Source organism: Diplotaxodon limnothrissa, linkage group LG5 (genome assembly GCF_057381915.1).
Source record: "Diplotaxodon limnothrissa isolate DT_005_m linkage group LG5, D_limnothrissa_male_GT1.1, whole genome shotgun sequence".
NCBI classification, from domain to species: Eukaryota; Metazoa; Chordata; class Actinopteri; order Cichliformes; family Cichlidae; genus Diplotaxodon; species Diplotaxodon limnothrissa.
In genome coordinates, this window is record NC_140600.1 from 24,094,385 (window position 1) to 24,166,473 (window position 72,089).

At 40.4% G+C, this 72,089-nt stretch overlaps 2 protein-coding genes across 4 annotated transcripts; one reads left to right on the plus strand and one right to left on the minus strand.

The window, feature by feature from the left end:
- Positions 1 to 4,159: 4,159 nt before the first annotated feature.
- pax7a (paired box 7a) lies at positions 4,160 to 44,823 on the minus strand. 3 transcript variants are annotated; one of them, XM_085354310.1, is made up of 9 exons: positions 44,702 to 44,823; positions 43,277 to 43,519; positions 42,448 to 42,584; positions 41,885 to 42,013; positions 24,173 to 24,372; positions 17,102 to 17,267; positions 16,435 to 16,631; positions 5,440 to 5,689; positions 4,160 to 4,275 (listed from the first exon to the last, which is right to left on the minus strand). In XM_085354310.1, the coding sequence occupies exons 1-9, from the start codon at positions 44,785 to 44,787 to the stop codon at positions 4,160 to 4,162; spliced, it is 1,524 nt and encodes a 507-aa protein (XP_085210436.1). In that variant the 5' UTR covers positions 44,788 to 44,823. The 3 variants fall into 3 exon arrangements, with proteins under 3 accessions (XP_085210436.1, XP_085210435.1, XP_085210433.1); XM_085354309.1 differs by having other exon boundaries at positions 42,448 to 42,577; positions 43,279 to 43,514; positions 44,700 to 44,823; XM_085354307.1 differs by having other exon boundaries at positions 42,433 to 42,577; positions 43,279 to 43,514; positions 44,700 to 44,823.
- Positions 44,824 to 59,621: 14,798 nt separating this feature from the next.
- mrps16 (mitochondrial ribosomal protein S16) lies at positions 59,622 to 63,034 on the plus strand. Its single transcript, XM_085354311.1, has 4 exons — positions 59,622 to 59,756; positions 59,939 to 59,969; positions 61,950 to 62,216; positions 62,664 to 63,034. Exons 2-4 carry the CDS (start codon positions 59,957 to 59,959, stop codon positions 62,795 to 62,797), a joined length of 414 nt encoding a protein of 137 aa, XP_085210437.1. The 5' UTR covers positions 59,622 to 59,756; positions 59,939 to 59,956; the 3' UTR covers positions 62,798 to 63,034.
- The last annotated feature ends 9,055 nt before the right edge of the window (positions 63,035 to 72,089 follow it).

Genomic DNA, 72,089 nt, shown 5'->3' on the forward strand with positions numbered 1-72,089 from the left:
ATATTTGATATGTTCAGAGGATCCATTGAAAGCCCCCCAGTCTCCTCAGAATGACCTCATATCAAAAACTTGCTTTGAAATCGATTAACTAATTGACCTGCCTCATTGGCATGCTAATCCAGCACCCAAGAACACTATTTTTTCCCCCCACAATATATGTTTTGTAATTAGATATTCAAGAGAATTAACATTTGCATCAAATTTAACTGAGCCTTGATGATATAACGTGGCGATAACGCTGCATTTCAGTGCTGATTTGAATCTGTGAAGGGAATCCTAAACGTTATGTATCAGTTTATACTCACTGAGTATGAAAATATGAAATAGGAATGATAGGTACCCCTTGATAACACAAGCAGTACTGACTTCATTTAGCTTCAGATTTATCTGCTAATACAATTTGATGGTGATGATGTTAATAATTTTGATTAGTGATGCCTTTAATTAGTTCACATTTAATTGCAAATAAAATGCAAAGTATTTGTTGTCAATTTGTGGTGTACAGAAAGTAAATATACATCTCTCACGGTGCATCTTGGCATGATTTACTAGTTTAGACAAGACTATGTACGAAGATTTTCTTGCTGCGGCGACTGCACACATATCCAGCATGTTTGAGATTTGTTAAATGAATGAATGAACGTACCTAAGGCGGGTTTGACATACCTCCAGCAGTGCCTGATGGCTACAAGTGAATGAGCTCCACTGTTTTGACGTGTAATATAAAGCACAGCGGATGCTTCCACACTACACCGGTTAGTTCCCCTACATTCACACCATACCGCAGAGATTTGCAGACTGCATTCCCCGGCAAGCGGAGGGAGAGGCGAGCGCTGCTGGTCAGCGGGTAGAATGAATTACTTCCTACAGCTGCAGCTAGACACACTTTCAGTCTGCGTCTCCTCGTCTGGGACATTTGAGCTCTCATCACTCTCTAATCATATCGCTGGAACAGTCACTGGTGACCCCCGCAAATGTGCTTGAACTTACATGCTCAGACTACAAGCATGCGGTTAGGGCTGATTTAAGATTTTGCAGATGCACACAGATTTACACCAGGCCTGTAATTAATCTGTCTGAAATATATTTTCCATCAATTTATTTTTATTTTATTAGCCCTTTTAAATCTTAGAAAATACTAAAAAGGCTTGCCACAATTTCCAAGAGCCCAAGGTCACAATTTAAATGGCTTGTCTTACCTAATCAAAGTCAGTCAGTCAGTCCAAAATTATATAAATGGGAGAAAGGCTGGAAAAACCAGATAGTTGATTGGCTGGATAAAATGGTTATTGTCTATACTGAATATGTATGTACATATGTAGTACATGTAAAAACTGAAAGAAGCAATGGATAAATAAAAAGGCTCATTACTGACTCGTCTCATAATAAACGTTAAAATAACCTGCACAGGACAGAAATAAGAGACAAAAGGCTCAACTCTGTTTTGGATCTTTAATTGATAACAGTTACGCCAGTGTTACAGTAAACACACCAACAGGCTGAAGGTAGTAAATACCAATACAAGTTTCCCACTACTCTAATACTTCATACAGCAGAATAAATTATACCATGATAATATACACACATGCGGAACAGAAAAAGGAGTAAAGCAAAGCACAGATGTCAAAAAGCAACTAAACAGGTTAAGGGTCAAACAGACGGGAGGAGGAAGGGGGAGGGCTGGGAGGGAAGGAGTTGTATGCCTTAAATACCCGAATGTTTATTGATGCGAGTGTTAGAAATGGGTTTGATACACTAAAGACAATTCTAAAACTCTTCCTTTTTAAAATATACACATGAGTGAGGCGTCTAAGTGAAGCAGTTGGAGCAGCAACTGCTGCGGTTCAGTGCGGAGTCAGCATTACTTTGACGTTTTCTCCTGAAGTCTTATTGGTCCACAAATCCAACAAATTCCCAGAGTAGAAAGCCTGTTGTCTCTGGCATTATTATCATCATCATCATTATCATCATCATCACGCTGGTCCATTGGCAGAGTCACACACCGAAGGCTCAGGTGTGTTAGGTCCTTGGTCCAGTGATAGCTTTTATACTCAGTCTGTAAAACAGGCGGTCAAAAACACCCTGAAGATGTTTAATTCAGCCAACTTTTAAATATACAGCGGTCCTGTGGTTCAGGGGGAGTCTGTCTGTGACACCAAGCTTTCATTTTCCTTCAAGCTCAGTTTTACCCTCTTAAATGTCATTTTAATTGGAACATTTTCAGTGGAATTTATATTTTACTAATTTATACAAATCAATTCTTACCTGGGTCAGAAAAAAAAACAGACTCAAAACTTTTGGTTGAAACAAGTAAACCAATTAAATACATTAAAAAGGAAACAGAAAAAGAAAACCAAAACATTTCCTTCCACAGATCCCTTGCTTACCTACCACTCAACATAGTGTTGTTTTAGTATAAAACATACTCTTTATAAAGAAACGATACACAATCTGCTCCAGCTACTGTACATTTTTTCAGATTTTAAAGGCGACGAAGGACCAGATCCTTTCTTGAGCATTAACTGTCATAATAATCACACTGATGTCAATGAAAAATATCACATTCATCTCAAGGGAACAGCTGGTCCTGGATCAAGTCAACAACGCGTGCTACACAAATGTCTCATATCCACTATTATTAAACTTTTTTTTTCGTCTTTTTTGTACATTTGGGTGAGTATGTGAAAGTGGAGGATTAGACGTGGCTCTGGTCCAAACCAGAGAAGGGGGCCAATCAGCGGAGTTACCTGTGCCCTTTCACAACTGACTGGATTATATGATTTTCCAGAGTGCATGTGAATGGCACAGCTTGTCTACTTTTTAATCTCATAACAGAGAATGCTGGAATGCCTATAGTATGTTGGAGATGGAGGCTGAGGAATGTTCTGAAGGAATTTAGTCGAAAGGTGGAAAGCCAACACAGTGTGCATTTACAAAATGTGCTAATTATGCTATAAAAAAAAACTGAAATACTGGCTAGTGATGAGAAGGGTCACTGTGAATTAGCTTTGACATTATATTCGTGTGATTTAATCTGCTTCACACTGTTTAAGTCACACAGGATTCCCTGGCAGATGGGATTTGGGAGGAATGGGGAGGTGTGTGTGTGTGTGTGTGTGTGTGTGTGTGTGTGTGTGTGTGTGTGTGTGTGTGTGTGTGTGTGTGTGTTCGTATGAGGGGGTGGTTGAGCTTGGCAAGGTCCATATTTCAAAATACATTAATTTCCCCAATCTTGTTTTTGCAAACAATGCCCTCCTCCCTATGGACCACCACTAAGGATGGGATGGAGGTTACAAGGGGAAAGCTATTGGCCGCCAAAACACTGCTTTAATTCCCTGCAGAATCCAGCCAGCCAGACTTCCCACAGTATGGCCAAGTTCTTTAGGAATGTCAAGACGAATATGAAAGTGGGAAGGTCAAATCGCTCACGAATATTTGAGCTCAGGGAACAGGCAGAGGAACAGCAGCTTGGAAAACAATCATCCTCTTTTGTGTGACTGTGTGTCGACACGCAAACATGCATCGCTCCCAGATCATCTCAGTCATTCTCTGTGTTTTACACACCGACATCTAACGGAGAAAAGAGATACGAACGGAATCAAAGAACAACAGAAATCACATTAACCATAATCATATAACAGCAACAATAGTCTTAACAATATCAAAAAAGAACAAGAAGAAGAGTCGTTCAAATGATATTGGCTTTGTTAACTACTATGAACAGCAAGGTCAAAAGTACATGTTGTTGATGGCTCTAAATGTGTGCTGGACTGCAGCCATGAAAAGGAGGAATCTGGGCCAATGAAGTTGACCATCCTTTGGTCATCTGGGGGTCCTTTTTGGCCCACTGAGTAAAACAAACAGGTCTGAGGCTGGGACATGAGTACAAGGAGCGGGCAATTATGCCCAAAGGGTGGGGAGAAAGGGTGCAGAGCCGCCTGGTGGTGTGAAAAGTTTAGCTCCATTCCCAAAAAGGGACTTTTCACTCTCTCACAAGCGTCACTTTCTCTGGTACAGAGTGAGGGCGCGCGTCTGTTCACTGATGTCATGGCCGAGCTGCAGATAGACGAGCTGGAGTTGCAGTCCAGACTTGATGGAGCATGGAGGAGGGTGGCAGAGGGCGAAATAGAGAGAGGTGCAGGGTTTGTCCCGAGTGGCTTCAGTAAGCCTGTCCCGTCTCCACCTGCAGCAGCCCCAGTACTGCCGAGTGGTCTCCAAGCTTCATCCTCCTCTGGGTGGACAAGCTCACATTTTTAGCCAGGTAGTCTACAGCAGCTATACACACAGACAAACAAACAAAAGAATACAGAAAGGAAAAACAAACAAACGTTAGACAGGTGGTAGATTCCTGGGACATATGTCCTATTCACTCTCATTTCATTCCTCTGATTAAGGCTGAAACAAGTTGTGGCAGAAGAGAATGAGTCAAATGAAAAACAATTCACACAGAGAGAGTGAAAGATAAAAACCCCTCCCCTGTCCCTTGTCTGAGGTTGGCATGCTGCTGGCACAGAGCATGTGCATCCTGGTAAAGTCTCCATGCTGTCACTCAGACAGTTCCCCGTGTGTGTTCTGTGTGCCAGTCTTCATTACACTTGGCATCTCTGATTTCATGCCCTCCACACTCCACATGGCCGATCATTTTCATCCTCAGACAGCAGCTCCTCTCCTCTCTCTTCCATTCATTACCCATCCACTGTGCTCAATCACCATCTTAATTAACCTCACATCAGCTCACATCCGCACTGCCATCAGTTTCTTGCTGCTGACAAAAACACTGGTGCGCACACATAAAAACGTGACAGATTGGCACGCGCTCGCCCGCACTCACGCATAACACAAACACATTTCGGAAAAGAAAATCACCAGATGCACAAAAGCATCAGATCACCACCAGAACCTGAAAATAAATACAAACAAATGTCAGCTAGCCAATGCTGCATTGGTTTGTTCAGGAAGTGGGCTTCATTTTACCTCTTGTGAATGGCTGTGACAGCATCAGTCAATTATGCTAATCTAATAAAGCAAACTCTTTCCTGCCCTGAGGGTGTGTGCATGTGTGATCAAAATAGGAGAAAGAGGGAAAGAGAGGTGGGCAAGAGGACACTGTGGCCCCTGAGGGTGTGCCGTCCTTTGAAGTGGCCCTCTTCTCTTTCCCATCCAAGTGGAGTGGGGTGTGACTAAGGCAGCTCTGTAAATGGATGGTTGTGGTGTGGAGGTGGTGGTGGGGTCTTTATCAAGAGCACGTGTCTGCCTCCACCGACCAGGGTGCAAAGGTCAGGAGGCTCTCCTGCCTGGGAACTGGGCATCACTTCATAGGCTTTTTAAATTTAGTCAGCTTAAGAGGGGGTCGGAGAAGAACGACCAGCTTTTGTCACAAAAACATGAAAGTATTTGCTTATGCAACAACAACAGTATACACATAAAGGGTCTACTTACTCTGGCCATACTGGCTATACTGGTAGCCTGCAGTGACGGGGTCCACACTGTAGCTGGTGGCGCTGTATGTAGGAGGGCAGTATGACTGCGAGGAAGCCAGGCTGTCCACACTCTTGATGGTGTCAGAGCGCTGGCTGCAGCTGGCTGAGATGGGGTTGGAGCTCTCCAGGCTGCTGTGCAGGGGGGAAATGGAAAAGTCGTGCTGGGGCTGGGAGGGTACAGCACTAGGGTTACTCAGGATACTCATCACCTGGAGGGGAGGGGGGGGGGAAAGGATGTTAGAAACTTGGAAAATTGAGGGTTAGGAAAATTGACAGAGTTGAGGGAAAGTACTTTTTTTTTTGCAAGTATAGTGCCATCCCAGCACTTCACGGTAAAGATGCCAATAGAAATACACCATTTCAACTTTGAAATAGGAAAGGGGAGAAACTTCCCCATCTTTTTTTAAAGAGCAGAGGGGAGGGAGGATACCAGGAGGGTGATGAGGTTAAAAAAAGGAGAAAGGGAACAAGAGACACAGTTTCCATTAGCTGGCGCTGCCAGTAAGTGTTCTGCTGTGGGACAGACGGGTCCCAGGGTGATAATAGACCCACCATCCTTGCCAGACAGCCCCTGTCCCGGAGCCTGAGGCCTGAGCCCGAGCCTACAGCACAACAAGCACCAAGGGAGTCCCTAATCCCTCGCCCCTAGCCTACCCATCTCATGAATAGTAATGGGGTTGGAACTGGTAAACGATCCCCTCAGATCCCCACACAAAGTAGGCTCCACAAACCATACTGAGCGGGCCGCTGATAGTGCAGGTTGAGGCTTGCCTGAATATTACAGTGTGTATATTATTCACAGTGCATAAAGGCTTCCAATTCAATATTCTAGATTAATGTAATAGCATGTGACATTCGTCAGAAGAAGGCCTCACAATATGTTAAAATGTAAGAGATTACTTCTGGTGCTCCTCTAGTCTGAAGCACAGTGGCCCAGAACGCTGTGAAAAATTTTGTTTTCGCATGCTGTGAGTTTCGTTAAGTGAAAAAGCCTAAGTGTAGAGTGTGCGTGTGTGGTAAAAAAAAAAAAAAAAAGCAATTGTCCCACACATGCTTCCCTCCTATAGCAGCGAAGCCTTCCTTTCAACATCAGGTTCATGTTAAGTTTTGCTATGCTGCACTGGCCTTTGGCCCCTTGGCTGCTAAACCAATTAGCCCATCATAGAGGTGGTTACACAGGGGTGATACAGAGGCAGACATATGTTTGCATGCATGCACAAACGGACGCGTGCATACACATTTGTAGCAACCACACACCCAACGCAGGAGCTAGCCAAAACAGTCCACAAATGATGCTGCACGCCAGGATTATCCCTCAGAGGGAAAATTAACTATATTCTGCAAATTAATCATATCTTTAGAAAGGGGCCTCCCTAGAAATACGAAACACTCGAAGCACATTAGAAACATAAAGGCTGGTTAGTCATTTCCACATGTTAATTCTATCAGTAAGGAAACCCCCACCGTCCCCTCCACATCTGCGAACAAAGCATGTGACATGTATCCATAAGAGGGAGATTCATAGCCCTCTTCATGCTGGACACATGTGATGCTCCCTCCCATATGGAGATGAAGTGCACAATGTGAGGAAGATGAAGGGTTATGTTTGGATGGGTTCCTTAAAGTAAAAGAAAAAAAAAGGGAGCTAGTAAAATGTCCTGAGAGAGACAGCTGGAGGGCATGAGCCCATTTTAGTTATTGGTTAATTGAAGCTTGATTACATTGCTTCCTTATGAAATAGGACAGCCAACAACTGGCTCTATTATTATTCACGCTCATAAAAGCTCTTCAAAAGGAAATGACTTCTTATCGCGACACGTTGCGGCATTGCTATTTTAGCAGGATATTTTAGATGGGTCGGCCACTTTAGAGGCTGACAAGTGTTGGCATCTGTGAGGATCTCAAGCACAGTTTTCAGTTATAATTTAAGTGTTCTTAGTGGGGAAAGGTATGTTCAGAGTGGCTTCTTCCACCCACACCTACAGCATTTTATGTGACACACGGTTCAGTTTTAATTGGTGGGTTTTGCTACTTTGATGTTCCCATAAAGTTTTTTCCCCCCTAAGTGTTCAAGTGTTAAACGATACTTTGTCACATAAACTCGTAAATGCCATTTGTGGCTGGATACATTGACATATTTCTGTTTCTGTGTGGCTCGTGAAACAGCCTCTGCAGATATTAAGTTCTAGCCAATGAATGAACTCTAAGAAAGCGGGGGGATCTGCTTTTTGTCTTGAATTAAAAAAACAAAAAAAAAAAAGGCAGGAAGCTGATGGTTGTCACTAAACACGTGGGCGTATTAATAAAGAGTTGAAAAGGACTTTGGATTCCTGTCAAATTTTAGAGTTGAGGAAAGGCCATTATATTTATCATCCATACATACAGCATGCTCTTGCAGAGCAGAGTTTCTCCCTGTTTCTCTGCACCCGCCTCCCCCCCCCCCCCCCAACTCCCTGTTTCGCCTCGCATACGGCGTCCTCAGCAGCCCAGAGTTCGTTTGTTGTTTAATGTTGTGTGAGTGCTGGTTTGGGAGATAATGTGAGCCAGGACCCAGTTTAAAGGACAATGCTCCAGGGCGTTCCCTGCCTCTTGCGCACAACACCCCTCCCTTCACACCCGCCCCCCTCCTTTTCTGCTCTCTCTCTACAGATAGATTACTTTATAAATAATAATAAAAAAGTAATTAATTCTCTCAACTTCTGAGCCCTCCAGCCTGTGGCAAAGTGAGTGCGGGAAGTGTAAATGGATACAATGTGCATCCTTTCAGATAAATAAATAGCACACTTGAGACAAAAAGAGGCCCTTTCAAACCCCCCTCCCCTCCCCTAATTTCTTCAACAGCCAAATTACATTTTTTTGTAACATTTTTTTGTTTGCGCGAATGTTTGACGAGTTGTTCTTTGTTGGATTTCACTCTGGAATAAAACAACGTGACAGAGACGGAGCTGAAACACTGCAAGTGATACAAGAAAAAAACACAATGAGAGAAAAGAAACACAGTAAAGAAAGAGAATGGGAATGTGCCGGAAGAGCTGAGTTTTCTTTCAGCCATTATAATCATTACGAGATCATAAAAGTCAACATTATTCCACTTCGACTATTTAATTTTTTACATTGTGTTAGGCAGTGAAATGGAGCTCATTCGTGTCTCCTTATAGGAGCAGTCGTCCCTGCTGCACCTGATAATAAGAAGAATGCACCCTTGCACTGGATTAAAACAACACCAATTCACAAGTGTAAAGTGAGGAAATGGAGTGCTGAGAATATGATAGCCTATAGAAAGAAGGCGAGGGGGGCAGCAGAGAGAGTGATATAGCGTGAGCGAGAGGAGAGTGGAGGCTTTGGGAAGTACAAAGACTCCTGTAGGACTGCACTGGCCTGAGGGCTAGCCTGCCTGGAGAGCTGATAGGAGCCCCTTCTGTTCCATTCCCAGCGCCAGCGCCAACACACCCCGCTCCACAAATACTCTTAATCTGCGCAATACTGGATTAGTTCCTCTGTCACCGATACCTCCCCGTTCTGCCCAAATCAAAATGCCCCCAAGATGTACCTTTAAGTTAGGCAGAGGTCACTGGGGCAGACAGGGAAAAATGAGCACTCCAAATGTCTGTAAGTTATCTGAGTAGTGCAGAATAACATTGTGCACCTTAGCAGATCTGCCTGGCTGATACTCACTCCAGCAAAGAACGATTAAAGATCCACAGTGATGACACTGAATTTCAGATCAATATTTGAAGGCCAGTCCTCGGGGTGTGATTACAGGAAGAGAATAGTGTTTATTTCTGTAGCCCAGAAGTCTGGAAAGTGTCTGACTTTGGAAACAGTCAAAATATGAAATAAAACCTTAACTATATAGAAATGTGTGTATTTAATACATAGAAAGACACAAAGAACAGACAGACTTCTTATGTTAGGTCATTAAATGTTACATGAAAACTTGATTTAAATCTTTTAAAATCCTAATCAAACACTTAACATGAAACCAAACAAAAAAAATGAAGGAAATAAATAACAAATGAAAATATCAGTGACTCCCCCCTCCAAGTCAGACGACTCCTGCTCACACAGCGTCCCGCCCTTCCCCCCATCCCTCACATGAGAAGGCCGGCCCAGCGGGCAGTAAGGCCCCTCATCTGAGCAGACAAAATGACTATTTAAAAATAACAGTGATTGCATAAATTGAATTAAAGCGTTTTGGTCACGGTGGAGGTGGCGCGAGGGGTGGTGTGGGGCCGCAGCAGAAAGCCAGGATGGTGGCAGGCAGCAGATGACGGGCTCAGGCCTGCATGCCACTGCGTTAATTGGCCGCGGCACATTCATAAAAACTGAAAAGTGTCTTCCACTAGTGCCACAGGATGAAGAGACAGAAGCAGAGTGAGAGGTAGAATGGTGGTGGTGGTGGGGGGGTTGGTGCTGGAGGGAGAGAAATGGGCCTTTGAAGAATGTAATGCAAATGGGGGGTTGTGGTGGGGTGCTAATTGTGTTCAATTAAGTGGCTGATTGGCACTGACAGAATGTGGGCATTGACATGTCAGGCACAGATGAGGACGATTAGCGGGCACTGGAACAAGCTGTCACTCCTCACAACATGTTAGCCATTCTGCGCCTGTGCGTCTCCCCTCTGCGCTCCATGAAGCTGTTCACACGTACCAAAGGAAGCTTAAATGAGCGGAAGTGGAATAAAATTCATATTTATTTTAAAGGCTAGACACGCTCCCTCTCTGTTACTGCAAATTTCCATTAAGCTAAATGCTCATAGCGGCCTTAGCGTTCCAGAAAGCACAGCTGCTCAAGTTGGAAAAAGGACCCCCACCCCACTCCCCTCTTAAACATCCCACAGCATAAGCTATAAACTTGGCCCCGCACTAACCAGAGGTTAATATACCGTCTATTGGGCTGCAATTGGAGAACGTGTGGGGAGCAATCCTCTATTCTCTGCTAGTGATATGCTTGAGTAACTATGGGATGGATTCAGCCACTGGGAACAAGAGAGGCCCCTTCTAAGCGGGCACACACATGCACACCGACTTCAGCTCGCCGCACCTTGCTCCAACGCCTCTTCTAAATTAAACGGCAGATTTTCTGATTCCAGGAGAGTGGTTTCAGCAAGGCAGGGCCTGGTGTGTGTGTGTGTGAGAGAAGCAAGAAGCAAGGCTGATCGAGGGAGAAAGGAGAAAAACGAAGAGGGAGGAAGAAGAAGAGGAGGGGGGAGGAGTGGGGGTTGTTTGCTGAAAACAGCAGGGGCCAGGTCTAGTGAAAAATGTCAGGTCAAATTGTTCTTGACAGTGTTAATATCTGCACCTCATAGCCATAATTACATGTAAATAAATAGTGAAATAGCTCTCAGCTGGAGACTGGAAGGGGCGAGCTGCTGCATGAGACAACCAGCTGAGGACCCAACTACCTCCCATATTCTCATCTTATTGTCTGGATGTAGAAGGGAGTGAGAGACAGAGATGCACACGCAATGAAGCTTATTTTTAGTAAGTTTTTCCTTTTCTTTGCGATCCCCCCTTGTGAAAGCTGGAAGCACGGTATAAACTCTGCAAAGGGGTCACGAGAATGAGCCCACGACGATGAAGGTTAGAGGACAGAGAGAGAGAGTGAGAGAGAGCCAATAAACCAATGAGGGACAGGGAGAAAGAAACAGAAAGAAGGACGGACAGAATGGGTGAGAGGGAAAAAAAAGTCAGCTAGTATTAATCACAGCCATGCACCTGTCAGAGTGGCATCTGGAACTAAAAGGAACCACATGCAGCTAGACAACATCCCAAACCTCTGGCTAGCGGGGCAGGTTCACAGCAAAGTAGCCTTCCTTCTTCTCAAGCCATCCCATGACCCCCTGAACCCTGACCCTTCACCCCGAAGAGACAGGTCACCCAGCATATGCCTCACAGACACTTCACCTGTGAAGCAGGCTGTTACTGCAGACATTATTACATTATGACTATTATTATCATTATGATGATACAAGTAACCTTCAAATTGTCTGTGTATGAGGAAGGAAATCCCCGCCAGATGAGCATGTGACACTGCGTACACCCGTGTGCAATAGCTATTTTAGATAGGATCGATATTTGTGCCTATACTTTCATAAAGGCAGTGCCGCTCTCCACCTTATAGGCATTTCAACTGCGTGGGACACACAGCATGTGAATCAGTCTCAGTCATTTTTCCTCCTTAAATCCCCATCTTCTAGGATTTACTGAAATTCATATTGGCTGCCTCTGCAAGATAAATGTAAATCACATTCCCTTATATTTACTATTTATCAGGATGCAGCAGCTCACTTTCAGCAGGAAATATCTCTCACCCGCACACAAACACCCTTGCATTTAAATAGCATTTTTATTGTCCGCCATAGCCTTTCATCTGGGCGTAGGGAGAAGAGCTGCCTCTCCAGGGGAGAGAGTTGGAGCAAGAGCGGAAGGTGGGGAGAGAGAAAGAGAGAGGGAGAGGGAGAGAGCAAAGCACTATTGGCAAGGCATCGCTGGATGACAAAAAGCCAAGCGGAGAGAAGGAAGGTTGGTAGGTGAAAAATAGATTATGAATACACCAAGCTCCAACCAAAGATATTTTGGAACGTAAGAGAAAATGGCAGCACATGGCTGCTCAAGAGACTGAAAGATGGAGAGAGCAACAAATGGCTCAGATAAACAGGGGCTAGAGAGCTAAAGCACTGTCTCTGCTGCAAGGGGGAAAAAAACGAGGTTTGCATGCATGCTGCAAAGGTGGCTCCTTATACAGCATTTTTTTTTTGTCACAAAGCATCAAGTTTAAGCTGAGCAAGAAAATTATTAGTCACGTCACACTCGTCTGCAAGCGGCGAAAACAAAAACAAGATGTATTGTCACAAAGCAGAAGGCCAGCGCACGCAGAGGTACGTCTTCGGTGTCGCAGACAGAAAATCTTTCCTCAGAGTTCAAAAGTGTTGCAAAACAACAGCAAACACTAATAATCTGTGCAGAAACAGTATAGCCAGTGGATATGATTTACAGTCCCTGGATTTTCTTGGCAACTGCCGACAGCAGGTCTCTTTTTTCTGAAAGCCTCTTACATCTTTTTTTATACTTGCCAAATTGAAACAGTATTTGTTTTAATGGGAGTTCTAATTAACCAGTATGTATTCCCCCACTTGCTCTGCGAGTGGCTGAGCTATGAATGCAGGCTATGTGCTCATCCCCTTTGATTTGTTGTCAGTGGAGCCTGCCAGCTGACACAGTGCCCGGTGAGAGGCTTAATGCCCAAGTTTTAATAATGTGGGGGACTACATGAATCTCCCCCTCTCATTGGTATTCAGGTGCAGAATGTCTTGTTAGAAGTCAGGGAGGGAGGCGGAATGAAGCCAGAGCTCCAGATTGTTCCGTACATTTTCCCCTCTCCATTTTTTTTTTTTTTGGCAACGGCAGAGCTTGCTTCTTAAAAATAATTCATCCCATTTTTAAAAGAAGCGTCTGCGCTAGCTAATGGAAGAGCAGCAGCACAGTTTGGAGTCTCCCCTGGCTTATCTCTCTCAGACAGTTGTGGGGAGTCGCTGGTGAGCATGGTGTCAGCGTGCGTGGTACGGTGCAGCGCCGCGCGGGCAGGCAGGCCTGGGGACACAGATCAAAGGGAGGCAGGGGTGAGAGCCGCTCTGCCTCTGATCCCATGTACGTGTGTGTGTGCGTGTGTGTGGAGGCCCGGCCCACTCACACAGCCCAAAGGCCCTCAAATACACACAGACACACATCCTTGTCATTCCAAAACACACAACACTTTCATAAAACTGCAAAACAGAAAAAAAAAGTTCCTCACAAAACTTTGTGAACTTCCTTCATCAAAACAGCAATAAAATCTCTATCCACCATACCTATCCAGCTCACAGACTTCCCACTTTCCCTATCACGTCTCCTTATCATAAGGACACCCTACAACAGAACCTGCATGCATTTCCCACTTTGATTCAACAAGAGAAATGCTTCCCGTTCCCCTTTTTCCCCCTCCTCCTCTATATTTCTAGAAATTCTGCCACTGAGCTCCTTTCGCTGGGCTTCAGCAAGTGCCGTTGTTTTCTTTCCTCTCCCAGCAGGTGTCCCTGTCATGCAATAATGAGGAATTCAGCCCAAATGGTTTCACGCAAATGCAATGGCCATGAATGCTGCTTCAAAGAATCATTTGAAAAGTATCTTGCAGCATCATATTACTGGGATTTGTTGAAAATGTGCTGCGTGCTTGAGAGATGATTGCCTGTTAAAGTGCACCTCTTCAGCTGAAAGAACGCCAATTTGCTCGTTTGTTTGTTTTTTACATGTGCAAAATTCATCGTGGCGATGAAAGGTCAAGAGGTCTACTTCAAATGGAATATTAAAAATGAAAAAAAGACCAGAGAGAAAAAGCAGGCGTCAAGCTTAAATCTTCAGGTAAGGATGGCTGAAATGCCTAACCTCGATGCCCTTGCCTGTACCTTTTTCCAACACCTGCTGTGCTGCTAAATGAAAAAAGGCCAACAACAAAACACACTTCTGGTTTCATACCTATTGCCCAGCCATGCACAGCTTCACTCCCATGACCCCTAAATATACTGCCTCCCTCAACCAGCCAAACACGCTGTATATCCCACAATGACAGCAACCAGTTTGAGTGTGGATGGCTTTTCCACTGCCTGTAATGGGAAAATGTGTGCTGTCGGGATAGGTTATGGGATTGGGATGGACGCGAGCTCCTGTCGGGACTGCTGAACGCTGCAGGATTCCATTACAGACTTGGCACCTCGCCACCGCAGCCCATTTACTGCGAATCAGAGAATTTTTGTCAATCTTTACAGCAACCGCGAGGCCATCAATGCCAGGCACTTGAAGAAATAGCTTGCACATTCCAATGCACAAGCATATCTCGAGCAAACAGATGCCGTGTGTAACTTACAATATCATATTCTCATTTCCATCTCGATAGAGAGTCTCTTTGTGTTGATTTTTTTTTTCAATTACAGGAAAGGAGGAGAAAAAACAGGGGAATAAAAAAAAATAACACGAAAAATAAACAGCGAGGTGTGGAACACGTGCCGATAATTTCCAAAGATGAAACCCAGCCGTCGTTTGATTGAAATTCGGTTAAATGCAAGGAGAAGACAAAGCCCTCTCCGACTCTGAGATGTTAAAGTGGTTGTTTGTTCTGTGAATTTTCTGTGTCGTGAGTTTTCTGTGACGAGCTTGCGAAGTGAGAGGGGGGACAGATAGGAGCTGCCCAGCACAGCGGGATGCTGCACCAGGGAGTGAACTCTGATTCTGCTGTCAGTGGGAGCATTCATGTCCACGCTGAGAGACTGATAGGAATGCCACACATCATTCTTCAGTGTGGTGCAAACTACTGCGCAGCCAAAACATCCACACCATATACATATGGAAACTCCCCCACACATGAAAGCTGAAAACGCACACAGTTTAACTTCAAAAATAATGAAATAAATCTAAAAAAAAGGACAATAAACAAATAAAGTTTATTTTAGGTTGTTTTATACAAAGACTTGTCAAACCATGTCGATAGAGTAATTGAATACTGAAAATCCAGGCTGCACAGTTGCCCAAAGGCTCCTGTCCTAATCCTCACTATGACAGGAAATGTTTAATATCCCAACACATTCTGGAATGTCTACGAAGAGAGAAAGCGGCAGTGTACCCCACGCCAGTATTAGAGAGCCATTAATGAAGAAAAAAAAAAAAGACTCCATGTTCCTGGTGTTTTTCTGCAGGTTTGCAGTGAGAGCATTAGCAGTTAAAGCCTCTGTGCCACGATTAACAATCAAACACGCTGTGAGCCTCCATGTTATCCTCCGTCGCTCCAGAAGGAGAGAAAATCTCTTTTTTGTCACAAAATCCTTAATTCTTTCTTCTCTGAAGAAAGAGGGTAATACCAAGAATGTTTCCAATCTGCTTTGAGAAATATTTGAAGAAAAAAAAAAGAAAAAAAAAAAAACTCCCAATAAAACACGTGTGAACGACGGGGTAATTGTGGACAAATGCAGCATTGAAATTCATTTTCAACTCTTTACACACCATTTCAATCTTATTTTCTGCCTGTTAACCACATCTTGTTGGTGAGGGTGGGCAAGACTGGCCAGTATTGATGGGTAATTGTGTATAATTCACTCCGTACACACGATTTGCATCAATACAAATCATTTTTCATTCTCTGCTACTTAAAGCTCAACCCTTACCACAGAGTCCTATTTAAACGCTCATTAATGGAGGAGTCCAAAGAGGTTAAACATCTGAAATCCAGCAATTTAGAGAGAAGAAGGCAAACAAATGTGCACATATAGCCGCGTGCTTTGAGATGGCAAAAGGAGAATGGGTGGGGATGGTCCTTTTTTATTTCAAAGGGAAACCCAAGGTGGTCCCCGTAATATTAAAAAAGGAGGTAAAGTGAGCAGCAAGGTGAACTTACAGGGAAGCATGTGCAACCCTGCTCAGAGATGCTTGTAAATCGCGTCGTAAAGACATGAACAAAATCACACATAGCACTGGAGTCCTCCAGCTGCAGACAATTACGTGAAGAAGATTATGGGTATACATTTATAAGCTTTAGCTAATTATTTCATCTGCATGTGTTCTCTCTCTGTGCTGTGCAGGATTTAGATGTCCCAGGAAAGTCGAAACCGCTGTTTGGAGCAGCTTGAGTACTTGCGGTGCTATCAAGATGAATTTTAATTTGTTGATGTTAATCCAATTGTTTTACAAATGTAGCAATTTAGAGTAGCTAAAATAAATCCAGGGCTTTGGAACATGAACATAAAAGCCCACACTGGCAGTTATTTTGCTGAACACGCTGTTTCTGAATTTTAATTTGCAGTCAAATACAATTACACATTCTGAAGTGTGAGAAGAGGAGGGGGAGGAGGGACTTTGGTACACTAAAGAGTGTGAACACCACCTATGTGGGAATATGCAGACAAGTGATGAAAGTTCAGTGGACTGACCTGCGGGGAGAGCCCGTTGCCAACGGGGTTCATGTGGTTGCTGGATGCTGAGGGGCTCATGAATGTGTCAGAGTAGCTGGAGAAGCTGTGGCGATTGGACGACAGACCGTAAGCAGAGCTGCTGTCAGCACTCAGACCTCCCTGATGCATGGAGGATGGAGGCAAGGGTTGGGGCCTGTGCAATGTACTGCTGCCCTCTGACATAAAAAACAACAACACATGAGCACAGGTGAGAACAAATCAGGGAAATTTCTTAAAATTTTCTTAAAATCTGGGCTGAGGCCCACCGGGAATCCTCACAGAGGCCTCACAGTTTGAGCTCAGTCAGTCATAAGTCACACATTAGGTGTCCTGCCAGTGTATTCTTTGGCACGTAGAAATGCAGCTTTACAAAGGAAAAGCGTAAAGGACAGAAATGACCTTTGCTCATAATACAACCCTTATTTTTGTCCCACTGTGACAAAGATGTGATTGTAAAGATAACTGCTCGCTGCATGGTTCTTATATGCTGCACATGATTCAGACATAATTTATGACACTATTACCACAAAAAATATGGATGGCATACCACAAATAAGCAGGACTAATGCAATATTTACCTAAATTTGATTACACTCCGAGAACAGAACATAGAGTATATTTTGGCTGGATGCTGTGTCAACCTCACCCTGTGATAGTGTGGTGCTGGGGTAGCTGGACTCTGGTAGCTGGTATGTGGGTAAAGTTGGCATCCCCGTGGGTGGGAATCCTCCAGGAAGAAGGTGGTTGAAGGCAGCTAGCTGATTGGCCCCGGCCTGTTTGCGCCACCGAGCCCGCCTGTTGCTGAACCAGACCTGCGGGAATAAACCAGATATTGTAAAAGGCATGAATCCAAATGGCTCACAGGATTTGATTTGATTCATTTTCAGCTGTTGTTTTCAGCGTCGTCTGTTTTTAACGAGAGTCTGTTTAGACTCTCAGTGGAGTCTGCCGGCTCCTGCCACCTGCAATTAATCTGCTGGTTGGCGTGAGTGTTGTTGCTGGTGCTGTAGGAGCTCAGTAGTGTGGTCCCTGTCTTTCTTAAGTGGTTGAGGCTGTGATCTATGTAAACAGGCTGCCCTAAGTCCACTTCAGAAGGAAGGAGTCGTTTAAAGGTCAGAGGTAGGTCACTAAGCTCCGCATCACACACCTCGAGTATGTTTGCGAAGCTGCTGCATGCTTTGAGGGAGGCCCATTTTCCCCATTTCTGGAAGCACAGTTAACTTGTTCATAGCTATTGTTCTGTTTCAGTGTGGCTGTGTGGTTGTTTTTAAAGGGGAAAAAAAACAGGTTTTAACTTCAGAGTCGAAACGCGAAGTTCTAAGGCTACAAACAGCAAAAATGCTCGCAAAATGAGCAGCGCTACTGAAGCGCAGACAGACAATGTCACTTCCCTGAATGAAAGGGGGGGAAAAATTGGACCCTCTGGAACGGCAAAGATTTACACACTTTAAAAAGGCTTCTGCTTCAACAAAACATGAATATAATCAAGCCCTTTTGAAAAGATCCTGCAACCTGTTCCATTTAACCAAGACAAGGCCCGGGTTTCACTGTGTGCTAAGGGTTGAAGGACATTGATCTATGCCTCGCACAGGCAATTCATCAGAGTTTAATACACTGTCAGCGCAGTTCATCTACTGTTGTGTTTCAAACGGCCAGGGCTATTGTGAGAGCACATGAAAGAAGGGGACAAAAGCCCCTCCATACGCCACAGAGAACAGTGGACACAAAGAGGGGGCGTCCCTTTTAAACAGGTCTTAAAGAGGGACACTTTCAAGGGGACTTACACAGCGACATACTCACTGCTTTTTGGGGGCTGCCTCTTTTTGTACACACAAACATACATATAAACTTGTAGAGGCTACAAGGGATCTCAGCCCGTCGGAGATCTTAATTTGAATGTGCTTCTTTTCAAACACATTCACTGCCTCTGGTGTTTTTCTTTTCTTTTCCTTTCTTTTATTTTGACTATTACTCAGTTTAGTAGCGAGTGCTTAGGAGAAAGAAAATAAGATGCAACAGGCGATGACTGTGTCGGTACTTGAGAAAAGGGCAAACCTCAATTATGCAGGTGGAAAACCAACAGGAAATCTTTATCTCAAGCCCGATTGCTCCTGAAGACTACGTCTGAATCCCTCAATCAGCTATTCCAAAACAAATGTGGTGTGTGTGGCTTTCGGGAAATTTCTGCTATTGGGATGTAGTGGAGCGTGGTCCAAAGTCTGAACTAAGCTCCAACTGGGCCAGACAAACAGCTGCCTAGGCTCAGGGGAGGAGGACACGGGGGGGTACACCCCTTCCTTCCACACACTCCCGTTCACCCCACCCCGCAGTGCCACTTCACCTCCGACCTCATCGACTCACCCCACTCGTCTTTTATGTTCACTTTAACTTCCTTCTCCCTTTGTCATCTGAGCTTAGGAAGGAGCTGTTCCATCATGGTAGCCACAAAAACGCTTAAAACACTGAAGTCACTTTTTGCTTTCACCATTTTCCTTTTTCACAGATACATATTCACAGCCTCCTATTGTTAACTTTGCCTATATTTTTATATATTTTACTTCAAACTACTTTTTTTTTTAAATTAAACCTATTTTGTCCTAATTGTGAACATTTGTTGAAAACATCTGACATACAAAGTTTGTGCAAATTTAGTTTAGTGCAAATGTTCAGTTAAATAATTTAGTATATACATTTCATCTATCATGCTACTATGGAAAAGCTATTTCTGCGGCACAGGGGTCTGATCTCAATCATTTCTCATCTTGTTCCAGCTGCTGGAAAGTCTCACACAGAGAAAACTCTGGAATATCATCATGATTTATTGAAATCTGCAGTACTCTGAGAATTTCAACAGTGAAAGTTTTGCAGACTACCATACAGGCTGCAGCTCTGTCAACATGCACAAACAGTGGATGCAATGTTTAACATATTGGACGGAAGATGAGCATGCATCACAGACTGAATGGCTTTCTCCAGCAATCACTGGGCTCTTAGCACAGACTGGGATAAACATGTATTCAAGAGCCTGTACACTATCACACACATGCATACATTACTTGCACAGTCTTATACATGCACACATCCACTCTCACACTGACTAACACACAGCCTGAAGCTGAGGATTTGAGGCTGCGCTCTGGAACCTGATCACAAAGTCACCTTGGACCACAGATTCTCCTCTGCTATCCCCAATCCGGTTTAATTCTCTGCAGTACAGAGAGCTGCAGCACTTCTCCATGACTCCCTATCTACCTACAAATGTGCAGTTGAATTCCAGTGGCTCACTTGTGCTTTGTTTTTCATGTACTAAACTGTTTTTTGCATCTAGTGCACTTGGATAGGCCTGCACAGCAGCTCTGGATCTTTATGGAGGAAGTTTTGGGAGGAAGGGCGAAAAGAGGAGATCTAAAACTCAACATTGGGAGTGAAGATTGTTGTCGAGTGCAACCAGAGTAGAGGCCGTAGATGCAAACCTGAAACATCTCAAACAAAAAACAAAAAACCCCTGCAAATACGACAAGGAGCAGGACAGTTTAAGTCTCGTGTCTGTGTTTAGCTGCATGCATCTCTTCGCTGCATGTAATCTTCCATTCACCCTCAGCCAGCAGAATCGACTCCCAGCGATCAAGTGGCATTTGGCGTTTTCTTATCGCCGATCGGTGATGACACACGCGCGCACACACTCACACTAACACTGTAAAGGCGTGACACTGCACTGCAGTAAAAACCTGTCAGTGTTGTTTCTCTTAAATAGGATCACTCATATTTCAGGATTCTCCATTTATACAATCCTCCATGAATTATTTTGTCAAAGACAAGTACTGAATGTGTGACGCCTTTCAGGAGCCAATTTGCACCATTCGGTAGATGAATACCAAGAGCCGAGATAATGACAAAACAAAATGTGCTGCTGACTTCATATCCACAGAAAACACAGAGGGGTGATGCAACCAGCTTCAACACACAAATCCTCTTCTGTCTCACACCACGCAATACCCCCCTCACCTCCTCCCTCACACCTCCCCTCCTCTCGCCTTCCCCTCTTCTTCTTCTTTACCCCCCACTCCCCACTTCCCTCTCTCTGATTCCCTCCCTGCCTGCCTTCCAGACTGGCACTATGCTAATTAAAGTAGCTAGGAGTGTGAATTTGTGAGGAGAGTGGGATTAGCTTGATAAGTATCAGGAGTACAGAAGCACTGTACCAAAGTCATTTAAATTCTAATAATAAGAAACTGTTAGAACATTCACACTGATGCATTGCAACAATTTCTCCCGTACAATCTACACAAATCCTATTTATTCCTTTATGAAAAATAAACCCGTACTGGCGGGAATGTAGTTGCCCGTTGGATTTTGTGGCAACAATCGATCCATCGTGCCTTTTCTGCTGAAACTCAATGACGACCTAAAAGTCAGGGAACTGTGTATCACCTTTTGACATTAAGATTATATTTTCACCAGCTATTTGGAACGTTTGAATCAGCATTAGTCTGAATTCAGCTACACTGCTCTGTGACGTACAGATGCAGAGGCCGGCCCGGCAAACAGACTCCACCGAGGCCTGTTTCCCTGTTGCTCGCTGCATGCACCAAGAGGTCAGCGCGAGCCACAGATAAAGAGAGAAACTTTTTACCAAATTGATTTGCACACTTCGTAAAAGCAATGCTTATACCTTATTAGATTCCACTACCTATAATAGCTACATGCAGAATGTTTATTGGTAATGAAAGGGGACCTATGTGACAGATTCGGGAAAGCTAGCCAGCAGCCGCACGCTGAGATGATGAGCCTCAGCCGACACTCTGGAGTCAGTCTCTTTGGAAACTTCAGTCTAAATAGAGGGGAATGTAATTTGCTTCATTTGCTAGAGCTGATTTATGGAGGCCTGCGCAGCTCTCCCCATCCTGGTCCACTCCTCAACACAGGGAGCAAACACAAGCGCTGCTCTCCTGGAATGGCTTTGTTGCCTGCTCCTGTTAAAACTGAGGGGTTATCAGATGGAAAGTGGCAGAGCATACTGCATCAGTGGAGGATATAGTGAAGGTAGACTTGGCAGTGTCCCCTCCTACTGAGACAGGCTGGAACTAATTGCTGAGAGATATGGATCATATCCCACAATTTGTCAGTTGGGGTGATAAAACCACTCCAGGGCTCGGGGTGGTAAGGGAGTGCTGGTAGCTCTGCTGAAAGGGACAGCGAGGTTGATAAAGATAGATGGTGAAGGGGTCTTAAAATGGCAGGCGAGGGCAGACACAAGGGAGTTAGCTCTGTTTACGAGTTTGGGTTGTGAGTCAGCGCTAAGCCAAACACTCATCACTTCAGCGAGAATCAAGCGGTTTAATTTACAACACGGCTTTGAGCTCTGGCTGCTGAGCGCCAGCGCGGCCATGTTTGCAGAGGTGCTTGCCGCACGAGTGCTTTTACCTCTGCACCGAACCTAAAAACTGCTTTTCACATTATCGCTGTGTTTAATGACAAATGGATAACAGCGAGCCGTGACAGCTGACACACATACGAGTTAAAATATGAGTCTATGAGCCTCCTCCAACACCCCCCTTCCTACGGACAGTTTCTCAGCCCCAAACACCGGTTAAGTCTCTGAACGACATCTGGAAGATACGTCATTGCAGCTGTGCTGGAGAGGCTTTTCTCTCAGGCCAAAGGGTCTCCTCTCTTCTGCCCTGTGATGGGCCATTTGGGCACCTATATGTAAGCCCAGCTGGTGGAAATTTCCTGAACCAAGTGATACAAATAGCACTCACATGCACAAGCTGGCAAATTTACATTTAAACAACATCCTTTCATATTTAGCTTCTATTCTCTCTCACTGTTTAAATACTGAAATGTTTATGTGGCATCTCCAGTAGTCATTAAGAACAAACCCCGAGATATATTTGGGGAAACACAGAGATAAAACTATCAGAAAATTCTTAGAACCACAATCCTTGAAACATGCTCGTCACACTGTAGGGCAACTTTGGGCATTAATATATTTTGGCTACCAGAGTCCCTTTCTTTGTAACCTTCTCAGAAAATTAAGTTTAAGTTGACCTTTTGAGACTTTCAAAGCCTTAAAGAATTAGATTACGAGCAAAACAGCATTAACAAATTATAGCCATGTCTCAAATTCCTCAGGTTTTCACATGACATCATTTAAGTCTATTATCTAACAGCAGAGAGGCAGCAGTCGCTTCATGTTCTTTTTCTCCTGCTCTCATGTTTACATGAGATACACATTAAGTCACGCTTGAATTTTTCTTTTAAACCCAAAGAGGGACCACGCTCCCTGATGACTTTGAAGTGCACTACAAAGATGTATATACTTATATCACCTCTGTCATAAGGTTTGCTTAGTTTGTGTGGCTATATTTGTCCGATCAAAATGCAAAATTGAATGCTATTTTTAAATCAATAAAATAACTATCTTGTCTTGACTCGCTTCTTACACTTTTAAAAGAAACCCCCCTCAAATATATTGCCTTGTAACAGCGGTGAGATACATTTCTCTTTCCCTGAGTGAGGCATTACACACTCAGACATATTGGACATCCTTGTTGGGGGGTTTCAAGATGGACAAAGACATGTGTGGAATCAGTTACCCAATTGCATGTTTGGAGTGTGATGCACAGTTAGCATGCAGTGAGGAGTTGGAGGGGTTAGGGTAGTGTGAATGACTGTGGTAAGAGGAGAGGGGTGCCCCAGACCCTTTTTCTTTTTTACTAGCAGTTGATTGATTAATGTTGTTGTCGGAGCATAGGGTCCCCAGAGAGGCTGAAGAGCCCTGTGTGATATGTGGTGGGTTTTACAAGCAGCGGCGAGCTTGAAAGTGATGGGATGAGATCCTGGCCAAAGGCCGAAATGAGAAATCCATCAGGAATGCATTCCCTTTCTCTCCTCTCCCTTTTTTTCTCTCTCCCTCAGTCTTTGGTAGAACAGCTGCTGCTATAACTCTACTGTACATATCTTTCTTCAAGCTTACATACAACTGCAGGGCACTCAGGCTGTAGGACAGGTCCCCGGATCTGAGGTGCGAAGGAGGGGAGTATCTCTGTCAAAGTACTTGAACATGAAAGATAATGGTAGACAGCAAGCTTCCTTACATGCAACAGTGAAGTATGACAAAAAGGGGCAATATAGCCCTGATGGATGTGTACACCAGTACCATGGGTAAAAGAAGGCAAATGTTAGGTTTTGGGAAAAAGATATTGCTCTTTGCAGTATCTTTAGTTGTTGCTTTAGTTAGATGTTAGCATTTATGCAACACAGAATCCCTTAAGTCTTCTGTATGAGCTAGGCCTCAGTGATTTTCAGCACTGATGGGTTTTTTGCACAAAGCATAGCTAAACCTCAATTACACATGCGCTTCTTAAAGGAGTAATGTACCTAAATTACAAATAAACTACTGAGCACTGTGCTGCTAATTTTTCATGTAAATTAACCTTTAAGATTTCATAGGTGGATGTTTGCAGCATCAAAAATCACTGGAACTCCTTCATTTTTTTTTTTTTTTTACTAAACACAGTGTAACAAGGTTTGCTGCATGTTCTCAGAGTTAACTGGAAAGCGATGTTTGCTGTGTACTGATGTCTCAGACAAAGGGGTCTCAAAATGATCCAAACTTCACAGCCGAGCACCAGCGGAAATGCGTTTTCATGCAGTCTGACTACATCACAGTGTGCATGCTTATCAGTCCGAGTACTGGCACTGCTTGTCTAACCTGTACTCTGGCCTCTGTAAGTTTCGTCCTCTGAGCCAGCTCCTCTCTGGTGTAGATGTCAGGATAATGCGTCCTTTCGAAAGCCTTCTCCAGCTCTTCCAGCTGCTCGGCGGTGAAAGTGGTGCGGCTGCGCCTCTGCTTCCTTTTAAGAGGCAAGTCGGGCTCAGAATCGACATCTGAACCATCATCTGTCCGGTTACCTGAGGGGAAAAGGAAAGGACAGAGGGCCACTAAATGAAAACAAGCTAAGAAGCCTTTTATGTGAATATACTGACTAGTGAGGGGGGAAAATAGCCGCAAATATGGGTTGAAACTTATCATAAACTCAGCATTAAATGGATTCTAAAAGAGCCTCTTTTGTAGTCTCAAGAGTGGGGGACTGGCAACACAGTGGATTCAAATGACAGCTACTTTTCTCTCAGTATACAACTGGGAGAATATTATCTTAATCTGTGGATATTTATTTAATATAGAAGAGCCCCTGATATACAATCCTGCCTCTGAGAGGGGCCCCAGAGGCTGTGAATGCAGAGAGCTGAGGGGGAGTGGGGTGTTGGTGGGTAGAGGGGTTAATCTGCACAGGCCACCTTGCTGCTCCTCACCCTGCTTTTCTCTGTCATTGGCCCAGGGCACACTGCTCATACACAGTGCAGCCAAAACGTATAAAATAGAACACAATATCACACCAAAACCATTCAGTCCCATGTGTTTCCATCTGCTGTCATTAAATGAATTAGAACACATTTTACATTACTTTTTAGGCATTCAACTAAGCTGAATTTTTGCTCGAGGAATATAGATACAGCACAAAGCCGTACAATCCAGGCCGACAGGGAAATTTTTGACAGCAAATATGCATTACCATTGCACATTACCATTATAACTGAATTTAGAAAATTGCATCATTTTCACCTCCTCTGCATGTCTATTCAAACTACATGGCCCTTTTCATTTCATGTCATAAAATTCATATTTTCATAATTTCCTCATTGAGACATTGACAAGGCTGCGTGATGTGCCAGTGTTGCTCCAGGCCTAGTTGGATTGCATCACGCACAGTCCAGAAAGTGTGGGAGAGGGAAAATAAAGAGAGATACTGAAGAAGAGGGTGCATGAAGAGATTTCCGCCTCTGACAGAGGCCCTTTGCCATTCAGCTCGAATAAAAAACTATGCTGCTCACCTGAGTGTCTCGCCTGCGACTGATTTGTTGTTTTACAGCTCCAATCTCCGCTCGTAGCTCACTCTAGTCAAATCTTTCAACATAAGTGGACAAAAGAATACTCAGACCTGGCCTCCAAATAACAACTGTGAGAACAAAAGAGCAACAGAGCTGGCGGAGTCTCAAGGCCAGCTCCAGAGTTTAATTAAACAAGGAATTATGGGATTATATGGAGACTATCATTACAGGCCACTCTATGAGTCTTCTACGAACATTTTTTGTCCCCCTGAGCTCATGCTCAATGATTCTCTGCGGATTACATGTGTCCGCAGGACATGAGGCCGCATTCATTAAATCAATTCTTCAGTCTTATCCTTTTTAATAAAGATTGATTCTTGAAGCACAAGCTCACTCCGCTGCAGAACACCCTTGAACATACAAAGTTGAATATGTACATACACCACATATCCCTTTGTTGGTTTTCATGAGGATGCGTACATCCATTTGGGCAATAACTTGCCATGACGACACTTGAGACCAGCCCAGCGGTCTGCGGATCACTTTCCAAAGTCACCTCTGTGTCCTACAGGGAGACGCCGGGGCCACAGCCGACACATTCTCAAGGGGTTCGGAAAAAGACACCAAAGTCTTCTCCTCCTCAACCGATTTTCTTGTCCTCCCCTTTGTTCGAGGTGGGGTTTTTTTTTCACTGACTTTATTTTGTCGCTAAGCTGATGTGGCAATCTTTGTCACATTTAGCACCCATTAGCAGGCAAATGACGCCTAAGCACCTCAGCAGACAATAGCTTGTACTTCTGCTCGTCATTAAGCCCCGCAGAGCCAACACATCTGCTCTCGTACATGAACCAGAAGCACGAGGTCAGCGGCCCTGCCTGTAATGAGTAAGGAAAAATGGAACACGGCACACGCTGTATGGAGCCAACTGGGAACGGGGTTGGATGTGAAACTCATCTATATGCTGACTATATTTGGGTGAGAGAGAGCCCGCCGCTGATTGCAGCGGAGTTGTAATAAAGGACAAGTCTATCCAAAGAGCGGAGGAATTAAAACGTGGTCTGAATATATGCCAGTTAAACACAAGCACGCATGCACGCACACACAAGTACATACAGAGAAAACAGCCACGTCTTCAGCTGTCTTCGATACAAAACACTTTAAAATCAAAATTTCATGTCTCCTTTTTCTCCTCACTTATTTGCCAAGGTGAACAGACAAAGACAAAATACGACTGAACAAAATCCCTGCAGGGCTGTCAAGGTCAATTCCTTAATGGTCTGTTCGGCACAAAAAAGGTACATTCTGATTAGACCTTTATATAATACGACTGCTGTAATTTCCATTCAAATGTTCGTGGGATATTGATAAACCACTCATGCCTTGTCTCATTGCTTATTGTGCAATTAGAATCTAATTATGTGGCATCCAGTGGGCACGATTAGTGTCGTGTACTCTCCTCCAGGGGCCCTCTGAGATTTTCCCTCAACATTGATTTAAAATTGTGCCCCATAATAAACAGGAATTAATCAGGTTTGCACTCTGCTTTGTCAAAGTAAATACCTGATAAAGATTCAAATTAGCACTGGTTAAACGAGATGGTTATTGCACAGACGGGTTTAAGGACCGACTTGAAGATAATACAACACTGATCTACAATATTACAAGTTACAGTCCCAAAATATGACTGATCTGATAAGTTTAAGAAGGCAAAAAGTCAGTGATACAAGTAAACACATCCTTACTACTGTGCAGATCAGCTGCATACATTTTATATACACCTATTTCTATTATTCTGTTTTGCAGTTAGTATTTTACCAACTGGGAAAATTAATCAGATTTTATTTATGATATTTTTAAGATTTATTTAAGATGTATTTATTTTGAAAAGCCATCAAAAAACACATATTTGTATTTTTTTTCTTGAGATGTTTCACATCCATGTCTATATCATTCAATAGGAGGTCTATTTAGAACAAACATATTTATTATATTTAGTATTTAGCAATTTTTCGTTAAGGTTTTAATGTGGGTTTGTTGCTTTGTAGAGTTTTGCTTTTATTATACGAACTATTGTTGGTATAGTGAAATAAGTGATGGGTGGTGATGGGTGGGGGTGGGGTCTATAGTACACGTGAAGCTTACAGATGTGAAGAACCACATCCTTTCACCTCAGCGTGACTTTGCGTCAGCGATGCTTTAATTCTGAGCAGACCTTTTAGATAGCACATTCCTCTTGGTCTTGAAGGACTCGAGCTGCTAGTTAATAGTTTTAAGGTTACTGTGAGGTTTAAAACCTGCTCTCTTGCTTGATGCTCCTCTGCTGACCTTGCAGACAGAACACAGGCAGATGGGATCCTCATCACCCCGTTTCCTCAAAACTCGTCCTAATGTCGACCCCCTCCCCACCTACTCCTCCAGGGCTCCTCGCATTCTCCCTCCAAACCCTCGGACTCCTCCGGTCCTCCACCTTTACCCCCGAGACACTGAAGTAATCCTGATTAAACGGACAGCTGTCCAATCAATCCGCACAATTAACCACATGATCTGCGGGGTTACAGGTTTACGATACGTCATCCTACCAATAAACTTCACGCCCGCCCGGCATTTAAAAATCCTGGCCAAATTTGTGCATCTGATACGTTTAGTTGGTGCTAAAAAGCACAAGAAAAAGATAGCTCGGGACTGATAAATAAAACTATTTTAGAGCTTTTATGTAGAAGTAAAATATATAAATAAAATAATACTTTGGGGAAGGAATTACAATGCAAAAACAAAAGACCATTTTACCAGCAGATTAAAACTTTACTTTCAAAATCATAAAAAAAGGAAAAAAAATCATGGTTTTGCAGCAGTGCAGGTGCTTTATCCCCTATCTCACCTGTCAGCAGTATTAGCATCAAGTAAAGTGGCACTCATCCTAGTCAGGCTGTCTCTGATATCATAACCCATGGCCTCAATATCAGCCATACCTTTGCAAACTATCCAAGACAGAGGGACAAAAACAGACAGGGCTTTGGCAGTGCAGCATTAGCTCATAATGGCTCATTTTGAAAAGCATATTAGTTCCAGCATAATTACAATCAGGCCTCACGCTCTCTGTTTTGCAGGCATTCACAGGACCAGCCTGTGAGCACCGAGTCACACCAGTTGACTGTGACTGACAGCAGATTTAGTTAAAAATGGTGTTTTTTCCTCCCTCTTTTTTCCCACAGGACAAAAATAACACCACATCTTTTCTCCCTATTTATGTTGACTTGTTTATTTTGTGCCTACCTTTTGTCGTACTTGATACCGCAATTATACTTTTTGTCAGTCAGAGGGGGTGAATATCAAAAGGCCTAATTATGCAAACAGGCCTGTGATAAGAGGCATCTGCCTGAGATGGGATCTGCTATCTCTGACATGCATCTGTCTCTGTGCTGTCTTTGCTGCTCCAGGCCTGCATATAAACAGCCCTGCCTGTCCTCAGGACTGCATGCGATTCAACCACCAACACTGGAGTGGAGGGATGTTTCGGGGGCGGGGGGTGGATCGTGCAGCAACATCAAATAACTAACAACTTCCCAATTTGCATTTTTTGGAAAATGGTGCGGCATCTCTGCTTAATGCACTTGCCTGTTCATCCTAAAGGGGTTGCCAAGTTAAAGGAGGCATATGATTCAAGGCATTTGCTGCAGGATGTATCTGAGATAGGAACCTCGTGTGAATACAAGATAGACGACAGCGATAACCAGAATGGTTTATAGACAGACGCTCTATGAATAATCTTTTATTCCCCCTGTAGTTATCTCCCCGCATGTGAAAAACAAATTCAAAACTCTGAAAGCAACGCATAACCTCGGAACAGCTCGAGTTTACTCGTTTGTATGGTAATAAAATAGTCAGATCAACACACCAAATAATTTATCAAAAGGCTGCATGTGTGGCAAAACCAGGTTAACTGCTCACTTGGTCGTCTGGTAATAGGCCAGAAAGCGTTATCACTTTTCTCCTTGTTGACAAGGACCTTCTCTGGGCAGTATTTTGACATTTAGGTAAAATTGAATCTGGATAAGATGTGTAAGTATACATAAGGACATGAAAATCCACCAGATATCTAAAATAAAATCATTCTTAGATCACCTTTATGGACAGATATCAGCGGTTTCTGTTTTGTCTCATGCATATCATACTGATTACTAGTTTGTAGCAAGTGGCTGAGGCCCATTGGCACTTGCCCCAAAATCTATTTCAAGTGGTAAGATAGCAAAGTGAGACCGGAAACAGAGCTCTAAGGTCTATAACGTTCCATAAAGTTATCTATTACTTTATAAAAACTTCAAGTGAACCCGAAGACTGTCCCGTTGTTGCTGCCAAGCGCAAAATCTCCTCCTGTCACTGTCAGGAGATTTAGGCTCTCTTACGTTGGCATTCCTCAGGAAAATTCCCAAACTTTTTCCTCTTGTCTCTCTGACAGAATCGCGCTCTTTAGGAGGCGCTTGAAAAAAAGAAGAGGAGAAAAAGGCAAAGGAGGAAGAAAGATGGAGGCTCTATAATCTTTGGCTCCCACAACAAACAATTAGCCCCCTTCTCTCTTTTAGAGGTGGGCAGAGGGGGGGGGGGAGGGGGGGAGGGGGCAAAAGAGAAAGCAGAGGAGACAGAGAGGGAGAAGCAGCGAGAGCGCTGCTCTTTTATGGCTCTTGTCATATGGATGAAGGCGCAGCGCGTCCATGAGAGCGCATGCTCACCTTCAACAACAGGGCGTCCACTGGGCCTCACGGCCTTTTCAGCCCGGAGAGACGAGCTCCTCAGGGGGCCATTAGAGCATGAATAGGGGCCTGACAGCCTTGTGCAGCTCTGCAGGGCATCCATAAACGCTGACATATTGACTCCCCATGCCTCTGCGCTGCCTGAGTGTGAAAGCGTGAAGGGCTTGAAGGGTGGGATTCTTTTTCTTTAATATACTGCTGACTAAAACTTGGATATTAGCTACAATATAAATGTTTGCTTATGACTTTAAGACATTCTGTTTCCACAACAGGAAAGTCTTATAACAGATAATTTCTTCTTTAGTAACCCTTTTAATGGGTAATTATTTGGGGAAAATGTGCTTTAAACACTGTGAGTAGTAAGTTTTCCTTATTCACACATCCAAATGCATTTGCTTATTTTCAAAATTTTCATTATTTTTCCTCCTGTGTCACTTTTAAGGAACAAAGTCAGATTACAGAGCCACGTGGACCCTTAAAGACTTTAAGCAGACAAAATGTGAACCCGGGCTCCTGCCACCTCTCCCTAGCCCACTAAAACTGAGCTTTGCACCAGATTTTATTTTCTGTCGAGCAGAATGTCACCGCCTGATCTCAAGTCTTTACTAATTGAGGTCACAGCAAAAGTAATGAAATTAAACGAGAGCACAAGAACATAAAAAAAGAGGAGCCCATGGGGGTCTCAGCCAAATGGCACTAGAGCCAGAGCCCCGTTCCCCCAGCAAAAAGCTCGAAAAAAAAAAAAAAAAACTTCGCACGAAATCAAACAGTTACGTCTCAGGGCTATGAGCCAAGGTCTCCTGGAGGAACAAATCATTTTCTCAACAAAGCCAAAGAGAGATTACTGGGCACAGTATAGGAATGCACAGCGGACATTTTTATGCGCCCAAGGGAAGTTTCCTAATTTTCTGGACAAGGATGGGGAGCAAATATTGCGGAAAAGTTTGTGTGGCACAGAGGACATCAGGAAGGAAAGAAGAGTTGGTGAAAGAGAGGAAGATGGAAACTTTAACAAAAGCTCAAAGAATATTTCAAAAAGAAAATAAAAGTTGTTAAATTGCCACAGGAACATCTACATTTCTTTATAATGCCTGTCTGGCTGCTGATGTAGAATTGAAATATTATTTTAGAGTGAAAACTAATAAAAAGCTGTTTGATCCAAAAACCTTGGAGAATATATTATTAAAAAGGCAGTCGTGCTGTTCTCCACTAACATTTAGCAGGCTGCAAATAAACAAACCGTTACCAAAGAGCTCCTTTATATACAAGAACTTAATGAATATTTCCTGTAGAGAGCTTATTCTCTGGCCACAGTAAAGCATTACAGTGCTTGGCATTAATTTCCGAGAGCCCGCCATATTGAGGGGTTGTAATGTGCACAGTAGAAAAGCTTTTTATACTGAGACTACATATTCCCCAAGGAGAGAATGACTGACGATGCAGAAATAAGCCCATTAGTTGAAAATAGGGGACAACATTTGAAGTTGTTATTTTGACGGCTAGGACAGGAGCTCCACCCCACTGTTTGGACAACTGCTTTCACAGTTTAACTTAGTAGGGAAAAAAAAACACATTTCTGATTTGCAACACTTAGGGAACATGCTTATTGTCTTTGTGGTTATGAAAAAAACATGCACAATTAAAACAAATGAATATTTCAGTGGCGAAGCACATCAAGAGCATAAAATGTGAAATGTTCTGGCCCTAAGTAGCATAGGCTAATGGCGATTTTTAAACTAGCAGACCATGGTCAATGCTTCTCATTCATCACTGAGGGAGAGCGCGGGTGCACTGTGCTAAACATAATTACTGTTGCACATTATGTGGGCTATTCCTGCATTGTAATAAAATTAGCCAGAAATGCTTTTTGTCTTTTCTAATGCAGCTCCATGGTAACCAGTGGATGGCCATAATGCGAAACACTGTCCCCGATCCGTGCCAGCTGTCAGAGTTTGACAACCTTAGCTGGCAAGGTGAATTGGAGGAAACTAGATTTCTTTCAGTAAATTATGTGGCTCCGACCTGCTCATCCAGTGCACAATTTTACATGGACATAATAAAGTCCGAGATGTCCTGATGTACTGAACACTCATGTTTGCGATCCTTCATTGTTTAGCACAATGACAATGGCTTAATCACCCAGACAAAGATCTATTTCTGCCAAAGGTCCTGCTTATTATTGCACCGTTCATCTTAAAATTTCTACTTCAGACAGGCAGAAAATTCAAGCGGACAACAGAGTTTTTTGTTCTGGGTTCCTCACAGAAAAGTGGCCTAACATAAAATTCAAATGCTGCGACAACATGATTTTTTTTAAGCTTTTTAAATTATATTCAATCCTTATAATAAATATTTCTAAAACACAATGGGCAAAATAAAGGTAAAGCTATAAAAATGTCACTATAATTGTAGTGTGTGTCTAACACGTGTAAAAACGCCGCAGAAAACGGCTTTCTCAGGCTTGAAAAGCTAACACAAAGGAAACGGCAACAGTTTCGTTTTTAAAATGGCTCAAACTCTAAGCGAAGCATTTCATCTGCTGACTGATATTTCCTGCGTAAGTATAATGCACAATTACCGGTGAAACTTCCACGATTTCAAAGGCCTTTGTCATTTAGCGACATTATCCGTGAGCCAGTTACAACATTTATGTTGTCTGGTAGATAACTTATTAAGCAAACTGACTACAATTTATGAAATTACATGGTTAATTATGTAGTGCCTAGAGCTGGAATGACAATAAACTATCTGTCTCCTTTGGCAGTCACCCTGCCAAGACAAAACAAAAACACATTTTTTTTACCTGCAGGAGAAATTTACAATAACATCAGTGTTTGTTTGTGACGTTTGGAGCTTTTTTTTGTCCTGTAAGTGGCGTGATGTCCAGATGCCATTAACGCTCACGGTGACTTTACTGTTCACTACCCTTGTTTATGGTACTGAAATGACACCAGCTACTCCAGCGATGTGTAGAAAAAACAACTGCACCAACCAGTGTTTTTATTCTTTTTCTTTCTTTTTCTTCTTCTTCTGGAGGCCAGGTGGAAAGACACCAACAGCACATCTCAAAGCAATTAAATGAGATTTCTCTCCCATAACAAATACAATAGGTTTTCCCATTAAAACCTTTGAAACGAATCTCCCCTGCTGAGAACACTTGTCTCTCCTTGTGGCATGGCTACGAATCAGCACTGAAAGATAAATAAATAGCCTTTATAAAAAAAACATTGGCCTTCTTGTCAGGACACATACCCACTCAACACTAGCAGCAGTCCACATGTCAACTCATTCCCTTCCCATTTCCTCTGCTCTCCTCGCAAAGACACTCCTGTCTAATGAAGTAGAGGGACTGCAATCCCACAGGGCTAAACACAGCTCTGTCATCCCTGAGTGTTGTTTCCCCTCTGGACAGCCCAGTCATTGTCCACTATGGAAGGTAATACTCACCATTCAGGATTCATTACAACACCAAATCTCTGAATGAGCTGCCCACTGCAAACACACAACTGCCCACGAGAAGAAATAGGCCTCCTAGGGACCCCCTGCCAAACTTAATTGGATTGCCAATATGGCCCACAGACGTTTGAGAAGTCGAGAAAAACAATGGAGCAGAAAATAAATACTCCAAAGCCACAAAGATGACTCCACTTGGTAAACTAACACAGTATTGATCTTCTTCTTCTTCTTTTTTTTGTTTGTTTAGAAAAGCCTCATCCCTGCTAATAGCTGTCTGAGAGTGTAATCTCCCCCTTGTCCTCCCCCTCCTCTCCTCCCCTCCACATTCCCTATTATGTGGCTCCTTTCAGAGAGCCCCAAATAGTTTAGGTTCAGTGTTGCACTGGGGTATGGGGCATGGGACTGGGGACCAATTGTTTGCTAATGTTGACACCTGCCAGAGCAGGCTTGGTCTATTTGGGGCCCGCCAAGCTGTAAACTGGATGCTCCCCCTCTTTAGCGAGATTAAGTGTGGGTTGCTGGGGTCACAAATCACTGGACTCCCTCTGATGTTGTGAGGCACAGAGCCAGAGACTAAGAGGGCTAAAAGAGAAAGCTGAGGAGGGAGGGACAGAGGAGGGAAGAAGGATAAAGAGTGACAGTCTATTGTTTACTGAAAAGGAAGGGAATAATGTATCTTCTTGAGTGTGCGTAACCACTGTGCCCCATTCAAAAAAAAAATATATCAACGGTGAATCCACGTCAGCCTGCTAAGGCACTGAACAGATTTCTGCCTTGTGTTTTTGTGCCCCTTTTTTTGCGGTGCATTGTTGGTCAGAAGCTTTTTGTCTGAAATTGTCTCAGTTTATGCATTTTCTGCCCAAAAAATACAGCATTAGTACTAAAAGAAAAAACGTACTGTTTGAACATAAATACAGATGATATGCTTTGTAATATACTTTTGTTTCTATTGCAATTGGATTCAGGGAATCTAAGAATATGTTAATAGTATTTCCATATATATATATATATATATATATATATATATATGTGTGTGTGTGTGTGTGTGTGTGTGTGTGTGTGTGTGTGTGTGTGTGTGTGTTCTTAAAAAAACAACAACCCCCACACACATATTATACAAAGACACAGAGAAAACCATTGGCTATGACAGACAGTGCCCAGCTCCTCCTCCTCCTCCCTTCCTTTGCAGATGTACATTAATGCAAAAAAAAGGCAGAGATCTGAGCTGCAGCAGAAGCACCCTGTCTCCCTTTAAAACTGCTGCTGTCCAGCCTGATCGTGTCAGTTTGAAGGCCCCTATTCAAAAGTATTCATGCATCTGCCTTTGAGGCACAATAGCAGCTAGTTTATAAACTGTCTGCCCAGGCACCCAAAGGCTTTAGTTCTTATTGTTTTCACCCCCTTAATAAACTTTTTGGAGGAGTTCATCAACTTGGCTGAATAGCCTATGCAGCAAGTCTCAAGACAGAAAATAACAGACGGGCCTTTTCTCCTCCCTCTTCTTTCTCTCTTCCTTTTCTAGTGGCTGTTCATTTAACAATGGTGAGAGTAGGCTGTCAGACATCACAGAGCTTTTAACCAATACAAGAAAAAAAAGATTCTTTTTAAAAAAAGAAAGAAAATGCAGTCTCTTAGAATGGAGATGGAAGACAATTGCATTTTTCCATTCCAGTCAGCTCCAACAACACAATAAGATAAAATGTTATATGTAAAGAGTATATGTGTGTGCGCTCTTGAAAGAGCAAAAATTGTGCTACTTTTTTTTTTTTAAAGAAATGAGAAACTCCGCTTTAAGCTTTAAATGCACGTCCGTGTTTCTACAAACAGCGCATATAACTCCATCAAAAAAATATTAATTAACTTTCAGTATCTCTAAATTTGCCTGACACCTGTTAGACAGCCAGCACAGAAATTATGGGATGCAATAAAATGTAATTTTGGGTGTAAGCCATTAATCCACTGTTATACCTTTAAACTCTGTCGAAAAAAAATTAGCCAAACTTAAAAGTCTTTAATAGATGTCTGCTCTAATTAATTTCATACCTAATTAAAACAAGGCTAGAGTCCATGCACGCTGGCCTGTTTAGCCCGCTGGATGGCCATAATTGAAGTAATAGCGGAAAAAAGGGGGTGCTGCTTAGAAATAAAAGCCCGCAGCGGTCCAATTCAGCAACATCCCCATCCAACCACGCTGCCCACCCCTCCTCCCCCTCCCACCATCTGACCCAAAAAGGCCTTATTGGCTGCCCCGGACCAACCACCTACTGTTTCCCACCGATGCTCTCGGTGCGTTTTAACACCCTAATTAGATGTGACAAGTTCAACGAGCTGGTTTCAGAGGAGGAAAAGCTGGTCAGGTTATGATTTCCGAGTCAGACTCACAGGGGACTCTGCGGACAGCTGATTCCTGTCAGCCTCATTCATCTTCTTCCAGCCAATTAAACATTAATGCTAACAAAGCGCTGGCAATTTGGAGAATACGTCAAGCCCCTAAAGTGGAAATGTAAATGTTTTTGAGGCGATGTCAGGCGGGCTGCTGCTGACAGCAACGATACTTTCAATGTAGTAATAATAATAATAATAATAATAATAATAATAATAATAATAATAATAATAATAATAAGTCGGTGAAATTTGTCACATTCTAAACGGGTAATTTTTAAAAAGTGCGCTTTTTGCAGTTGCTTCCGTGAAAATACCACAATGTAACCCTAAAGCGCCTCAAATGTCATGAAATCCATCACTCCTGCATTATTATTATATAAAGTTCGGGCAAATTGACATTTTAAAACGACGACAGTTGTTTAAAACCGGCTCTAAACCTGCATCCGTTCGAGCTAAGAAAAATTATTAAACCACAATCAAAAAAGGAAGTCAAGTGCATCAAAAAGAAACCCCGGAGCTGTACGAAAGAATGGAAATTCTTCCTCGGAGTTTTTAAACACCTCCACCTGTTGACGTGACCGTGTGATGCACGTGGTAGAGAGACAGAGAGAAGGGGGGGGGGGGGGGGAGGAAATGAGGACAAGAGAGAGGAAGAGAAAGAAGGCAAACTTGAGCAAAAAGAGATGATGAAAAATTGAGACTCTATTTATTTTGGACCAGAGCCCCGCGGGCACTGCGCAGGTTCTCGGAGCCCCATAGTGAAAATTGGCGGAATAAAACACAGACAGAAATGAGAGACGCGCTGAAGCACCCTACTGTTGTGACAGGATACCTGGAGGACAACGCTTCCTCTTTAATTTGTCTCGTATGGCTCGAGACCCCCAACCAGACATTCAATCCTCAGAGTCAGCGTAAGCCTACTGAATTTAATTCTCGATGGTGAAATTATATGCTATAATTAAATATCATATCATTTAAAAAAATGCTCTGTGGCATAGAGGCATCTTATCGAATTGGTCTTCCTCGGCTTCCTCGTTGTTATCACATTAATAGTAACAACATCTAAAATGGGCCTATCAGCATTTGCGGGGGAAATTGCGGGCTAAACAAAGGGCACCTATGGGCTTACAGCTTATATTCTGATATTTTCGAGCAGGAAATGTTAACCTTGAAATGCTGCTATCTGCGCCTAACAATGTGTGATCATAACCCCATAAATGAGGGGAGAAATTGAATCCTTTTAAGTTATTAAGCAGGAAAGGATTATAAACTCGTCTTTATAAATGAGCTAGAAATCCCCATGTCTTCCTCTGTACACTTTTAAATTTCCCACAAGAAGCTGGAGAGGAAAGATTGCCCCTTTTCAAGAGCCCCACAAGAGATGGAAAAACCATTTTTGTACCCAGATAGGAAGTCGTCCCACATGGTAAGCGCCACTTTAATTAATAGACAGCCTTGAGAGGTATCACTGTCAGCTTGGATAATGGTGACAGAGCTAGTGTTTGTGCTTCCATGAATATTTCTCATGTGATCAAAGTCAAATGTCAGCAGAGAATGAATTTAAGCCTACTCGATTTTTTTTTTCTTATTTGCAGCCTAATGCTTTGGACACTTAAAGCTCCTGACACCGAAATGTCTCGCCGGTTTGGTAGGCCTACAAGCTTAAACTGAACTCCCCTAAAAAAAAAAAAATGATGCAGCGCTCAAATATCCGCTCATACGCAGCGCAGTTTGCTGTTATTATGTTGCACGGTTTGCTCACGTTACCTCGCTGGAACCAATAGACCAATTTGTAACAGTGTTTGTAGCGCTTGTCATCAAGTCTCGCGATATGTCATTAAATAACAAATTACACCATAATCTTTGAAGGAAAAAAGGCTGATTTTTTTTAAAGAAGGGAGGGGTGGGGAGTGCATTGAAATAGTGACGGAAATGCGGAAATGTTTCTCTTTTTTTGTACGCTGTTAATTTTAATTTCTAAATCTACAATTTTAGCACATTGCTGATACCGAAATGGAAATTTGTCACACTAATGACAAAATGACGGCGAGACGTCGTTAACAATAATGGATTTACATCATGACCAAGCTATGGGCTAAATGTGCTCATCGTTCATCTATCTAAGGTGTCGATATTATTATTATTATTATTATTATTATTATTATTATTATTATTATTATAGTTTATAAACAGTCACTGAAACCTGTTAACCTACCACTATTTGGACTACTGCAGTCTCGAAAGAAAGGTTAGAAAGGTACTTATGTGTATTTTTAAATTTTCTTTTTGTGTAAAAAACAAACAAAACAACAACAACAACAACAACAAAAAACCCAGAGGTGTCCGGGTGTCCGGACATCTTAAAAACAATTCACAATGTATATTTTCTAAAGAAATGTTAAAATTACCAAATAAAACTTATACAGCGTGTGTTAATTATTGTCAAAATAATTACTCTTTATGATATTTGCTTTCTTACCTTTTCTTTTATTAAGCTAAAAATGGAAAAATGAAATTGAAATATCATTACTTTTATTTTTGTACTGGAAATAAAAATAAAAATAATAAGAATAATGATGATGATGATGATGATGATACTACTACTACTACTAATAATAATATCGACGATGTCATGTCTTTCAGCTCCTGCCCCCTTTATAAGAGATGTAGGCCTACCGATGTAAATTCCAGTGAAATGTGGCTTGAGTGGCTGCGGGGACAGGGGAGGTTAATCCGAGTTTAATGCAGTGAAGCACAGCGCAGGGTCTGGGCTATGATGGGTATGTTATCTCTCCCCAACATTTGGGTCTCCCTCAATTTCCACCCAGCCAAATAGCTGCGAGAAAGTGCAGATGGAGTCACTCTCAATGCCTGAGGAAAAAACGTTATTAATAGCTAAATAACTTCCCCATACTTTCACTGAATCTCTCTCACACACTGTTCCAGATGGATTTGTTTGAAGTGGTCTCTCGCTTCATTCCCCTGTCCTTCTCATTCAGCACGGCTTTAGACCCGAAATATAGCTACATTATATTACCATACACTTAGAGACTGGGTGTGCGTGCACGAGGGCGCGCTTCCCTGTGCGCGCGCGCACACACGTGCGTTTGTGATGTGGAAAGCGCAGAGAGGGCAGCTTTTCACATTTTCATCACCATGCAGGCAGAAACTATTTTTCCCCTTGTTGTTTGTTTGTTTCTGTAGCAGATCACATGCAGGGTACCTGGCATTGAGGGGTAAACCTGAAGAAAACATGTTTCCGTCGTAATTAATGAAACATGCCGACTTATAACTGAAGCTGAAAAGGAAAAGAGACAATACGATCCACATACTTTTGAAGGAATGCAGTATGCGACTTACATTCACTGGATTCCAAATTGTATTTCACTGAATATGGATCTATAGTAACAGTTAGAGCCTCCTCTTTCCCAGTCCCACCTGGCTGTTTGGGCTGGTCTGGCTTCCTCACACCTCTCCTCTGCTCTGTCACTTTCCCTCCCCACTGCCTTGAAATAATCCCTTCTGACATCTGTTTAATTACACCGAGGACCTCAGGTAATCCTGCGATTTGCTGAAATGTCCATCGCGTGTCTGCAGCGCATCTAACGGTCAGTTTGGATGCATCAGTGTGGCAGATTGACGCCAGGCAGCTGATTCGCCTTCTGATTCTCACCGGGGTGGCGCAAAACATAACGATACCCACGTTTGCGCACAGCGGTCTTTAAGCACCTTCTTGCGCGCAATTAAAACCCTGGGACTGATTTTAATAGCCGTGCGTGACAACTGAAGTGCGCACCTTGGACTGGAAATTTGTTTCTGCACAAATTGTGGGATGGACCAGGATCACCACTCCAAACAGTTATCAACGACAAAAGGCCCTAAAAGCGAGACTTTTCCGGCGGTTATGCGCTGAGGTTTGATTGGTTTATTTTCAACTACAACCTTATGAAAACAAACAAACAGCTGTCTTCATGCAGCAAATAAAATCTACATTATTGTCATGTGGTTAGGACTTTAAATACACGTTTAATAAAGCTAGATTAAAGCTGGGATAAATCCGTGATGTAACCTCTGAGAAAATCAAATGCGCAGACCTAATAAACAAATAGATAAATAAATAAAGTCTTAAAATCTGGATAAGTAAACGAATAAAAAAAAAATCTCATGAATTTTGTGCCCAGGGCGAGCCACTGTGAGCTCCGCTCTGAGATGAAAGTGAAAAGAAATAAAAGGCTCTATTTAATCTGCTTTAAAACCCCTCTCCACATAAGGGCTGTGCTTCAAACTCGGAGAGTGAGGGGCTGATTGGGGATAAATACATTTCTTACCATGCCTGCGAGCTATTACACCCGGCACGAACACAGCCACCTATTCAGCAACCATCGTTTCCAGTGCTTACTCTAATAAGTATTAACATTATTAAATGCCATCCGGTTGCTGGTAGTCTAAACTGCATTACGCAGAGGGTGCGTCTCTTTTTATAGCAACGTAAATCAACCCCAATTTAAAACACGAGCAGCGGTAAGGAGAAAAAATAGAAGCAGGAGAATTATGTCTATATTGTGCACCATCAAAAAAAGAAAAAAGAAAAAAGTAAATAGTCAATAATTACGCGAGGATTTTGCAGGTAAGAACTTCAAAATGCAAAACGTGTGCATCAGTTGTGCGCATTTTTTTTTATCGTTGTAATGATAATAAAAATTATTACTATGGTCATTTTGAGACTGCACGTTTTGCGGCTCATCTATATGAACATTGGACATTTTTGCAAGAAAAAGGTTGTTTTTTTCCCTAACATTAGCGCGTGGTGTGAAAGAAAAAGAGACCGTTTTCACGCTATCACTTGATTCTTCTCCAACGGACCATTATATAAAATTACAAAACTATCTACCAGCGGGGCGTACTGAATAATTCATCTCCTTTTATGTCTCTTCTTGCCCTTTGTCCAAAGTTTTCGCTCTCTCTCCCTCTCTCTTTTTTTAAACCAGGTTTTTGAATAAGAATGGACGGACCCATACTCTCCTTTTCGCTGCCCTGCTTTCCAGGATTTGCTTTTGTACATCGGACCCTTCACTTTATAAACCGCATCAATAGAGGGGAGGGCTTTTTTTGCTCGTAAAGTTCATCTTCAAGTTTGAAAAATTCTTCTTGGCCGTCCCTTTTTTTCTTTTTCTTTTGTGATAAAAAAAAAATCTATTTAAACCCTTTCAGACGTTTGATTCAGACACTGTGCATTTCTCCCGCTTTCATAGCCAAGCGTAAAGAAATAATAGCAAAAAATAAAATATGATAAAATCAGAAGATCATGTTAAAAAAATACCTGAAATTAAAAGAAATTTCCCCATGATTCCATGGTCTAACAATTTCATAATTAATATACATAAAACAAGCTACAAAAACGAACGTATCCTATATAACAGGATATACCCAAAATCCTTCGAAGTGCCTCATAAATACGGAAGGCGCTGACAGCAAATACCTGCATCGCTTTATTTCCCCTCCTAGCAGCATCAGAGCAAATAATAATATGAACACTGATTTCCACTTTAACTGACAAGTGGTGAAATGTCGGTGAACTGACATCGATTGTGAAATGGGTCAACTGTCAGCTGTCGTTTAGAGGTCGTTAAATGAGTGAATGAATGAGGAGGAATTTGCTACACAAATTAATTTTCTGCAGTTAAATACCTTCTGCCAAGGCTCTCATAAATAATTGAGTGAATGAACAACTGCTGGCTCGGAGTTAAAAGCAGGAATAAATTCACTCCGTTTAGCTGCAGCTCGGGTGTGGGACAATTTCCCAAGAGGACGTGAAGTAGGAAGTCTATTTAAAACACTTGCTTCCTGATTACAAGGTTGAAATTTACTCTAAATAATATAAATAATAATAATTTCTTATTTCAGACATATACAAAAGGGCCATATATTTTCTGCTGTTAACTTACATTTATCACCGAGGATGCCATCGATGCTATGCTTTGTTTTCTTTTCTCCATCTTCATCCTTCTTATCACAGTCATCCTCGTCATCTTTTTTGCCAAATCGGGCCCTCAAAACGCGGCTGATGGAGCTCACTAATGGCAACAAAAAGGTAAACGGGTGATTAGCCCTAAAACCCATAAAAGAACCATAGTAATCCTATCATACATTTTTAGAAGGCTATACCACACAAAAATAGCACAGCAAAAAAAAAAAAAATAAAATAAAATAAAAAAAAGTTTTACATGAAGCAGCAGAAGCGCTAGGAAAATATTTTAAAAGTGTTTTTCTGTATTAAAGGTAAGTAAAATTACACTGTAATACAATGATGGGAATTTACTATGGAGCACTGAAGCCACATTTCAACGGGATGAGTTTTTTTCTGGGTCAAACAGCTGAAGGTGCGCCCTTTATTATCAGTAACTGAAGCTTAAAACGTGGGATTCAAAGTGATGTTCATTCAGAAGTGATGCTGCAGTGTTCGCTGGTAGTAGGGAAAAAAAGTGCAGCTTACCAGATGAAGCCTCACCTGAAGGAACTGTGCTTCTGTCGCACACCCCGTCCTTCAGCAGCTTATCCCGGATCTCCCAGCTGAACATGCCCGGGTTTTCTCTCTTGTACTCTTCGATCCGCTTCTCCACGTCAGGCGTTGCCACCTGCTTTAGGTTTGAAAAGGTGTAAAAAGGAGAGGGGGAAGACAAACGAGGGGAAAAGAAGGAATTTCAGTTTTAACCGAGATGTGAAGATATTTTTGTTTTAGTCCACGAAAGATCAACGAAAAGATAATACGAACGAAATCTAAAACGAAACTCTAAATTATGCTAAATAACTCTAAATTATATTATTAATAATTTTAAAATGTAGGATTATTTTTTAGTCGGGATATAGGCTTATGCAGGCAAAGAAACAGAAAACTGGCTAATCAGTGAGACATTTTTACGTCACCCTATTCACAATTTTATAAAGCTAATAACCAAATATAAGAAAAGAAAAAGGTATGAAATACACCACAAATATATTGTGGTTAATCAGTATTATATAATTATATCATTATAAAAAAATAAATGTTTGCTTCTCAATTTTTTTCTTTTAGCTTTTATTTTGTGTCATTTTAAAATTAATATTTGTATTTATTTTAGATCTTCATGAACCCTATAAAAATGTTGCAGGTGTGTTACCCACCTTGAGAAAATTATTATTATAATATTGCACTTCATCTACAATAACAACACAAACATCAGGTTTGAGTTCACTCAGGTGTCATGCGCTTTTTGCCACTCCACCTCCCCACCCCTCCCCACCCTCTCTCCCATCCTCTTGCTACTGTGACCCATTTCCTGGACCGTGGACCCCCACTCACCCTGGGCTTGCTGCCTCCTATGGCCCCGGGACGGATCGAGCCGGTCTCTTGGTACCGGCAGAGGATCTTGGAGACACAACCGTGAGAAACTCGCAGTTGTCGCGAGATTACGCAAGGTCGGATGCCGTGGTGGGCCATCTCCACTATCTTGTGTCGGATGTGATTTGGCAGGGGCCTCCCGTTGATGAACACTCCGCCAAGCTGGTTCACCCTACCCTGGCCCAGAGGCGTGGATACTGCGCCACAACAATAAACAATAAAAGTCTCAACAAACAACACAAACAACACAAACTACACATCACGTTTCCTGTGGAGCTTTTGCTCTCTTCAGAGTACACCAGGCTAAAATTTTACTATAGTCAAACAGCTGCATATTTGTCATGTTCCTGACTTTTAATGGGACGTAGTTTACACACATTATCATATTATACATTTTCAAGAAAGCATCGTGCCAAATTCGTCCAGCCTCAGTCTGGCTGACAGGATGCTTGCAAGGCCACTTCAGGATCCAATTTCACATTCAAGAGACACTAAAGAGGGTGACACTTCTCACCTTGATTATTCCTAGTCATGCTGTACAAATATTGATGTGATCCTTTGAGCCATCTCTTTGCTGTGTGTATTATTGCCATTTCCAGCAGCCATATACTTGAACAAATCCCGGAGCTCGAGTAACTTGCGAGCTACGTGGTTTTTGTACATTTCAGTCCAGAGCACTTGAGCACGAACTGGTTGTAAGGGGAAAACTGTTTCCATAAATGCATGCAAATACAAAATGATCTCCTTTTTTGTTTCCTCCCTCCCTTTCCCCCGCCATATGTTCAGACGACTTGAGTGTGCTGGGCATCGCAGTTAAAATAAATAAATAAATTACCAATTAGATTGCTTTGCGTGTGTGTGTTTGTGTGTGTACGTGTGTGTGCAGCCATAAAAGTTAGAGCACTAAAAATGCTAAAAAAAAATACAATAAAGTAGCTTAAATTAAAAAGAAACTACATTTAATAGTAAATTTAGAATATTTTTTATTTTAATGGAAGTGAAAAAATAAAACAAAAGAAAAACGGATGCATTTGTCATTATAACAAATATTTCATCCACCATAAACAACATTAGCAAGAAAGATAATACGTTTGAAAATAGATTCAATATAGAAGAAATATAGTGTCATACAAAACACACACTTCAGAGTGACTCAACGCAGGAACATGAGGCTGGAGTACCGTTGACCATGACTTCGGGTTAACTTTCATCAGCACTGACTGGAGGCTCGTATTTGTCCACCCATCTTTTTCTTCCCAGCATGCCGCCGATAACAAACTGTGCTCTGTGTCACTACCACGGTGGAAGCTGACAGAGCGAACAGCCGACGATCTTTATCAGCTCGAGTTCAGATGTTTTACACGTTTGGTCATTTTTCTTACCTTCCAGGGGGAAGCCGGTTCGGGGGTAGTTCTGGCCTGGCGCAGGGCGCACCATCCGAGGCACTGTTCCTGGTAAAGTAGCCATCATGTAGCTACACAGACAAACACAAAACCGGGGTCTGCTCGAAACTGCTACTCTTAGAAAGTCCAAGCCAAAAAAATAAAAAATAAAATAAGATAAAAAAAACCCCGGAATGTATTAAAAATGCTGAAAACAAGATGCTCTGCTGCTGTCAAATCCCAATCCCAGGCGGAGAAACTGGACTAGCCCTTCTTCCACCGGGGGAAAAAATAAAAGTGATGCTTTCCTCTGCTGCGATAGATATGCCAAAGAGAGAGAGAGAGAGAATAAAGAAAGCATCAAATAAAATCTAAAAAATCTCTACAAAGGAAAGTTTGCAAAATGGATGATTTGCACCCAAAGTATCTGCGGTAGATAAAATGCAGTGTTATTCTTTTTCCCTTGGTGTAGTTTGGATTCAGTGTAATGTCTGCTGGCTGGTTGGAAGTAGTTTAAGTGGCCAACTTTCGTGCATGGCGTAGGAGGAGACAGCCGAGCGCTCCCATAGGCTCACTGCCCTTTCTTTTATGGATGAAAGAGAGTGGGTTTAGCCAGGAGCCGGTCGACCAATCAGAACAACACATTCCACTTTTAATCCACTGCTGCCTCTCTCATAAGAGCCCGTACACCCAAACCAGTTCAAAATGTTAATATATCTAAATGTTATTGTAAAGCAATCTTTTCAAAGTGTGGGGCTGCCTTCATCACACCCAGCTGTCTAACCCTGTGGAATATTAATATTTTTTTAAATTACAACTTTCTTTCTTTCTTTCTTTCTTTCTTTCTTTCTTTCCATATATAAAATATATATACATTTTAAAACACACGGAAGGCAAAGATAGAATTTCCCACACAGAAAAATTACGATTGTTACGTGAATAAAATAAATTCAAGCCTTTGAAATATTTACCATGTTATCATAATATTTACCTGTAAACAATCGACTATTATTACATATTACAAATAAAAAATATGGCAAATCACGACAGGAAAAATATCTAAATGAATTTACTAAAATCATGTGTTCGATAGTGGTATCCATATGCAAAAGTTACTCTTCCATTAATGCGCTGGTTTGAATTAAAAAAGAAAAAAAAGTCGGGCCCAAAATAACCGAGTTAAGGACTGAAGGTGTGTTTTCTGAATGGACAAAGTGCGCTACAGCTCAGCGAGGTTTTGAGTGTGAGATGCTTTTGGCTTGTTAACCTTTCAATTAAGTAAATGTGCGCAACATGAACATCTAAAACGCTCCTATATAGCCTTTGTGGTAATTACAACATTTGGATCGACCCGCTATTGACGACAACAGGTTGACTTGACCCGCTGGAGTACGCACAAGCGTAATTGCTCAAAAGGTAATTGTTTAAAAAATAATGCGCTATGACTATTAAAGTGGAATAGAAAGAGCACATATGGCAGGAAAGAAGAGGTGCATGTGTCAACTCTGTGGGCCCACCGTGCATATAAAATTGTGTGACAATTGCCGTGGAAAACACTCCTGGTGGAAGGCAATTTCACAAATAATTTTAGCAACAATTAGGGAGTGTGGAGGGGTGAAATGGCGATTTCACATGCAGATGTGCCGGTGGGAAGGGATCTGGTATCCTGCCGAATAGCTATGACCCTCACTCTCCCGCTTTGGTTTGCTTCACATGGGACAGAAAAGCACAAAGAGACCGCCTCACCCTCCTGGGAAGCTGCAAAGAGCACTGGATTAAGTCAAGCATCAATCATGTGAAATCCAAACAACAGCACATTTCTGTTACGGAAAGCGTGCTCTTTCACAAACATTTCCACCTCTCAGTTTCTCTCTCCGAAGCCACAACAGGTAGGCTTCACTGTGTTTCTGAAATCACACAGACACGCAAATAAAGCTAATAATCCCGCATTCCAAATATCATTGGTTCACCACCACCAAGTCTAGCCTCTGTTATGATAATTATTACAAGCCTGATAATAATTTGCTATGCAACTGTTTATAATTACACCCAAAAGAAAAGCTGTAGCAGAGTGCAGAAAAATTTACATTATCATGCATTTATGTGTGATGATGATCAGGGTTTAATATATATATATATATATATATATATATATATATATATATATATATATATATATATGTATATATATATATATATATATATATATATATATATATATATATATATATATATATATATATATATATATATATATATATATGTATATATATATATATATATATATATATATATATATATATATATATATATATATATATATATATATATTTAACTACACAGGTGTTTTTTCCCCTCCGGGTTATATCCTCACATTTTTTTAATGTCACAATTTGCAGACTCACAGTAACAATTTTCACCCAGTTAAAAGTTACACTGCCTTATGCATTGATAGCTTGCCAGGTTTATTTGTGCAAAAGGAACACAACAAGCTTGCAAAATAACACACAACTTAAGAGGTGAATAAAAAAGCGAAAGAAGCAGGTTTAATTCTGTATTGCACAAGGAGAGCTGTGAATCATATGAACAGAATCAGAGGTTTTGAAGAAAGATGCTGATGTATATTTATTTATTATATATACACATATATATACATATATATGTTTATGGCAGCTTTGATTTAATTTGACCTCTGGTGATACAGAAACTCTGTCACACTGTGGTAAAGATTTTGAGTATTTTTAATAGTGATTTTCATATTAGTTTAAAATTATTATCAGCTGCCATAAATATGGCGGTAGCATGTCCACTAGTGGGCGACTGCCGCTTCACTACTTCTAACAAATGATTTATGAGCAAAAAAGGGACAAAAGCAATTTTCTGAGAGCGTCATGTTGCTCCAAACAACAATTTTGTAGCCCTAATGCATGCATGCATTATGCATTAAGTGGAGTCTGACTCATGCTTGTCCTTGTCACACCCTAAACTTCATTTAGCCTGGTTGTTTCTGCAGGGTTTAGCACAGCTCATATAAGTAACTCTGTCACTTCAGTTTCCTTTTAGCGGCAGCAGACAGAAAAACACTTCCTCTCTCTCACGATATCGTCTCCAATCTTATCTTGATCGGGACCACTCTTCAAACACTTTCCTACATAGCCTCTCATTATTTGTGTTATGGCAATTACCAAAGTTTCTTTTTTGCTTGTAGGTGAAGACTCCCCCACCCTCCTATCTACACGTATTCTCTCAATACACGGCATTTAGGTTTCACATTGAGGCACACAAAAGAGAAAACACCTTTGATGAGAGGCATCGCCAATTTAGGCTTTATCTGCTCCTGAGCTGAACAAAGTCGATATAAACATTATTGTTATTTAGATTTTAACAGTTCTTTTATCTTCCATTAGGTGAGTGTGGTGAACACAGCAAACGGTGTGCTGAATATATTTAGATTTAGATGATTTTTTGTTTTTTTCAATATCTGCTGCTCATCCTTTTTTTTCTTTCTTTTTTTTTTTTTTTTTTAAATCATGTCTGTTTATAAGGAACAAAAGAAACTCAAGACTCAAAATTTGGAAACTAAATAAGTAACGGTTCATAGATTTAGATCTTACACACAAAACATAAAGTTTTAGAAAAGTAATCTGAACTTTTAATAAAAATATATATAAAGTAAAATAAATAAAATATCAGCCACCTATTTAAAAAAAAACATTTGTTGCCATTCATAAATATAAAATCTGGGTTATTATCTCACAATTTCTACTTAGCAATATACTATTTCACAATATTTTCTCAGTACTGAATGATTGTTTTCAGAAGTCTGGTAAATTGATAATAATAACCCGAACCTTTGATGCCTCACAAAAAAATGTTTTAAGTGGCGTAAACAAGCTTCCATACATTCTGTTCTTCTTTTTTTTGAATAACCTTACATCTGCACAAATACTCAGTACATGAACTCACTTTGTTAAATAAACTGCAACCCATAACATACAAAAAGGAAGTTGTTCATTGCATGAATATTGAATATTTTTACTACCACCATGTCTCCAATTCATGGTTTACTTCCACTGCGAGGCTCAAGGCTCTGGGGGTGGGGGGGTGGGGTCTTAATGAAACAGCGTGCTGCTTTGAGAGAGCTACACTTCCACTACTGCCTTGTTAACTTGAAACATTTTCACAGCAGAGTTATCCAAATGTGTAATCACTTCCTTATGGGAATTATTTTATCAGGATAGAGAGAGTATAAAATGCCTTCTAAGGAGGAGACTGGTGAAAAGCTTACGATGTGTTGTAACTGTAATTAAAGAAAGCTGATGTGAGATATTCATCTCATTATGTGTGGCACGGGGGAGGAGCTGTGAACAGGCATGTAGGGTCTGACAAGGTGACATTTGGTTAATAAGGAGAGCAAGGAGGCAGCGATTCTTTAAACTCATTCAGAACAAATTAGCCAACATGTGAACTCAGTCTCATCCTGGCTCGATACAAACCGTGCATAGTGTGTATAAAAAATAAAGAGACATGGTGAAACAGTGAAAGGTAAAAAGTAAGCCAGTGAGTTTGGAAAAACAAATTTGGAAAAGAAAAACAGAAATAAATGTACAATCATGAAATAGCTATAGTGTGCAGAAGCCTTTTGTCTTTTGGAAATAGTCTTTTAAAGAAAAATTAACTCCCATCTTTGGAGGTTAAGAAGATTTTAGTGATAAGAACAAGGGGAAAAAAATCTGTTAAAGCTGAAAAATTTTGCTTCACTTCTCTACAAAATCACTCTTTAGTTGATCTGTCTCTTATCTGGTCCAATAAACAGCCTCCTTTTGGGGCAAGACAAAAAAAGTTGCTATGTGCTGCTTTAGAGCAAAAAGATATCAAACAACATCCTTTCCCTTCCTTGTTCCTCTCCATGCACTCACTCCGCGCTCACACACAATGTGTGGCAGGCTCAGAGGAAAAACAACATGTGTTACGTTGACATCTAAGTCTGGCGCCTGAATTATGAGTCATGGAGAAATCTATAACTCAACTGATGATCAAACACGGCTAAAGGCCACTTAGAGGGGGCAAGTCTCTGTGGATTTACAGAGATCAGAGGACTTGGCAAGTGAGAAACAAAAGACGGTCCACCCTTGGTAAAAATAAGGCAACGCAATCAGATTTGACCAAGTTTTGAAGAACTGAAAGTGCGTGTTGCCGTCTTGTTGCAGCAGAATCAGCTGACTGATTGCTTCTGCGGAAATTAGTGGGGTTTGCAGGTGACATCACACAAACGGGCGGTCTCAGCTGGATGGGTGCAGGTGGGTGCAAGGGTAGAAGCAGCAGGCTGGGGTTTGATCTGTGGCAGAGTGGGTGACATCCTGTCACTGCTCATTATAGTGTGAATTCTGTTTATCTTCTGTAACACCTTCACTTGGCACCAACAGCAAATCTAGTGATGTGACACAGTAGATAGAGGTCTGGAATAGAGAGAAAGGAGTCCAAAACTAGTCTGATGGGTGGAGATAGTGCACAAAGACACACAATATAAAGTGATGAAATAAGAGGAATCTCACAACCAGGAAGCAACTGGAGACAAATAAGCATAAAATACAAGGCACATGATGAAGCTCTGATGATGACTGTTGTCTCCTCAAAGCCTCAGAAAGTTCAACAGTGCTCCTTTATCCCTCTTAGACAATATGTTAGGAGACCTGTTGTCTTCATATCCCGAGGCTCTTATCGCCCCACAGCAGAGCCCACCTGCCCTCTTCTGTTTAACGCAACAGACAACCAATAAAGGAGTCCTCTCTGTTTTACTGTCAAACGAAATCACACTTCCATTTCGAATACACCCGTTTCTTTAACATCTGTTTATGTAAGGATGTTGCGAGAGTTTAATGCGATGCCTGCTACTCTGAGTTTTGCATAAACAAGGTACCATGTCATAGCCAACCGCTGATCTCATGTCTTTGATCATTTGCCTCAGACCTGCACAAACGCATTGAGATAATGCAACATTTTAAATGGTGTATAACTTGTCATGGCCGCCTACGATGTCCCTAAGATAAGGCTGCTCTTGGTTTAGTGTCAGTATCCTCGGAGAAGGGCATTTTTACAGTTGCACACTGAAAAATCTCTGCGTTGCTACTGGGTGTTCAATAAACAGGTTACACAAACACCTAAATGTGGAAGATCACAGACGAACAGATTTCCCTGAAGCATGCGTGAACATGTCTGCTACTAAATCAGTCAACTGGCATTTTGGAAGAATTTGTCCTTGATGATATTCGTCACTTGCCTCAAAATCCCTTCAAAGGTTTGACTAGAACACATCCAGAGGGGCTTTTCTATTGATTAGAAAGTTGTTTATTGATCTAATTAAACTAAAATTCACTTTTTCGAGCTGAAACTAAATTAATTTGTGATCTGTCCAGCACATTAAATGTAAGGGAAATCTCATAAGAACTACTGTTTGATCGATCCCAACAGGCGGATGATTAAAAATGTAAAAACAAGAAATGCAGACACTAAAAAGGTGCTACAGCTCTCTTTTCATGTTGTAATAACAACACTGGACAGGAAAAGTACTCTTAAACCTTCAGTGAGTTTGCTGTAAAGGAATACTGTGGGTTGCTGGCATCATTTCATTACAGTGGCCAGTGTTACAATCCATTTTACACGACCAGAAATGCTCTGTGTGTGTTGTACTTCTGTGTGTGTGAGTGAGTGTGTGTGTGTGTGGCATGTGATAGGACCAAAAAGCTTGGGTATCACGCTCTGATGTGCATGCCAAATCCACTTGTCCTCTCACACAACCTACCAGTGTGGCTCTGCCGTTTCAGCTCTGCCAACCGAGGTCCGGGGAGAGCAGCAGCACAGGAAGCAGGTCATGACCTGTTATAGCAGAAATCACAATGTGATGTGCTGACTGAATATGTAACATTATCTTCAATCAGCCGTATCCATTTCCAGTGGCTGTTTTATAATGTAAATATAACCGTTGATTAAGTCGTCTTTTTGTATCTTAATAAGCTAAAGCATATCCATTAAAGTAAATGTTCACAGTTTTTACCCTGTCGCCATTGTGCATGCACAATAGGACTCTACAAAAGACAAGTAGCAAAAAATATGTGTGTCTTTCCAAGATATGACCACAGAAATAAAAAAAGGAAGTAAAAATGTTAATTAAAGAAGTACTCTCAGCGATTTAGGGATGTATGCTCCAGATGTGCTTGCTGGATCAGGTCTGTGCTGCAGAATTATTCACTTTCTTTACTGAAATAAAACCATATAATGTAAATGTAAAGATTCTTAACAGATAAAAACTGTTAGGAAAATATATTATGTGATATCAAATTAGTTTGTAGTCATCACTCTTTAATAAATAAAATGTTTTAGTATTATAGCAATTTAAGATGAAGCTAATTATAAATATATAATGCATATCGAGTGTTTAGTCTGTAACAATCCCTCATATGCAGTATATATACATAATCTGATTCTCTACTGCAACTATATTTTTCATAGTAGGTAAAACAAACAATATCCTATGTGCTACTTTTCTACAATCAGCGTTTACTCTGACAGAGCCACTTGGTCTAAATATGATGTTAAGGCCATCAAAAAGCAATTTTCTCACTGGAAACTGAATTTTTTTTTTGTCTATTCATATTTCTTCTACATGGCCACAAGGCCAAAGTTTATTTTTATTTTGCACAAGACTGCCTATGAGAAATAAGCTTTGAGAAATTGTCTTGGTGAAAGCGGATGTTTACAATGAGCTGATCATGCAGGCATACACTGGATAGTACATGATTATCCTGCGATTTTTCTGTTTGTGAAATGTCTTCAATTCTGTTAAAATAATAATAAATAAATAGGAAATAAAAATGTGTCTCGAAGTCTCAGTCTGTAGCTTATTGATCGAAACTGGTGTTATCAGTGCCCAAATGAGTTAACATATCACCTTATTTTACATGATTTCTTTTTTAGTTCCATCTACCCACTTTCTTTCCACATTATCCAATTAAGGGTCACAGAGGGGATGGAACCTATAGCTACTATAGGGCGAGAGGCGGGGTACATGCTGTACAGGTCACCAGTCAGTCGGTTAGGGAGACAAAATCTTTTACCCTGACTGCATGTTTTTGCAGTCAGGGAAGTGAGAGACAACCCAGTGAGACCACGGGGAAAACATGAAATTTTTTTTAGAAGTTTTTAGACTTTAAATAAGAGAAATAATGCTACATGTCCCTTTTGATTTCAGTTAAAGTGGTATTAAAGTGGTAATAATTCTACTCACGCTGTATCAGTTAAACATTAATTCACCTCTAAAGAAAATTACATAAACATGCAATATGTTAACTGAACTCTGAATCAGCGTTAGTGTCTTCTTATTGCACATTATTTATTTTTTAAAATTACATTTATAAGTATAGTGTCCCGCTGCCATTTTAGGTTGTAACAAGCAACTAGTTAACTTCACAAATTCAGTAGTATAATTACTGACTTTTTAAAAAAAAACTTTTACCTTGTGCTAAACCTCTATACTGAATAAATTAATGTTAGCTTGAATTTCCAACCAAAGTTTTCTCTCCATCTGTACGTCTATGTGAACATAGACTACACACAACTCACTGCACTCATAGTGTCACAGGCTTGTCACAGGTTTGTTGCAGATTTACATAAACGTAAATATAAATGAAACACAACCTGAACAACTGCACCAAGAACTCTCAGTCTGACAAAATACACATCATATTTCAACTTATGTTCATATAGTTTTCTCCTAAAAACTTCAAATCTCACTGACACATCCACCAAGCTTGTTGCAATAGTAACAGACAACTGAACAAAACAGCAAACAACCAGTTGTTGGCTATCATCCCCTTCCTCTTGTTTTCTGCGACCAACTTGTAACAGTCTCCTGAGCTTGATTGGGGATTTAGGGTCGAATCTTAGTGTCTGTTTGCTTAGCTATTTGCCTATGCAGAGAAGTGGATTGCGTAAATTCATTCTAAACGAGCAATGAACAACAACCAATGACAGAGATGCACTTGTGTGACCCAGCACAAAGCGCTGACACTGCTGATATTACACGTAGATGGAATGATGATTGGTTGGTCCCCACAAAGAGTAGGTAGCAATAAAAACTAAGATAAAAGTGACAGACAAAAAGCACCAAAAATGCCTGCAACAGCAAACCAAACAGAATAGCCCGTGTTTGACAACACACACATCCAACATGCACAGGTGGGTCTACAACGCTCTGCGTAGCACCTACAGACAAGTACTACACCATCAGGTGCTTGACTCTCCACATATAAACTCTTTAATTTCAGGATCTTGAAAAGAAAGCGATTGGACTTCTTTAAGTTTCTTGGAAATGTTTCACCTCTCCCCTGAGAAGCATCTTTAGCATTAAAACTGAAAAAGGAAGGAAAAACTCCCTTTTAACAGGAAGAAACCTCCGGCAGAACCCAGAACTAAAAAACAAACTGCAGGACAGAGAGCTGGAGTTTAATAACTGCTAATGATTAAATACAGTAGTGGTGTTTAAACACAGAGAGCAAAAAGAGACGATTGCAGAAGAAAAAGTACATCATGGGAAGTTCCCTGCAGCCTAGGCCTATTGGAGTGTAACTAAGGGATGATTCAGCGTCACTTGATCCAGCCCAAACTATAAGCTTTATCAAAAAGGAAAGATTTAAGCCTAATCTTAAAAGTAAAGAGAGTCTGTCTCCCAAATTCAAACTGGGAACTGGTTCCATAGAAGAGAGGCCTTATAGCTGAAAGCTCTGCCTCCCATTCTACTTTAGAAACCCTATAAACCACAAATAAGCCAGCAGTCTATGGCATTTTATGGCATGGATGTCAGATGGAAACCCATCATAAAGCATAAGAAAGTTATGCAGTGAAAACATATGTTAAAATAACAATAAAAAAAAATCATCCAAAACAGGAAAGAGCCAGAATCTCAAAACGCTCTGGCTAGTACAATTTCTAACATTTACATAACTTAATCTACATAATAGTTTTAAAATGTTGGGCTTGTGTTGGGCCAAATCAAAATGATTGCAATAAAGTCCAAGTCAAAATATGTTTTACACTCTTCTTTGCTTTGCATAAAAAGGAAGCCAGGGCATCATTTTGGAGCGAATGTAATTGTATTAGAAAACATTTAGTGAGAACATTAATGAACGATAAACCCTAGAATTAGGAGTACACCCTATTTTTCACAAGAAACAAGTTGTGCTTTACTTGGAACATTCAACACTTTATTGACTTAGGCAGACAAACACATTCCCCTCAATTTCAAAGAACACAGAACATCTTTTCTTTAATCTGTGGCTGTGACAGTTGACAAATATTAGAAAAAAGAAACAGAAAATGAAAAGGTCTCTTTGTTAGTGAAGATATAAGCAATGCGTCCTTTTTGCATGCAATCACAATTAGTCTCAGCACAACCATCTGAAAGATCCTTCCAGAAAAAAGAGATCACTTGACCCCCCATGTGTGACCAAATCATGTCTTTCCATTAGGTGCTCTCTGCAACCATAGCATCTATCTCCGCTCAAGAAGGACACAGATGCTTAAAAAAGCAGAGGAAATCACAAAGAGCTGACAGTCTAGAAGTCACACGGTGCTTGTGATTCAAAAGGTCCATTATTCTGACTAACCACACTGATGAATCTTATGAATATGAACGTAAAACTGCCGAGTTTAAAATATTATTCTTAACTTAAGTTACATGCACATTTGCTTTAATGCTCATTAGGGTCAGCATAACATGCACACTATTAATTTGCTTTAACACGAGAAGCTGCTGCATCTGTCTCCTTCAAAATACCTCCACCTCAAGATAATACTCCATACTTTAAATTACGACCTATGTCAAACACCAGCTAGAGAACAAAGAGGGAACTAAGTTTCTTTGAATGTCCCTCCAGCACATTAGTAGTCTTAAAAAGAAACCTGACACAAAGTCAGGAAAATAAAGGACCTATGAGGTATCCTAGACGGTAAGATTAGGTCATGCTTACTGATTAAAACACGTCTATCCAGCTATATTTTGTTCTAAAAATATTTTTTCTTCCTATTAACATGCAATATTTGTTTACGTTAGGGATGTGAAGAAAATATGATGAAAATGTTCGTTACAGCTGTTGACTTTACTTCTCAACATTGTTTAACAGGCAAGAAATGAAAAATTGACATCTGCAGTGTCTTTTCACCTCTTATTCTAACATAAAGATCTCTCCTGGCTTATCTTGTCATGCGGTTCATGACCGGTTCTGGACTGGCTCTGTGAGTTTTCTTATGCAAACCCAAATGACATTTAACTGAATAGGGGAGTAAAACTGAAGAACCCCAAGATCAATCAAGATTTACACACCTCTGTTGCTTGTGAAGCTCGCACACAAGAATTTCCTTGGGTGTACTGTACCAGTGTACCTGCACAGGTGATGTGACAATAAAAGTGATTTGATTTGATTTGAGATTTATTCTTCTCCTTTTATGCACATTTTCAATTTCACATTTTCAGGTTTAACAAAATATACAGGGAAAAAAACACTGCAGTGCTTTGACTATAAATATAGAAAAGACGGCCATCTTTCTAAGATGTATAACATGTCATTGATTGTATCTGACAGTTTCAAGGAGGGACCTGATTGCAACAGAAGGTAGTCTTAGTGTCTTTCAGCAAATAAGTCTACCTTTAAGCAGTTCTGGATTCAGTTGAATACTTAAACAGATTTTGGGAGTACTTGCTTGCAAAGATGTACATGGGAATTCTGATATTTGTCCCTTAAAGTGAAGTCTAAAGCCATTTGTCTTCAGTAGTACACACCCTAACCATCCATATCACATATGGAATGCAACTACTGATACTTAGTTGACTCATTTTACATTCTCACTGGTATATAAGCCTAGGCTTATCTTACTGTTGTGTACACTAGAGAATGTAAAAACAAGGTGTTGCTATAGCAATGATGTCATGATATGACTTTTTCATATCACTAAATCAAACAACCTTAATATTGAAATGATAACATCACACAGTTGCTCCATCATGTGAATCTCCCATTCTGCCACATCCCATAGGTGCTCTATTAGATTGAGATCTGGTGACTGTGGAGGCCATTTGAGTGCAGTAAACTCAATGTCATGTTCAAGAAAACTCACCAGCCATCACTGAATAATTTCTCTTTTTAAGGACAATTCTCTGTAAACCCTAAAGATGGTTTGTGTGGGAAAATCCCAGCAGATCAGTAATTTATGGAATACTCAGACCAGCCCATCTGGCATTAAAAAATGCCATCATGTTCAAAGTCACTTAAATCACCTTTCTTCTAACTCAATTTGAATTTCAGCAGGTTTTTCTGTCATGTGATTGGCTATTTGCATTAACAAGCAATTGAACAAGTGTGTCTATTTCAGTGGTGGGTGAATGTCTATCCGGTCCAGTACTGGAATTTTGTCTTTGAGTGTGAGACATTTAGTGAATAAAGTTGAAATGTAAAAATCACCTAGTACTGTAGTGTTTCAAATAGTCAAAAACATTCTAGTCTGAGGTTATAAATTAAGATTGATTTTTCAAATTTTTCTAGTCATGTAAACAATTATGCCAAAAGATGTATCCTGTTATATTGCATAGAGAGGAAAGCATGCTTTTTTTTTGCAACTCTAATGTAAATATTGCCTATATATTGCACTTAAAGGCAGGCGCTTTTGTAAAGGACATAACGTGAAAGCTAAGTTTTGAGTACACTAGTAGGGTCTTCCCCATAATCAAATTAAATCCAGACATGTATGGCTTAAACAACTGGAGCAGCCTCTTTCATTTAAAGCAGACTCCTCTTGCTTTCTTCTTAGAAAAATATCTGGTCATCTGAGCGTCTCTAACTGAACTGTCACAGATGATTAGAGGACGAACAACTCGTCTTGGTATCCCAAAGAGCATGGGGTCCTCACGAGAGAGTGAGCCACAACTAGAATCAATGTCACCGTTCAGATAATCACGCATTGCCGATTCACCATGTAAGATGCATTTTGTTTGCTGCCTAACTGTGTAAAGCCTCTATTCATATTCAGATTCTTACACAGAAGGAAAAAAAACATGGTCACTCAGTAATGATCCAAATTCCAATGATGTGTGTTGACAAGAAAGGGTTTTAAGTGTTGAAATTATTTCTGTGACAAACCAAAATGACAAAATTTTCAAATCTTTTTAAACTAATATGCTTGAAATCTTGTTATTCTGTCAAATTAAAGAATTAGGGGTTATGATAATTATAAATTAAGTCAGTTATATACGTTTTCAACACAGTATACCATTAAATGCTTTTCATTTTTGGAACTCTGGAGAGCATTGTCTTTATTTACTTGTAAAATATTTTGCAGCATACACAGATGTAATGCTTCATGGATGAATGATTCCTAGTTTTGATTCATTCTTGTACAAGTGATTTTTTGAGAGCAAAATGTGGCATATAAACAATTAAAAAAACAAGCAAATGAAAAACATATTCTTGAGTAACATCTCTTTTAACCGATTGCGGGCTCTGAGTGATCCAGCAATAGTTGGACATTTGCAGAATTACAAACAAGGGCCCATCTCTTTTTGTGTGTCTTTGGTGACCTCTCCTCACATGTGTGTCACACACACTCACAGAAAAACAAGGCTTACACAACAGGAGTGTGAAATCACCATGTTCCGAGACCAGCAGTGGCGGGGGAGCAGTTGGGCGATGAGTAGCCAGAAAACTTGGGACACGTCAGGCAAAGCAATGACCCCCCCCCCCCACCAAATTCATGATCACTCTCAGGAACTCTGCCAAACTCATTTGAAACTCAAAGTGCTGCTCATGCAAGATGTGTTAAGTGGAAATTACAGGCAGGATGAGAAGAATTACATGACTCGCAATGATGTTGCACCCAGAGAGTGTTACTTTGAGTGATAGATGATAATATTTACCAACTCATAATCATAAATGAAATGGCTGGTATTGTCAATATTCATTCAGGTTCAATTGGGTATTCATTTAGGTGTATTCACAGTTGATGTAGGCCTATTCATCCCCTGAATAGAATGAATATAATTAATACAGAGCACGAAGCTCTAAAATCTGTGTTTTATTTATTGATAAAATCAGCAAAAGCACTGAGAATTTGAGTACTCTCCCTGAGTACAATTTTGTGGTCATTTTTTGGTTCCATTGAATTACACTTTACATTTGTAGTCCCTGTAATTTAGAATCAGAATCATAATATCTTTATTGTAGAAATTATGTGCCAGTGCTGCGGCATTGAAAAAAAAAATATAGACAAAAATGAATATAACTATAAGGAAGAGAAAAAAGGACATATAAAAAGGGTAAAAAAAAATATACATAAAATAATGAACACACTACCATCTATTGCAATTAACGAGCAAGGTGGTATTTAATATCCTGATGGCTGTGAGAGTAATATTGTACTGTTTGAAAGTTGTAAGATGCAAAATGGACAATGTTTAGAAAATAATTGTTAAAAAATGAATATATATTGGCTTGAATAAGCAATGTGATGTATGTATGTATGATGTTTTATGTCTGATGTCTACTTTTACTGTCATAAGGATTATTACGACTTCTGCCTCTCCCTGAAGTGCCTCGGTCCTAAATGACCTGCATTATAAACATTCGTGGATGTGTAATTACTTACATTGCCGTTCTAGAGGCACTTCACAGGCTGTCTTTTCTCCAGAATGACTCAGGAAATACTGCAGTTTGATACATGAACTCCCCTACTAACTTTAGTTTTCTTGCACAGATTAATAGCTGGTGCGGGCCTTCTGTAGACGGTGGTTCAGCGGACAGCAATGCCACTCCGCCATCTAGCGTCCCGGGGATGAAATTACGCCGCCGTACGTAACTTCCTTTTAAAACATGGCGGCGCCCTAAAGGAAAGTCACACTGTCTCTCCGGGGGAAAACATACGCTTCTTATCGTTTAATACATCATCTGTGCAAGGAGTTAAAAAGCGGCGGCATCTGAAAAGATTTGTCTTTACGTCCTACACGCGTCCTCTGAGGTAAGTTTTGCTTATTTTTATTTTTCAAACCCATCGCTCTTAAAACGGGAGAGCCTGTGCAAAGTCAGGTTTTCTTCGGATGTGGTTTAATTATATTTTTCAGGATTATTAACAGTCATGTGTTATTTATAAAATATAGCTATTTACACTTTGTTTTAAATGTGACTCTTTGCCTATTGCAGGATATTTCCGCAGACACCATGGTACATTTATGTGAGTATCCAAGTCTTAACAGGCTTCCCCCCCCATTGTTGTGGTCAGTATGAACTCGACCCTATAATTCTCACCATCATACCTTTTTTTTTCTTTTTAGGTATACGGCTTATTAATGCAAATCTCTAATGTGCCAATCACATGGCAGAAACTCTATCCATGTGGGCATATACCCATATGGAAAAGATATATATAAATCTTATAAAGTTTGTATCTGTCTTGTGTGAAACTTGTATGAAAAGCATACAAGAGTGAAAACACACATAAGATCCCTTGAAAAATTATATAAATGAAACTTGTATGTTTTGAATATGTACTAAAACAATATATGAAAGTAATGAGAAAGTGGCCACTTTCATGAGTAAATCATATAAGCCTATATGATTCACTATATGAAGCAGGCCCTATCTTATGCGAGTCTTTTATAAGTTTTTACTGTTTATTTTCCATATGGGTAGACCTGTTCAAACCGAGCATCAGAATGTGGAAGAATGTGGCATAGGTGTTGGTGCCAGATGGGCTGGTCTGAATATTTTGGGGGGGAGAACATGTAGGAGAACGTGTGTAATGTAAAACACGTTGAACCTTGAAGCAGATGGGCCAGAGCAGCAGCAGATCACACTGATTCCCATTTACTCTTAGCTAAGAACAGGAATCTGAAGCTACACTTCACATGGACTCACCAAAATTGGAAAATAGAAGATCTGGGCTCAGAATTTGTTGTAAACAACATGCAAACATGGATCCATCCTGCCTTGTACCAATGGCTGTTGGTGATGGTGGAATTGTATGGGAGACATTTTCTCAGCTCATTTTCAGGCCCCTTTGTACTAATTGAGCATAATTTAAATGCCAGTGTACCTGAACATTGTTGTTGATCGTGTCCATCCCTTTAAGACCACAGTGTACCCATCTTCTGATTGCTCAGACTCACTTTGGGGCAAAGCTCAGATCCTCTCAAACTAGTTTCTTGAGCATGACAATGAGTTCATTGTTTGGTAAATTTGCGCAATTTGCGTCATAGATTACACTTTTATCAGCTGCAAAAAAGATAAAAAGTAACGAAAGAAAAGTTACACAAAGTCTTAGAAAACTATACAAACTACAACTGCAAAACTGAGTAGTGCAATTAGTGTAACACAATTGCTTAAGTTCAAAATTATTTTGACAGCATACCAGTATGTCTTTTTTTTTTTTTTTTTTGTAAATATCACGCTTATTGTCAGAGTATATGAGAACATTACACTTTTTAGTTGGCAGCATGCTGTCATGGTGGTTAGCACTGTTGTCTCACAGCAAGAATATCCTAAGTTTCTGTGTCCACGTGTTTGAGTGGGTTCTCTCTGGGTATGCCGACTTCCTCCCACAGTCCAAAGACATGCACTTAGTGGGGTTGATTAAATGCAAGTAAAGTCATGCAAAGGTTATTAATATGAATTATGCTAAGAAACAAAAATCATGGTTTACTGTTCAATTCTTCTTCTTTTTCCTTCAAACAATTAGAAATTATTAGAAACAATTAGAATGATTAAAATTTATGTAAAATGCATAAAGAACTAAATCCTTTCACATGAGAAGCAATACTGGGCTATATTTGCCTCTAAAACAGGTTAATCTTAGTTAGAACATTTAATATAAGTAGAGTTTATGTGCAGGGCAGAAGCAGGGATTGTTTCACGAAAAAGGGGAAAAGCAACGGATTCAACAAAACCTGAATACATAACAAAAATAAAATGCAAGAGAACTTTTCAAATTTGGTCTTCCCATTGCTTCATATTGTTTAAGAAAGTAATTTTGTTTAAAGCAGCAAAGATGTTGACAACAGTGGGTGCTAAGTAAGATTTTAATGTGTTTCTGTATTTGGTAGTTGAATGCCTATAATAGTATAACATATACTTACATATATGGGTATGTAACAATTAAAGAAAGTCATGTTTTCCTGTCTTTGACAATGCTTTTGATGCTTATTTTCTTCTTTAGCATCACTCCTACTAAAGAAGTACCACGGAGGTCACATTGTGATTCGATTCGCTCTTGCGGGCCACAAACAGGCTAACAGACCATTTTATCGCATTGTGGCAGCTTACAACAAAAGGGCAAGAGATGGTAAATATATTGAGCAGCTGGGTTCCTACGACCCGCTTCTGAACATCTACAACGAGAAACTTGTCAGTTTCAATTTCGACCGAATCAAGTATTGGATTGGATGTGGAGCACACCCTACAAAGCCGGTTGCCAAACTCCTGGGTGTGTATTTGCTGCATAAACGTGTTCTTTTGAAGTCTTCATCATTGGGAAATTTTATTGTCATTCTGTTCCTGAGAACTGGTTTACGCCTGATTTTTTTTTTGTAGGCATCTACACCTATTAGACAATATTTATTTAGCATTTTATTACTTTTTCTTCACCAGGTTTTGTAATCTTTAATTGCTTTGTACACACTCTAAATTACGACTTTTGCACTGTGATGTGTTTGCTGTGCCCTCAGATGACATTAGCATCAATAGATTGTAAATTCCTACTGAAAACACAAAGTGAAAATTGTCAGTATTTAGATAATACTATCTCTTTTTTATTATCCTTTTTTTAGTCATTATCCTTAAGTTAAAGAAGATGTTAGGATATTTACCTGTCTCCTCTGTATTGTTTGAAATACTTATTGTGAATGTTGTCGTCTTCACCTATCTTTTGTAGGGTTGGCCGGATTTTTCCCTCTTCACCCCATGACAATAACAGAGGCAGAGCGCCGAGGAGCCCAAATGGAGACAGAAACAGAAACAGAGGAATCTCCGAAAGAGGGACAGAAGCAGGCTGATGTTGAGAGTTAAAGCTGTGGACTTTGCGTGACCATCCAGTTGCCACAATTATTTTGAAAAATAACTCACTAATTTGACTTGCTGTGTGAACTGTTCATGAAAACTCAAAATATGTCATATTGTAGTTTTGGCTCTGTCAGTAGCTTCTTCATGTGATTAATTTTTGATCAGATGCTTCATAAAATTGCATCTTTTTCTTTAATACAGTTATATAATTTTAGACAGCAGCAGTTTGCATATGGTGTTTTATGAGACCTAATTAAAGTATTTCAATATAACTGCGTCTGTTTGGGGTTTAGTTGCAGATTGTATTTATTATCCTGTGTCTTAACGAAGGCCTTTATTGCTTATTCACGCTAACAAAGCATTTTTAATGAATATCAGTTTGTTTTGTTTACTTTGAAATGGATTCATAAATATTGAAATCATTCCATCCTTCTTTGGTCAGTGTTCATTCTTCTTTTCTCATCCTTTGTGTATTTGAATCTGCACACAATCAGTTGTATCAAATAGAAAGTAATAAAAAAAAAAAAAAAAAGGGTGCGTTTGTTAGTATGATTGCTGCCGGAGTTTAATTGATAATTCTCCACCCCTGTGTTTGCTGACTGTGTCATGACACTTTATGGCTTGGGACACGTCACGTAAAGCCAGGCTCTGTTTTTGGAACCACTTTGCAGCAGTCCTTTTTCTGTTTTAAATTAAACAGCATAGCAACAGTTTCTCATTCAATATTTACAGATCGAATTCAGATATCAATGGATTTATACGTGCAACACTGATTTGTATTATTACTTGCAGAGCACAGCAAAGCTCACGTTCATCATCTTTTGCGACATAAACACTCCAATTTGTAGATATAGTCACTATTCTTTGTTTTAAAAAAAAACCAAAGGACCGCCATTAATGATGTAACCGGACCAAAGTTCATAATAAGCAGTGACTTTTTTTTTTTTAAAACAGCTGCTTATTCTGTGTGTCGCATGCTAAGACTTTAATGTTTTTTTTTTTTATCTTGGATTGGTCAATACTGCACCACTATGGCATGCGTCAGTCAGGCAGTGATAAGAATACTGATGTGAGTTAGTACCCACTTGACAACGCCCAGGTGACCATTTGAAAATACAGCATAAACAATTCCACAACTGAAGTATTGCGGCTTTTGATATTGCTTGACTTCCTTCAGGACTGTGGAATAAAAGTGACTTGGTTGAGCCGCAGGGCAACCCGTGTAACTTTGAATTATTGTTCTTAATTAAAACAGTTGAAACAAAAAGTGCAGTCTTCCATGACATATCAAACAAAAATATTTCTTGTTGAGTAGTGTTTCAGAAATTATTTTCTAAAAGCAAACAGAGGTGTGGACTAAATGTCTTATGACGTTAAACTCAGAAACTATTGTGTTTAATCTCATCGCAGCTTTTTTATTCTTGCTGCTATTGAGATCCATTTTTAATCATGTGGGATCATGTTTACCTTTCTATTTTTAAAAAGGCTTTATTCCGTCATTTAAACATCTTATCTATAAGTCTCATTTATAACATTTCTAAAGAGTAAAGAGTTAGTCATGCTCACCATCATGTGTTGAGTGTCAAAAGAGAATTAAAGTAACTGTTAAAAACAAGGAATATAAAAGACTAGTTGCCAAATACATTAAAAAAACGCTAATTTTAATAGCTGTTCTAATACAACAGTGCATTTCTCTTAATAATCACTTCATAACTTAAATTTACATGATGTAAGTACCATTAGTTGATTTCCTGTAAAATCCTTAAGAAAGTTAAAAAAAAGTCACATGATGGATAAACAGCGGGAATATAAACTTGCTATTCTAGAAGACACTAAACATACAGACGTCTAAAGCTTTTAGTGATCGGTGAGTCTATAAAGGTGCTAAATAAATGTGAACACATACAGTATATGCACTGATATAGTGTTACGTAAATAACACATAACTTGAAACAAGTGGGTTTTTAAAGCAAATTTAAAAGAATTTATCTTGTTAAATATTTTTCTGTCCTTTGACAGTACATAGGAACATTCATTTGAAAACAATAAGTGTATAATTAGTGACACTAAACAGTGGTTAGCAGTGTAGCATTGGCTACATCCAATACTGGTTTAAAAAGAAAGAAAGAAAAGAAAATCACATCTATCCAAACCCAGCCTCACCCACCTACACCTTGTTGATCTCACTTGAGTCAGTTTTCTGGACTTTCGAAAGTATCATATACAGGGTGTGAGTTCCAAGGAACTTCATAAATGATTGCAATGCCATACCACAGTACATAAAAAAGTTTGCTTAGGGAGGGGACAATCAGTAACCGCCTAAGCTGACCAGTTGATCCCTGATGAGACATACAGTGGATCCGATACTAACAGGTAAGTGTTTATAGGGCTTGCAAGTGCTGACAGGAGCATAGCTATAAAATAACAGACAATTTAGACAGGATATTGTAAGCAGTATACTGCCAGTCTGAAAATTACACAGCATGTAACAACAGTCTGCCTACATGTATTTATGGAGTAAAAGACATTATAGAGCTTGAAATATCTCATATTTTCATGTTTGGAATTATCATCTGAATGCACAGGAAAATGACAAGGTGGACTCAGCTGCAATTCTATGGCCGGAGGAGGGATTTCACCTTTCTTATAGTACTTATTTTGGTGGTCATAGTGCTCATTGCATTATGTGTGTTTTTTGCACAAAACAAAGGTAAGTGTGAGGTTTTTTTTAAAAAGATCTATCTATCTATCTATCTATCTATCTATCTATCTATCTATCTATCTATCTATCTATATATATATATATATATATATATATATATATATATATATATATATATATATATATATATACTTGTTAGGCATGCTCATGGGAAATACATCTTTGCCACTGAAATGTTGTGACAATTAATTTTAGTAGTGGTAGTTCTTTGGGAATAACTGTAAATATAATTTAAAACACCAGCAAATAGAATGACTGCTTCTTGGTGTGAGCATATATTTTACTCCTTTCACAGCGGTTAAAGCTAATATGAGATAAATGGATTTCTTATTTTTAAAGAAAGAAATACAGCCAAAATATAATTTCTGTGTTTTTTGTGTTTTTCTTTTAATTTCAAGTCATTTGAATGAATATTTTATTAAATACATCTGATGAAGCTATTATTCAAAAAAATCTGTGCCACACTTGCAGATTTACAGATGCATAACTGTAAATCAATCAGACTGGAATGTATGGTTTCATGGGTTAAACTTAAATTTCATATAATAAAGAAAAAGTAGCAAGTGAAACAGACCAGAGAGTGATTGGCATATTCAGTTAAATACTGAAGAAAATGTCTGATAAGAATATAAGCATTTTATGGACATTATGTACCAGAGATAAGTAATTTCTGCACAAATCAGTGTTGGAAGAATAGTTATTCATTTGTACCACAATAAACAGTTGTAATCATGATGGAAAAAACAAATTAAATCATGGAATTCACCAAATGGTTGAACTTCCTTCAAGAAAATTTCAAGCTACTTATTAATAGACCTGCAGAACGTTGGAGTGTATTTCTGTACACATAATTCTTAATATAATGCTTTACCTGCTTTGCACTGTTTTGCGTGAATGGCCTTAAGTCGTTCTACATTACGGCTGACTCAGCCATTGTAAACAGCGGTTTTCCACTGTTTGCGTCTCTTCTGTAGTAGGTTTACTTTATTTTTTATGTTGCTGCATTGCTAGCTGATGATCAGTTGATGGGCAACTACTGTGAGGCAGAGGTGTGGACTCGAGTCACATGACTTGGACTCGAGTCAGACTCGAGTCATTAATTTTATGACTTTAGACTTGACTTGAAAAAATGTTCTAAGACTTGTGACTTGACTTGGACTTTTACACCAATGACTTGGGACTTGAATTGGACTTGAACCGGTTTACTTGAAAAGACTTGATATTTTACCCCAAATATAAAATTTAACATGCATATTATATAGAGATTGAAAATGTGACGTCATTCACGGGTAGAACCGCAAAGGATTCTGGGAACTCGTGGCAAGCGGTACTAGCGCACGCAGGCTTTCAATTGAAATCAGTCACACAGCGATAAAAAGAAACACAAAAATGTCAAGAAGCTGTTGTATTATTAACTGCAATAGCCGGTCGCATGACAGCCACGGGAAGCCGACGGGTAAAGAGATCGGTTGTTATCGGATTACGTCGTTGAAGAGAAATTGTTCGAGCCATGTTTCCGAAGTAACAAACAGGCGACGGATGGCCTGGATTGCAGCCATTCAAAGATCAAATATAACGTCCCAGAACACTCCAGCTCACAGGTTAGTCTGCTCCAAGCATTTACACGAAGGTCAGTCTGCTGTTGTAGTTAATGCGTCATTTTCATAACATAATTGGTGATATAGGTTACAAGCAAGTCTGGCGCTGAACAGAAATTGTCGCGCTATGCTCCTTTATTTATTGTGCATAAATAGTGAATTGTCCTGACACAATATTGCGTTTCGCTTCTGTTATTATGGTACATTGACAAAAACATATACTTTTATTCACAGAATAAAACAGTTGTTTTGTATCACTAATTGTCCAGTGCGATTACAGCATACAATATTATTGTCACTGCTACATTTCTGTAAGGCGTACCAGAAATTATTTCCACTACTAATTAATTACCGTTAAGCTCAAAGGTTATATTAATAAACGGATAACGAATGTGTATTTATGAAGACTATTTGTGAGACTGGTAAACTTATGATACGTACGATGGTCTTTACTTTCTACACGGTGCATTTCAAGGTCCTGTACCCATCCGTCGGTAAACTGTACCTGGGCTTGTTGCAGTGACCGGAAGTTACTAAACTTCACGAGTGTATGCACTCACAAGAACCGTATAATTATAAATATGCATATAAATATGCTACGATGAGATAGCTGACTTCATCTAACTAGCAAATGTTGTCCAGGCTACGTTGGTGATGCAGTTTTTTTAATGTATATGATATTTTTGTCATGCGATTTTAAAGCCGGTGTTGTGCCAAAAAGTGATTGTCTGCCAAAAACTGATTTCCAGTGTTTCTGTGTATTTTTTATGTGTAATATCTTTACGTATGTTCGTAAATAGACTTCGGTGAACAGGGGATACAAAGGGGTTACATAAAGAATTAAAAAATTATCTGTTTTTTAAGTATCTTTACAACTTGTACTTACATTATAACCAATCCGGTCCTTTATCCCCACTTAAAATATTTTTACAGAACTATTGTAATATTTGCTGCCATTTCTGCTGTCCTGTTGGGCAACTTACTCTTACAAAATACATTTTTAATGTTAATGAGATTTTTTTTACTGCATAAATAAAGGTTATATAAAAGTCGCTGCCAAAAACTGATTGCGGCTTGTATCTTGCTACACGAATGTTGTTTGTGGCTCAAGATGACTTTATGTCATCCATAAGGGATGCATTTGACATATGTTTAACATATTATAGCCCAACAAGTTACTTATAGCACTTTAAATATGAGCAATCGCTTTTTGGCAAATACCGGAAATCAGTTTTTGGCAGACAATCACTTTTTGGCACAACACCGGTCCTACAACCGCATCCAAGAATAACATGCAGCTTATCTCAGAACTGTCGGTGAAAATTATTCTTGGAGCTAGGTTTAATTGAGCTGCATTTTAAAGAGGTGCAATTTCACAATTTGTGTATATTTTCTAAGTTCACTATTTTGTCATGTGTTGAGAAAAACACAGATTTAAAAATTACATGGTCTAATATTTACATTTAGCATAACTGCAACATACTTTTTTCTTTTTTTTTTTTTAAAGACTCGAAAGGACTTGAAATTCAAAATTTCAGACTTGTGACTTGACTCGGACTTTTACACCAGTGACTTGAGACTCGACTCTGACTTGCCTGACATTACTTGAGACTTGACTTGAGACTTGAGGATAAAGACTTGAGACTTACTTGAGACTTGCAAAACAATGACTTGGTCCCACCTCTGCTGTGAGGTTACATATAATTGAGTGTAGCCATGAATTTGCCCCTATTTAAAAATTGTCTAATGGTGGAATGACCTTATCCATCCACTTAACAAAATGAAAGATTGCAGTGGGGGAAGCAATTTCAGTGGTCATAGGACAAGAAGCAGGATAGGTTATAGTCTATTGCAGGGTTCACATGTATGAAAAAACAATATCTATATTCTTTAGAATTCTAAATGGTATGTGTTCAAGAATCACATTTTTAACCTCAGAATCTGAAAAGTGCTTCAGAAGTTGTTTCAAATTCACACATTCAGAAACCAATGGTAAAGAAAACAGTTGATATGTCTGATGTGACTCTACCATCAGAACTAACTCGAATTTGAACTTTATGGCTACATTGTTGGGCAGAGGATTAAATTGTCAAGTAAACAATCAAAGGACAACTTTCTCACAGTTTGAACAATGGCTGTCTCAGTTGTCATAAATCTTGACATGAATTTCCAAATGTGATGGGATTTGTTTTAAAGTGCATTGACAAATAGTTTTTTAAACACTGTCTCCTTCAACAGGATATCAAAATAAAGAAGATCAAGAAAACAAAACATTGCCACATCCACAAATTCTGGACAACTATAAGGGGAAGAGTCTCTTAAATATTAAGTTTGCAAGGAATAAAAGCATTGTTTCAGAAATTCAACTTAATAGCATAAATGTGAATCAACAAAAATCAAGCTCACTCTCTTCAGTAAGATTCACATTGGAAACCGCTAGTTTTGCTCAAAGATCCCCTGAACAAAGTACTCAAACAGCTGTAACAGGCACTAGTACAACAGAGAACAAAGCAACACCTCTTGAGACTTCTGCGACAATCGGATCCGCACACCCTGAATCATCAACAACTTCTATTACAACAATGGCCCAAACAGGGACAACACAGTCTACAGAGTCTGTCCCACCAGTCACCACCAATGAAATTACTCTAACTACAAACATGGACCATTCCACAACAACTTCAGAGACTTCCTCCAGTTCACCTTCCACAGTCACTTCAGAAAGCACTAGTTTTACTCCAACATCCCCAGAACAAAGTACTCAAACAGCTGTAACAGGCACTAGTACAACAGAGAACAAAGCCACAACTCTTCAGACTTCTGCGACAATCGGATCTGCACAACCTGAATCATCAACGACTTCTATTACAACAATGGCCCAAACAGGAACAACACAGTCTACAGTGTCTGTCCCACTAGTCACCACCAATGAGATCACTCTAGCTACCAACATGGACCATTCCACAACAACTTCAGAGACTTCCTCCAGTTCGCCTTCCACAGTCACTTCAGAAAGCACTAGTTTTACTCCAACACACTCAGAACAAAGTACTCAAACAGCTGTAACAGGCACTAGTACAACAGAGAACAAAGCAACAACTCTTGAGACTTCTGAGACAATGACATCCGCACACCCTGAATCACCAACAACTTCTATTACAACAATGACCCAAACAGGAACAACACAGTCTACAGAGTCTGTCCCACCAGTCACCACCAATGAAATTACTCTAACTACCAACATGGACCATTCCACAACAACTTCAGAGACTTCCTCCAGTTCGCCTTCCACAGTCACTTCAGAAAGCACTAGTTTTACTCCAACACACTCAGAACAAAGTACTCAAACAGCTGTAACAGGCACTGGTACAACAGAGAACAAAGCAACAACTCTTGAGACTTCTGCGACAATGACATCCTCACACCCTGAATCACCAACTACTTCCATTACAGCAATGGCCCAAACAGGAACAACACAGTCTACAGAGTCTGTCCCACCAGTCACAACTAATGAAATTACTCTAACTACCAACATGGACCATTCCACAACAACTTCAGAGACTTCCTCCAGTTCGCCTTCCACAGTCACTTCAGAAAGCACTAGTTTTACTCCAACATCCCCAGAACAAAGTACTCAAACAGCTGTAACAGGCACTAGTACAACAGAGAACAAAGCAACAACTCTTGAGACTTCTGAGACAATGACATCAGCACACCCTGAATCACCAACAACTTCTATTACAACAACGGCCCAAACAGGAACAACACAGTCTACAGTGTCTGTCCCACTAGTCACCACCAATGAGATCACTCTAGCTACCAACATGGACCATTCCACAACAACTTCAGAGACTTCCTCCAGTTCGCCTTCCACAGTCACTTCAGAAAGCACTAGTTTTACTCCAACACACTCAGAACAAAGTACTCAAACAGCTGTAACAGGCACTGGTACAACAGAGAACAAAGCAACAACTCTTGAGACTTCTGCGACAATGACATCCGCACACCCTGAATCACCAACAACTTCTATTACAACAATGACCCAAACAGGAACAACACAGTCTACAGAGTCTGTCCCACCAGTCACCACCAATGAAATTACTCTAACTACCAACATGGACCATTCCACAACAACTTCAGAGACTTCCTCCAGTTCGCCTTCCACAGTCACTTCAGAAAGCACTAGTTTTACTCCAACATCCCCAGAACAAAGTACTCAAACAGCTGTAACAGGCACTAGTACAACAGAGAACAAAGCAACAACTCTTGAGACTTCTGAGACAATGACATCAGCACACCCTGAATCACCAACAACTTCTATTACAACAACGGCCCAAACAGGAACAACACAGTCTACAGTGTCTGTCCCACTAGTCACCACCAATGAGATCACTCTAGCTACCAACATGGACCATTCCACAACAACTTCAGAGACTTCCTCCAGTTCGCCTTCCACAGTCACTTCAGAAAGCACTAGTTTTACTCCAACATACCCAGAACAAAGTACTCAAACAGCTGTAACAGGCACTAGTACAACAGAGAACAAAGCCACAACTCTTGAGACTTCTGCGACAATGACATCAGCACACCCTGAATCACCAACAACTTCTATTACAACAATGACCCAAACAGGAACAACACAGTCTACAGAGTCTGTCCCACCAGTCACCAACAATGAAATTACTCTAACTACCAACATGGACCATTCCACAACAACTTCAGAGACTTCCTCCAGTTCGCCTTCCACAGTCACTTCAGAAAGCACTAGTTTTACTCCAACACACTCAGAACAAAGTACTCAAACAGCTGTAACAGGCACTGGTACAACAGAGAACAAAGCAACAACTCTTGAGACTTCTGCGACAATGACATCCTCACACCCTGAATCACCAACTACTTCCATTACAGCAATGGCCCAAACAGGAACAACACAGTCTACAGAGTCTGTCCCACCAGTCACAACTAATGAAATTACTCT

Coding starts and splice junctions, on each gene's coding strand:
- pax7a (XM_085354307.1), bottom strand. CDS start 44,787: ATGATGGCTACTTTACCAGGAACAGTGCCTCGGATGGTGCGCCCTGCG. Junction 43,515..44,699: donor AACCGGCTTCCCCCTGGAAG/GTAAGAAAAATG, acceptor GTTGTGGCGCAG/TATCCACGCCTCTGGGCCAG. Junction 42,578..43,278: donor TAGGAGGCAGCAAGCCCAGG/GTGAGTGGGGGT, acceptor TCAAACCTAAAG/CAGGTGGCAACGCCTGACGT.
- mrps16 (XM_085354311.1), top strand. Junction 62,217..62,663: donor GCCGGTTGCCAAACTCCTGG/GTGTGTATTTGC, acceptor TATCTTTTGTAG/GGTTGGCCGGATTTTTCCCT.